This window comes from Petromyzon marinus, chromosome 1, assembly GCF_048934315.1.
Source record: "Petromyzon marinus isolate PM22_M1 ecotype Great Lakes invasive population chromosome 1, UKy_Petmar_22M1.pri1.0, whole genome shotgun sequence".
Lineage (NCBI taxonomy): Eukaryota > Metazoa > Chordata > Hyperoartia > Petromyzontiformes > Petromyzontidae > Petromyzon > Petromyzon marinus.
In genome coordinates, this window is record NC_133667.1 from 1,017,902 (window position 1) to 1,082,500 (window position 64,599).

The 64,599-nt window shown below is 51.3% G+C and overlaps 1 protein-coding gene across 2 annotated transcripts; it reads left to right on the forward strand.

Moving 5' to 3' along the window:
• The first annotated feature begins 18,216 nt into the window (after window positions 1-18,216).
• On the forward strand, window positions 18,217-54,098 carry LOC116942001 (sodium- and chloride-dependent glycine transporter 1-like). Of its 2 annotated transcripts, XM_032953489.2 has the most exons (14): window positions 18,217-18,545; window positions 30,207-30,353; window positions 35,564-35,695; window positions 36,542-36,776; window positions 37,944-38,076; window positions 38,509-38,643; window positions 39,438-39,541; window positions 40,498-40,738; window positions 42,082-42,213; window positions 46,154-46,253; window positions 46,687-46,787; window positions 47,986-48,156; window positions 51,926-52,112; window positions 52,633-54,098. In XM_032953489.2, the coding sequence occupies exons 1-13, from the start codon at window positions 18,539-18,541 to the stop codon at window positions 52,091-52,093; spliced, it is 1,806 nt and encodes a 601-aa protein (XP_032809380.1). In that variant the 5' UTR covers window positions 18,217-18,538; the 3' UTR covers window positions 52,094-52,112; window positions 52,633-54,098. The 2 variants fall into 2 exon arrangements, with proteins under 2 accessions (XP_032809380.1, XP_075931093.1); XM_076074978.1 differs by lacking the exon at window positions 18,217-18,545 and having other exon boundaries at window positions 27,210-30,353.
• The last annotated feature ends 10,501 nt before the right edge of the window (window positions 54,099-64,599 follow it).

Genomic DNA, 64,599 nt, shown 5'->3' on the forward strand with positions numbered 1-64,599 from the left:
CTCTGTTCTGGTGGTTGTGGTTGTTGTTGTAGGTACGGGAGTGTAACGTTGTACGTGATAATTAGTTGTGAATGTGGGCCCTCTGCTCTGGTGGTGGTGGTTGTTGTGGGGGGTACGGGAGTGTAACGGCTGGCGCGCTACGCTGCGACTCGAACCCGGCGCCTCGAGTTCGATTTCCGGTTGCGGCCAACACCGGTCACGATTATCCGAACCGGTCCTGGGGCCCTACCCGCTTGTCGACTCGTCCTCAAACGAGTCACCTGGTGCGGGCGGGGTGTGGTGAACATCGTCGCTGGGGAGACAAAGGCGGCCAGGGGTGGCTTTCTGGCCACCCACGCTCCCTCGTGTGCCGTGCCGGCCTTCGTAGGTGCCACTCGCTAACAGCACTTGCCCCTACAGTCTGTTAAGGCTACACGGGGGGGAGGGGGGGATCTTTATCTTTTTGTTTTATTGGGCAGGTCGACCGTGCCCATCCACCCAGAGGCGCTGGTTCGCTCGCATTCCTGCCACACCTGAACAGAGGCGCAGCCCTGAAATTTCTGGCTGAAGGCCACTGCTGGCAGATGCGGGACATCCACCAGGGCGAACTCTGTAGCGGCAGCTGGGCGGCTGTTTGCACCTTGACCAAATGTGGTGGCGACGAGGTTGTGCGTAACCCACGCTTTACCACACCATAGCGTGTGGTGAACCCATTTATACTGCCCACTCAGCCGACCCATCATCCCCTCCGGGGGTCGATAAACTTAAAAAAATAAGTCGATCGCGGTTGTGCTATGGATAAAATTCGCACCCCCTCCCCCCCCCACCGTCGCCATAGGAATGTGGAATTCCCACCATTGGCTCTGCAGGGCTGCTAACAGGATAATCGCTGAGAAATCAACGTGGATGGGTCCACGTTGTGAGGCGCTCCTGCCAGATTACGCAGCATTGCACCGCACTCCCGTGTGCTGGGTTTTACAGCCGTGCGTGCGGTTTGTAATTTTCCACGGTGCTTGCAAAATGATACGTGTGCGTGCATGCGTGGGTGTTATTCAGGGAACGGTGGCGCAGTGGTTAGCGCGCTGACGCTCCGAACCCGCCCACCAGAGTTCCATTCCCCACCACGGCTAACATCAGCCTTGATGGGTGCTCCCTTATGGCAGCACGCCTCGGGAGGCCTGTGCAAGGCTACACAGGGCATCGTTGAGCGTACGATGGTTGCGGTGGATGGCATGATTACACACCCACGCATAGACACCCGCATACACAGGCAAAGGTCCCCCGTATAGCCTTGGGGAAAGTGCTGTTAGCGGGCGGCAGCACCATGCCCGGCCTCCTCGCATCGCCACGAGGTTACTGATTTTAAGCTGAGCCGACCTAGGGGAGGCCCAGGGCCGGTCCAAATATTTCGCCACTGTTAGCGGTCGTGAGCGGGGACTGAACTGGGGTCGCCGGCCCCGAAGCGCAGTGCGCCAACCGCTGCGCCACCGCTCCTCGCCCACGCATGCACGCACCCGCACACGGCAACATCTTGTCAAACCAGTTCGCGGACTCCCGACTGACTGCTGGCTCAGCCTGCAGTGTGAATAGGTGGGGGGGGTGGGGGGGGTGGGGGAGGGGGCACGTCCTCCAGCTGGGCTTGCCGCATGAATTTGGGGGGTCAGGAGTCTTGCCTGATGCCGCGTGAGTGTTAGACGGTGGAAGGGGGCTCACGAGGCCGCATGAGACCCCAGGGCCGCGCAAAATTTCCCCGGAGGCCCCGCGGACGAATGCCCCGTGGGGGGGGGGGGGGGGGGGGTGGGGAGGAGGGCCCACGTATCTGTTGGTCGCGACAGAAAACAAAAACACGGCGCCTTATGTGTGTGGCCCTGGGCGATTTCACCCCACCGTGGCCCACACGGGGTCAGACCGCGTCGGCTCCGGCCACGCGCGGTCAGGGGATGGCAGGGGGAGGCTGGCAGAGCCTCATCTGTCATACTCCAATGAAAAAAATATTGACGCGATCTAACCCAAAAAAACTTCTCATGGATGATATTGGTCGCGAAAGCCTACGTGTTAAAATGAAAGTAGCTTTTGCTAAAAGTACAACAAAAAATCAAGATTTTTTTCCACTGATCTGTGCTATAAATGTCATTTCTGTACGATTCCAGTCATTTTTGTAGTCAAAATCGCCAAATTTGCGGAACTCCGCTGCAAATACAAAAAGAGACGAGAGGTGAGGCAGCGATGAGCTCAGCCTCTCCTCTGATTGCGCAACCCCTCAGACACTGGATGGAGCACGGGCAATAAGCACGTGCCCGTTACTATCTCTCTTTATGTCACCAATGTAATGTTTGTAGACCCCTTCATTACATGTCCTCGCCTTCCATACTCTAGCTAACTTATTTCACGTGTGTATGAAGATATTTAGGCTCGCCGGCCTCGTCATGAAACTGTAATGAAAAAGCACCAGGGGAGGCGGTTATCACAACTGCCTCACTGAGGGGGGCGTGTCAGACACGCCCCCTTCAGTGAGGACACGCCCCCCTAAGTGTGTAAATCTGGCCCTGACACTCGCTAGTGCAGCAGTCCCCAACCTTTTTGGCACCAGGGACCGGTTTCGTGGAAGACAATTTTTTTCACGGACCGGGATGGGGGGAGGTCATCATTGGGTCTTTCCCCCTTTCCAAAGAAGCTCTCCGGCTACGTTTGTTTGTTACTCATTGTGGCTACTAGGGGTTAGGTTGTGGGCTTACTCATCGTGGATACTAGGGGTTAGCTTGTGGGCTTACTCATTGTGGCTACTAGGGGTTAGCTTGTGGGCTTACTCCTTGTGGCTACTAGGGGTTAGAGCTTGTGGGCTTACTCATTGTGGCTACTAGGGGTTAGAGATTGTGGGCTTACTCCTTGTGGCTACTAGGGGTTAGCTTGTGGGCTTACTCATTGTGGCTACTAGGGGTTAGCTTGTGGGCTTACTCCTTGTGGCTACTAGGGGTTAGAGCTTGTGGGCTAACTCATTGTGGCTACTAGGGGTTAGAGATTGTGGGATTACTCCTTGTGGCTACTAGGGGTTAGCTTGTGGACTTACAGATTGTGGCTACTAGGGGTTAGCTTGTGGGCTTACTCATTGTGGCTACTAGGGGTTAGAGCTTGTCGGCTTACTCATTGTGGCTACTAGGGGTTAGCTTGTGGGCTTACTCCTTGTGGCTACTAGGGGTTAGAGCTTGTGGGCTTACTCATTGTGGCTACTAGGGGTTAGAGCTTGTGGGCTTACTCCTTGTGGCTACTAGGGGTTAGAGCTTGTGGGCTTACTCATTGTGGCTACTAGGGGTTAGAGATCGTGGGCTTATTCCTTGTGGCTACTAGGGGTTAGCTTGTGGGCTTACTCATTGTGGCTACTAGGGGTTAGCTTGTGGGCTTACTCATTGTGGCTACTAGGGGTTAGCTTGTGGGCTTACTCATTGTGGCTACTAGGGGTTAGCTTGTGGGCTTACTCCTTGTGGCTACTAGGGGTTAGAGCTTGTGGGCTTACTCATTGTGGCTACTAGGGGTTAGAGCTTGTGGGCTTACTCCTTGTGGCTACTAGGGGTTAGAGCTTGTGGGCTTACTCATTGTGGCTACTAGGGGTTAGAGATCGTGGGCTTACTCCTTGTGGCTACTAGGGGTTAGCTTGTGGGCTTACTCATTGTGGCTACTAGGGGTTAGCTTGTGGGCTTACTCATTGTGGCTACTAGGGGTTAGCTTGTGGGCTTACTCTTTGTGGCTACTAGGGGTTAGAGCTTGTGGGCTTACTCATTGTGGCTACTAGGGGTTAGAGATTGTGGGCTTACTCTTTGTGGCTACTAGGGGTTAGCTTGTGGACTTACTCATTGTGGCTACTAGGGGTTAGCTTGTGGGCTTACTCATTGTGGCTACTAGGGGTTAGCTTGTGGGCTTACTCCTTGTGGCTACTAGGGGTTAGCTTGTGGGCTTACTCCTTGTGGCTACTAGGGGTTAGAGTTTGTGGGCTTACTCCTTGTGGCTACTAGGGGTTAGAGCTTGTGGGCTTACTCATTGTGGCTACTAGGGGTTAGCTTGTGGGCTTACTCATTGCGGCTACTAGGGGTTAGAGCTTGTGGGCTTACTCATTGTGGCTACTAGGGGTTAGCTTGTGGGCTTACTCATTGTGGCTACTAGGGGTTAGAGCTTGTGGGCTTACTACTTGTGGCTACTAGGGGTTAGAGCTTGTGGGCTTACTCCTTGTGGCTACTAGGGGTTAGCTTGTGGGCTTACTCATTGTGGCTACTAGGGGTTAGAGCTTGCGGGCTTACTCCTTGTGGCTCCTAGGGGTTAAATCTTGTGGGCTTACTCATTGTGGCTACTAGGGGTTAGCTTGTGGGCTTACTCCTTGTGGCTACTAGGGGTTAGCTTGTGGGCTTACTCATTGTGGCTACTAGGGGTTAGCTTGTGGGCTTACTCCTTGTGGCTACTAGGGGTTAGCTTGTGGGCTTACTCCTTGTGGCTACTAGGGGTTAGAGCTTGTGGGCACTCATTGTGGCTACTAGGGGTTAGAGCTTATGGGCTTACTCCGTGTGGCTACTAGGGGTTTGAGCTTGTGGGCTTACTCCTTGTGGCTACTAGGGGTTAGAGCTTGTGGGCTTACTCATTGTGGCTACTAGGGGTTAGAGCTTGTGGGCTTACTCATTGTGGCTACTAGGGGTTAGAGCTTGTGGGCTTACTCATTGTTGCTACTAGTGGTTAGAGCTTGTGGACTTACTCCTCGTTGCTACTAGGGGTTAGCTTGTGGGCTTACTCCTTGTGGCTATTAGGGGTTAGCTTGTGGTGCTTACCAACACTGTGACTGAGACAAGTGCGCAGTGCAGGAAAGAGGCGCGGACGGAAGTGGTGAATAATAAAATAATGTGGGCGGGCCACGCGCGGACTCACCACTCTCACCTCCTGCTGTGCGGCCCGGTTCCTAACAGGCCACGGACCGGTACCGGCCCGGGCGTTGGGGACCTCTGCGCCAGTGCCTCCCCAGGCATTGACCTCACCGCATGTCACTGGTCGGCTCCGGAACGCGGCAGTGGCCGTCCCGGTCCGCCGAGAGCGTTTCCGCAATGTTTGCTAACGATGCGCGGCGCAGTGACGCCGTTTCGCCGGCGGCTGTTTAGTACCCGCGAGACGGCGCCGCGGGAGCGAAGGAACGCATAGCCAAGCCCGGAGGGGGCATCAGCCTCCGCCACAAGCCCTTCCCATGGCCGGCTCTGCTCCAGCGCTGTGGAGGCGGCGGCAATGGTTGGCGGATCACAACTCACGCAGGGATGTTGTCGTGAAATTACCCTTCTACCCGCGGATGTCGAGGAGGAGCCGTACCCCCTGGCTCGCCACGAGAAGGCGGCACAGCAGAGTGTGGACGAATCTCCATCTCGCCGGTTCTTTTCGGTAAAGTCACGTAGATAGAAAAAATAATAAAAGAAAACACGACGTTTCGGTCGCAACACAAGCATCCGTCTTCAGGTGAGAAAATGATCTGCTGTTGTGGCTTTATATAGGCACGGGAGGGGGGGGGAAGGAGTTTTGTTGAGTCGTGGCTGTAGAAGTTCACGGGGGAGGGGTGGGGTTTATGGCGTGCAGGGATGGGTGGGGCTGGAGAAATTAGCAAGTAAAGGAGCTGGAAATAGTAATCGGACAACAAGACACATGGGTGGGTGAGTGTAAATCATAGCAGTTAAAACTTGGCGCGGTTTATCACATCCTTCCAATGATTGCTCAATCTGAATCCATCTTCTCGATTAAAGTTTTGTCTGTGTTTGTATATCTGGATGGCTTCGTGAACAAATCTCTGATGGTGGCCCGAGGGTTTGCAGAGCACCTTGGTCTCGGAGAAAACAATGTCACGTGTGCCCACAGCGTTGAAACAATGATCCGCCACCGCCGAGGTGTTGGTCCTGCCGTGTATCAAATCCTCTTTGTGTTTGCGAATCTTGTGTTTGTTCAAGATTTTGGCAATCATTTTGGTAACCCCTGCTATGTATGGTAAGGTGATGGTTTTGATTGGGTCTTCAGATGGTTCTCTACCCATGGTAGGGGATGCAGCTTTGCGGATTGTGCGGTCAGAATATCCATTCCTCCTGAGAGCCTGGCATACGTGTTCAAGCTCACTGGCTATGTGGTGCTGGTCGGAGATGCAACGGGCCCTATGGTTTAGTGTTTTGATGAGGGAATTCTTTTGGGCTGGATGGTGGTGGGAGTCAGGCTTTAGATAGGAATCCGTGTGGGTGGCTTTCATATAGACAGTGTCCCAACGAGCCATCAGGTTCAGAACATCCAAGAATGGTACCTTGCCATCATTTTCCACTTCCATGGTGAATTTGATAGATGGGTGTATGGAATTGATGTGGTTGAGAAATTGGTATAGTGCCATCCGCCATGTGGCCAGATGACGAACTTGTCATCTACGTAACTCTTCCACAGGGAAGGACGTCGGGTGGATGTCTGGATGGCGTCTGTCTCAAATTTCTCCATTAACATGTTCGTTGCCACTGGTGATAGGGGAGAGCCCATTTAATCGAGAAGATGGATTCAGATTGAGCAATCATTGGAAGGATGCGATAAACCGCGCCGAGTTTTTTAACTGCGATGATTTTCACTCCGATTACTAATCCGAGCTCCTTTACTTGCTAATTTCTCCAGCCCCACCCGTCCCCGCACCCCACAAACCCTTCCCCCCATTTCCCCCGTGAACTCCTACAGCCACGACTCGACAAAACTCCTTCCCCCCCAGCCCCCTCCCGTGCCTATATAAAGCCACAACAGCAGATCATTTTCTCACCTGAAGACGGACGCTTGTGTTGCGACCGAAACGTCGTGTTTTCTTTGATTATTTTTTCTAATCTACGTGAGTTTACCGAAAGAACCAGCGAGTATGGATTCCTGCAGTCACGAAAGCTTCAAATCAAGACTGAATCTCCATCTGAGCCGTACCCCTGGCTCACTACGAGAAGGCCGCACAGCAGAGTTTGGTCGTACATGTTATGTATATCGTTTGTTGTTAAATGTGAATCACAGTTCCTATGATCACTGTTACATTGTTTTTATAGCTTTATTTTGGTGGTTTTTAAAACGTTTGGTTTAGCCATGTCTGTTTGTTGTAGCACAGAGTTAGCCTGGTAACTTTAATCTAAATTGTCTTATGGTTGTTATTGTTTGACTTGCATCCCACTGGGATTTTTGCACACAGCGTTGAAATGCGGCGTTTTTTTCTGGAAGACTTTGCTGTTTTTTCCTGGATTTTGTATTTTGCGTGTTATCACTTTAAGATGTTTCTTGTTCACGTTTTTGTTTGTTGCGGTTGCACCCGAGTCAAGAGCCGCAACGGCTCACAGGGTTATACCTAATAAATGAAACTGAAATCTCCATCTGTTCCACGTGGGTGTCGAAAAGGAGGCATACCCCTGGCTCACCACGAGAAGGCGTTACGGCAGAGTGCGGACTACACTCAATCTGTACGGGGATAGAGTGTTGTCCCCTCGCACGCGTGGGGTTTCTCCGTGCCCTTGGGTTTCCTCCCACACGTGTATAACAAGCACACTCTTTGGCGAGGGATTGGTTCAAAACATCTGAATCTTTAGGCGCCTACCCTATGCAGCGAACTGTGCCCATGTGACTCCGTTTGCGCGAATCATGCTATATAAATGCACATTGTTCACAAGAAAATATTCTAACAAGACGTCTCTTCCGATATACACGGGGTACAATGGTGCAACAACACCACCGTGTTCTCCCGAATAGAACACGCTCGTCTTTTTAATTCCAACAATGACCCCAAACTTCGAAGTGCTCGTCTTACTTTCGGCATACTGTCACAGTCCCCAATGTGACCCAACCATCGCTTTGGTGGCCGCGAGGGGCTTTGTTACGTCCCGGACGACAATCCATTCATTACTTTACAGATTGAATTATGTAGAGGGCATTGAGAAAGAGAGATAGAGAGAGGGCGAGGGAGCTGGCGGACCTGACCGTACGTGGGGGATTGCGTTTGTTGTTAATTTAGTAAGCTTGTATTTTAATTGTAGATCAGTGGCACACTTCATAAGCCTTCAGCCAAGTCCGTAAGTTGCGCATTGAAATGTCCGAGATTTCCCCATCTTTTGGAAATGGGGGAAAATCTACCAAAAAATGTTTTTTTGGACAAACAGAGATTACACGTTAAGTCAAAGCCGAATATTGATTTTTTTTTCTTTCCTGCAGAACAATTCGGCTCGGGACAGATCTACCTCCAGATTGGTGACGGCAACGGGTTACTAAACCAAGCTAAACGTTAAACATTAAACAGACATGCGGAGTGACTTTTGTACTCGTGATGATGATGATGATGAGCTGTCTCCGCCGACCTCGGCTACTTTCCCACGTTAAATAAGATAATTTCCAAGAACTGTGTTTATAAATAAGTGACGTTTCGGGTAACACCCTTCCATAGATGCACTTTTTGTCCGTGTATACTTCGAAGCAAAAATATATTTTAAAAATGCGTTGAGGGGTGCGTCTTATAATCCGATTCGTGCGCGTACGTATGTGTGTTGAACTTTTTTTGCGCCGTACGTAGCTATTCGGAGGTGTGGTGTAGTGGATACTGTAGCAGTGTAGTGTGCAGTGTATAGTAGTGTAGTGTATAGTAGTGTAGTGTATAGTGTAGTGTGCAGTGTATAGTAGTGTAGTGTTTAGTTGTGTAGTGTGCAGTGTATAGTAGTGTTGTGTGTAGTAGTGGTGTGTAGTAGTGTAGTGTGCAGCGTATAGTAGTGTAGTGTGTAGTAGTGTAGTGTGTAGTAGTGTAGTGTGTAGTGTATAGTGTAGTGTGCAGTGTATAGTAGTGTAGTGTGTAGTACAGTGAGGGAAAAAAGTATTTGATCCCCTACATTTTCCCACTGACAAAGAAATGATCAGTCTATAATTTTAATGGTAGGTTTATTTGAACAGTGAGAGACAGAATAACAACAACAAAATCCAGAAAAACGCATGTAAAAAATGTTATAAATTGATTTGCATTTTAATTATGGGAAATAAGTATTTGACCCCGTCTCAATCAGAAAGATTTCTGGCTCCCACGTGTCTTTTATACAGGTAACGAGCTGAGATTAGGAGCACACTGTTAAAGGGAGTGCTCCTAATCTCAGCTTGTTACCTGTATAAAAGACACCTGTCCCAGAAGCAATCAATCAGATTCCAAACTCTCCACCATGGCCAAGACCAAAGAGCTCTCCAAGGATGTCAGGGACAAGATTGTAGACCTACACAAGGCTGGAATGGGCTACAAGACCATTGCCAAGCAGCTTGGTAAGAAGGTGACAACAGTTGGTGCGATTATTCGCAAATGGAAGAAACACAAAAGAACTGTCAATCTCCCTCGGCCTGGGGCTCCATGCAAGATCTCACCTCGTGGAGTTGCAATGATCATGAGAACGGTGAGGAATCAGCCCAGAACTACACGGGAGGATCTTGTCAATGATCTCAAGGCAGCTGGGACCATAGTCACCAAGAAAACAATTGGTAACACACTACACCGTGAAGGACTGAAATCCTGCAGCGCCTGCAAAGTCCCCCTGCTCAAGAAAGCACATATACATGCCCGTCTGAAGTTTGCCAATGGACATCTGAATGATTCAGAGGACAACTGGGTGAAAGTGTTGTGGTCAGATGAGACCAAAATGGAGCTCTTTGGCATCAACTCAACTCGCCGTGTTTGGAAGAGGAATGCTGCCTATGACTCCAAGAACACCATCCCCACCGTTAGACATGGAGGTGGAAATATTATGCTTTGGAGGTGTTTTTCTGCTAAGGGGACAGGACAACTTCACCGCATCAAAGGGACGATGGACGGGGCCATGTACCGTCAAATCTTGGGTGAGAACCTCCTTCCCTCAGCCAGGGCATTGAAAATGGGTCGTGGATGGGTATTTCAGCATGACAATGACCCAAAACACACGGCCAAGGCAACAAAGGAGTGGCTCAAGAAGAAGCACATTAAGGTCCTGGAGTGGCTTAGCCAGTCTGCAGACCTTAATCCCATAGAAAATCTGTGGAGGGAGCTGAAGGTTCGAGTTGCCAAGCGTCAGCCTCGAAACCTTAATAATTTGGAGAAGATCTGCAAAGAGGAGTGGGACAAAATCCCTCCTGAGATGTGTGCAACGCTGGTGGCCAACTAGATGAAACGTCTGACCTTTGTGATTGCCAACAAGGGTTTTGCCACCAAGTACTAAGTCATGTTTTGCAGAGGGGTCAAATAGTTATTTCCCTCATTAAAATGCAAATCAATTTATAACATTTTTGACATGCGTTTTTCTGGATTTTGTTGTTATTCTGTCTCTCACTGTTCAAATAAACCTATCATTAAAATTATAGACTGATCATTTCTTTGCCAGTGGGCAAACGTACAAAATCAGCAGGGGATTAAATACTTTTTTTCCCTCACTGTATGTAGTGTGTAGTAGTGTAGTGTGCAGTGTATAGTAGTGTACAGTAGTGTATAGTAGTGTAGTGTATAGTCGTGTAGTGTGTAGTAGTGTAGTGTGCAGTGTATAGTAGTGTACAGTAGTGTATAGTAGTGTAGTGTATAGTCGTGTAGTGTGTAGTAGTGTAGTGTGCAGTGTTTAGTAGTGTAGTGTATAGTAGTGTACAGTAGTGTAGTGTGTAGTAGTGTATAGTGTGTAGTAGTGTAATGTATAGTGTAGTGTATAGTAGTGTACTGTGTAGTGTATAGTAGTATATAGTGTAGTGTATAATAGTGTATAGTAGTGTAGTGTGCAGTGTATAGTAGTGTAGTGTATAGTAGGGTACAGTAGTGTAGTGTGTAGTAGTGTAGTGTATAGTAGTGTATAGTGTGTAGTAGTGTAATGTACAGTAGTGTAGTGTGTAATAGTGTACAGTAGTGTAGTGTATAGTCGTGTAGTGTGGAGGGTACATTAGTATAGTGTATAGTATGTAGTAGTGTAATGTATAGTAGTGTAGTGTGTAATAGTGTAATGTATAGTAGTGTAATGTGTAGTGTGTAGTAGTGTAGTGTATATTAGTGTAGTGTTAAGTAATGTATAGTAGTGTGTGTAGTAGTGTAATATATAGTAGTGTAGTGTGTAGTAGTGTAATGTATAGTAGTGTAGTGTGTAGTATACAGTGGTGTAGTGTATAGTAGTGTAGTGTAGGGTACAGTCGTATAGTGTATAGTGTGTAGTAGTGTAATGTATAGTAGTGTATAGTAGTGTAGTTTATAGTAGTGTATAGTAGTGTAGTATATAGTAGTGTAGTGTGTAGTAGTGTAATGTATAGTAGTGTATAGTAGTGTAGTTTATAGTAGTGTATAGTAGTGTAGTATATAGTAGTGTAATGTACAGTAGTGGAGTGTGTAGTGGTGTATAGAAGTGTAGTGTGTAGTAGTGTATAGTAGTGTAGTGTGTAGTGTATAGTAGTGTAGTGTATAGTAGTGTAGTGTATAGTAGTATATAGTGTGGTGTATAGTAGCGTAGTATACAGTAGTGTATAGTAGTGTAGTGTATAGTGGTGTAGTGTATAGTAGTGTAGTGTACAGTAGTGTAGTGTGTAGTAGTGTATAGTAGTGTAGTATACAGTCGTGTAGTGTATAGTAGTGTAGTGTATAGTAGTGTAATGTATAGTAGTGTAGTATACAGTAGTGTAGTGTACAGTAGTGTAGTGTGTAGTAGTGTAGTGTATAGTAGTGTAGTGTGTAGTAGTGTATAGTAGTGTAGTGTATAGTAGTGTAATGTATAGTAGTGTATAGTAGTGTAGTATACAGTAGTGTAGTGTACAGTAGTGTAGTGTGTAGCAGTGTAGTGTATAGTAGTGTAGTGTATAGTAGTGTAATGTATAGTAGTGTATAGTAGTGTAGTATACAGTAGTGTAGTGTATAGTAGTGTAGTGTATAGTAGTGTAGTGTATAGTAGTGTAGTATACAGTAGTGTAGTGTATAGTAGTGTAGTGTATAGTGTATAGTAGTGTATAGTAGTGTAGTATACAGTAGTGTATAGTAGTGTAGTGTACAGTAGTGTATAGTAGTGTAGTGTGTAGTAGTGTAGTGTATAGTAGCGTAGTATACAGTAGTGTAGTGTACAGTAGTGTATAGTAGTTTAGTGTGTAGTGTATAGGAGTGTAGTGTAGTGTGTAGTGCACAGTAGTGTAGTGTATAGTAGTGTAGTATACAGTAGTGTAGTGTATAGTAGTGTGTAGTGTATAGTAGTGTAGTAGTGTAGTGTATAGTAGCGTAGTATACAGTAGTGTAGTGTATAGTACTGTAGTGTGTAGTATACATTAATGTAGTGTATAGTAGTGTAGTGTGTAGTAGTGTATAGTAGTGTAGTGTGTAGTATACAGTAGTTTAGTGTATAGTCGTGTCGTGTGTAGTGTATAGTAGTGTAGTGTATAGGAGTGTAGTGTATAGTAGTGTAGTATATAGTAGTGTAGTGTGTAGTATACAGTAGTGTAGTGTATAGTAGTGTATAGTAGTGTAGTATACAGTAGTGTAGTGTGTAGTAGTGTAGTTTGTAGTAGTGTGTAGTAGTGTAGTGTATAGTAGTGTAGTGTGTAGTAGTGTATAGTAGTGTAGTGTGTAGTATACAGTAGTGTAGTGTATAGTAGTGTAGTGCGTAGTGTATAGTAGTGTAGTATATAGTAGTGTAGTGTGTAGTAGTGTAGTGTATAGTGGTGTAGTGTGTAGTAGTGTAGTGTGTAGTATACGGTAGTGTAGTGTACAGTAGTGTAGTGTATAGTAGTGTAGTGTATAGTCGTGTAGTGTATAGTAGTGTAGTGTGTAGTATACAGTAGTGTAGTGTATAGTAGTGTAGTGTATAGTAGTGTAGTGTATAGTAGTGTAGTGTATAGTAGTGTAGTGTATACTAGTGTAGTGTATAGTAGCGTAGTGTGTAGTAGTGTAGTTTGTAGTAGTGTAGTTTGTAGTGTATAGCAGTGTAGTGTATAGGAGTGTAGTGTATAGTAGTGTAGTGTATAGTGGTGTAGTGTGTAGTAGTGTGTAGTAGTGTAGTATACGGTAGTGTAGTGTACAGTAGTGTAGTGTATAGTAGTGTAGTGTATAGTAGTGTAGTGTATACTAGTGTAGTGTATAGTAGTGTAGTGTATAGTAGTGTAGTGTATAGTAGTGTAGTATATAGTACTATAGTGTATAGTGGTGTAGTGTGTAGTCGTGTGTAGTAGTGTAGTATACGGTAGTGTAGTGTACAGTAGTGTAGTGTGTAGTATACAGTAGTGTAGTGTATACTAGTGTAGTGTATAGTAGTGTAATGTGTAGTGTATAGTAGTGTAGTGTATACTAGTGTAGTATATAGTAGTGTAGTATATAGTAGTGTAGTAGTGTAGTTTGTAGTAGTGTGTAGTAGTGTGTACTAGTGTAGTGTACAGTAGTGTAGTGTGTAGTATACACTAGTGTAGTGTATAGTAGTGTAGTAGTGTAGTTTGTAGTAGTGTGTAGTAGTGTAGTATATAGTAGTGTAGTGTATAGTAGTGTAGTGTGTAGTAGTGTAGTGTGTAGTAGTGTAGTTTGTAGTAGTGTGTAGTAGTGTAGTATACGGTAGTGTAGTGTATAGTAGTGTAGTGTGTAGTATACAGTAGTGTAGTGTATAGTAGTGTAGTGTGTAGTAGTGTAGTGTATAGTAGTGTAGTGTGTAGTAGTGTAGTGTATAGTAGTGTAGTGTGTAGTGTATAGTAGTGTAGTTTGTAGTAGTGTGTAGTAGTGTAGTATACAGTAGTGTAGTGTATAGTAGTATAGTGTGTAGTGTACAGCCGTGTAGTGTATAGTGGTGTAGTAGTGTAGTGTGTAGTAGTGTAGTATACGGTAGTGTAGTGTATAGTAGTGTGTAGTAGTGTAGTTTGTAGTAGTTTGTAATAGTGTGTAGTATACGGTAGTGTAGTGTATAGTAGTGTGTAGTAGTGTAGTTTGTAGTAGTTTGTAATAGTGTGTTGTATACGGTAGTGTAGTGTACAGTAGTGTACGTTGAACTTCTTTCGCCCCGTACGTAGCCGACCGTGCTAATGGGGAGATGCGGTGTGATCGTGTTTGTACATCTCAGTTGACAGTGGCTACGGGGTTGTCTGGGTTCGTCTTAACATTCCGGGGTGTTTAATACTCGGGGGCATGGAGGAGATCGCTTCACTCTGATACGGATGCTCGAATTTTCGCGCCAATTTTTTATTTCATTAACCTGAGGTAAACTCAACAACAAACTAAACCAAACTCAGTTGACAGCGGCTACGGGGTTGTCTGGGTTCGTCTTAACATTCCGGGGCGTCTAATACTCGGGGGCATGAAGGAGATCGCTTCGCTCTCAGATACAGATGCTCGAATTTTCGCGCCAAATTTTTACCTTCATTAACCTGAGGTAAACTCAACAACAAACTAAACCGAACGTCGCTATTAAAGCCTAAAAGGTCTGCAGCAGCACAAAACAACGTCGTAATTGCCGGAAGAGGAGAGGTGGGGGGCATCACTCGATTTATCGTTAAAAAAAAGATGTATAATTACAAACAATTAAATTCACTCACACGCCTGGTGGCCTCACACGTAACGCTGTCCGTCTTTTCCTCCCTCCTTACCTCTTGGTGGACTTGTATATGTATTTCTACTGACCGTGTACCTCGTATTTTTCATTCTATCTATGCCGGTATGTGCAATCCAAAGGTTGAACACGAAATTTAACACTCTTCTGAAATTCGTGGTCCGCCAGGAAGCGTCTAACTGTGTTGTTGGCCTGACTGGTTGTGCTTCACAAAATGTTCTTTTCAGGTTTGTTGAATTCGCGTCTCTCATCTTTTTGTTTTATATTTACCTCCGTGATTTGTTCTTGACACCTTGATGAAGATCGCTCGCGTTGTGATCGAAACGTCGTGATTGTTTTTTTTGTTTCAATATAATTTTATTGTATTTCTACATACGTGACTTTACCGAAAAAAAAAACAATGAGTAATTTTATGCAGTCACGAAAGCTTTAATACTTTATTAACGAAGGTTCGTGTTTAGCTTATCGGGTTTGTAGCAGCTTTGCTAACTAACGCTAAGCGGCGTTCTGGATCGGCTTTGACATTCAGTGGCTCAGACTTTAGCCTGGACCGGTGCTGATGATGATAATGATGATGATCTGATGATGATAATGATGATAATGATGATGATCTGCCAGGCGTTAGCTCGATAATGAATAACACTACGTAGCAATACTCGTCCGAGTCGACGTGGCGAAGAGAATTCAAAGTAAATGAGTTTACTGTACCGCTTATTTTTTTTGGTGTGTGTTGAAGTCTGTTGTCTTTCACACTTTGTCTACGTACGGTGCGAGAGAAGTTCTACATACATACTACACTGTACACTACACTATACACTACACCACTAAGACTAAGTTGAAAACGTTATTTCTTGAGAACTGCGTTTTGTGTCTAGTTGTCGCTCCCCCGCGCCTCTCATTAGCACGTTTTAGCTACGTACGGTGCGAAATAAGTTCTAAGACATTTCGATTTTCGACTCCCTGAATACATTGGCGCAAAGTTCACTCTGAAAGCGAGATAGAGAGACAGAGATCTATAGAGAGAGATATATAGAGACAGAGATCTATAGAGATAGAGACAGAGATAGAGAGAGATAGAGACAGAGAGATAGAGACAGATCTATAGAGATAGAGACAGAGATAGAGAGACAGAGATCTATAGAGACAGAGATCTATAGAGATAGAGACAGATCTATAGAGACAGAGATAGAGAGACAGAGATCTATAGAGATAGAGACAGAGATCTATAGAGATAGAGACAGAGATCTATAGACACAGAGATCTATAGAGATAGAGACAGAGATAGAGACAGAGAGATAGAGACAGAGATCTATAGAGATAGAGACAGAGATAGAGAGACAGAGATCTATAGAGATAGAGACAGAGACAGATCTATAGAGATAGAGACAGAGAGAGAGACAGAGAGATAGAGACAGAGACCTATAGAGATAGAGACAGAGAGATAGAGACAGATCTATAGAGATAGAGACAGAGATAGAGAGACAGAGATCTATAGAGTTAGAGAGACATATCTATAGAGATAGAGACAGAGAGAGAGACAGATAGAGAGAGAGACAGATCTATATAGACTTTTGACTGCCTTTATTCAGGCTTCCACCTGCTATTGCAGTGGAGCCACAGTGCATCGGATCATAGTCCAGGCAGCAACGGTGATGGGCGGTGGCATACATGCCGTCATCTACAGCATCCCGTACAAAGGAAAAAAAAACCCTTCACAAACGATATATAGAGAGACAGAGATAGACAGAGACAGAGAGATAGAGACAGAGATAGACAGAGAGAGACAGAGATCTATAGAGATAGAGACAGAGATAGATAGACAGAGATCTATAGAGATAGAGACAGAGATCTATAGAAATAGAGACATAGATAGAGAGACAGAGATCAAGAGAGAGATAGAGACAGAGACAGAGATATATAGAGATAGAGACAGAGATAGAGAGAGATAGAGAGAGAGACAGAGATCTATAGAGATAGAGACAGAGAGATAGAGAGACAGAGAGAGAGACAGAGAGACAGAGATAGAGACAGAGATAGAGACAGAGATAGAGAGAGAGAGACAGAGATCTATAGAGACAGAGATCTATAGAGATAGAGACAGAGATCTATAGATAGACAGAGATCTATAGAGATAGAGACAGAGATAGAGAGAGACAGAGATCTGTAGAGATAGAGACAGAGAGACAGAGATAGAGACAGAGATAGAGAGAGACAGAGATCTATAGAGATAGAGACAGAGGTAGAGAGAGAGACAGAGATCTATAGAGATAGAGACAGAGAGGTAGAGATAGAGAGACAGAGAGATAGAGAGACAGAGAGAGAGACAGAGATAGAGAGACAGATAGAGACAGAGATCTATAGAGAGAGAGACAGAGATAGAGAGATAGAGACAGAGATAGAGAGACAGAGATAGAGACAAAGAGAGAGACATAGATCTATAGAGATAGAGACAGAGATCTATAAAGACAGAGATCTATAGAGATAGAGACAGAGATCTATAGATAGAGAGACAGAGATCTATAGAGATAGAGACAGAGATAGAGAGAGATAGAGAGAGAGACATAGATCTATAGAGATAGAGACAGAGGGAGAGATACAGATCTATAGAGACAGAGAGAGATATATTAGTGGCCTCTAGTTGCCACAGTCGGTAACATCTCGCACACTGCCTCCTGCAGAGGCGGACTGGCCGATCGGGCGGCGACGTTTCGGGCGATGACCCTTCTTCATGGTTCACAATCGAGACGGTGGGTAATACGATTTGAAGACTGTACTTGTTTACACTATGGGCGGAGGGGTGGGGTGGGTGGTGGACCTGATGAGAATTTTATTTAAAATATTTCCTGATGGAGAGATTAAAAAAAAAATTGGCATTCCGATACGCTTCATGATAATAATCATAAATAATGTGCTGAACAGCATTTTTTTTAAAAAAATCGTGGAATGGCGTGTCGCATAATCCATCTCTCTCTCTCTCTCTCCCTAGCGTGGCCACCAAAGTCGTTTCAATGCCCCAACAGGATCGAGTGGCCACGGGATTTGAAGACGAGCTGAGAACTCAGTAGATCGTTGGTTTCGGATTCCTCAAGTTTCAAGAACTCAATCTCCTTCTGCCCAGGTGCCCGTCGTTACATCTCAGGGCTGTGGGAGGGTGGAGACATTCATGCAGCAGTGGATGGATCATGGCTGACAATGGTGGCGATGTTGATGGGGGTACGCATGTATTTATTTTTTTAAACATTTTTTAACGGATGATAAAGAATGCACGCGTGCAATTTCTCGTCTCTCGCCGTCAGAGATGGTTCTACCACCGCCTACAGAGTGCCTTTGGCCTACTCTTCCACGCGGCATGGAGTAACCCACACCTCGTGCCACGACCGTCTGGGAGTATGGAGGCGCTTCACAAAGTCTCGGGACATTTTGTTTGTTTGTTCAGCTGCCACGCCGGGAGGTCGAACGTTCACGGGCGTGAGTGTGCTCGCCATCACAGACACGGTAACGATGCTGCTGCTGCTGATGATGATGATGCTGATGATGATGAGTAACATTCAGCATAACTTCCCCGATGTCGTCTATTTATAACGCTGACTCAGAGCCGTGCCGATGCACTCCCCAGGTGTGTCTATGGGGTGCGTCACAGGTGAGGTGAGCCGTGGTGGTGATGGTGGTGGTTGTGGTTGTTGTTGGGGGGGGTTGAGGGGCTGAGCCGACTCCACACGGAAGTCTCCGAGTGGACTCACTCAGCCAGCCACACACCCACCCAACCACTCGGCAGCAGCAGCAGCAGCAAGCATTGGGAACAACTACGAGCAGACCGCTTCTGTCAATTAACACTGGAATGTGTCACGTGTCCTGTCAGGCCAGGTGAGTGCTGCTACAGCTGCTGCTGCTACAGCTGCTGCTGCTGCAGCTGCTGCTGCTGCTGCTACAGCTGCTGGTGTTATTGGAAGTGACCCGCAGCACATATCTGAAGGAACGAGATTGGATTTGAAAGCACAAAGGAAGAGGACAGATTGCATCTCCCGATGGCAGGTGAGGTGTTTCAGTGAATGAGTGTGTGAGTGAGTGAGTTTGTGTGTGAGTGAGTGCGGGTGTGAGTGAGTGTAGGTGAGGTAGTAAGTGCGTGTGTGAGTGAGTTTGTGAGTGAGTTTGTCTGTGTATGAGTGAGTGTGAGTGAATGAGTGAGTGTGTGAGTGAGTGTGTGAGTTTGTGAGTGTGTGGGTGAGGTAGTAAGTGCGTGTGTGAATGAGTTTGTGAGTGAGTTTGTCTGTGTATGAGTGAGTGTGAGTGAGTGAGTGTGTGAGTGAGTTTGTGTATGAGTGAGTGTGAGTGAATGAGTGGGTGTGTGAGTGAGTGTGTGAGTGAATGAGTGTGTGAGTGTGTGGGTGAGGTAGTACGTGGATGTGTGAGTGAGTTTGTGAGTGAGTTTGTCTGTGTATGAGTGTGAGTGTGTGAGTGAGTTTGTGAGTTGTCTGTGTATGAGTGAGTGTGAGTGAATAAGTGAGTGTGTGAGTAAGTGTGTGAGTGTGTGAGTGTGTGGGTGAGGTAGTAAGTGCGTGTGTGAGTGAGTTTGTCTGTGTATGAGTGAGTGTGAGTGAGTGTGTGAGTGAGTTTGTGAGTGAGTTTGTCTGTGTATGAGTGAGTGTGAGTGAATGAGTGAGTGTGTGAGTGTGTACGTGCGTGTGTGAGTGAGTTTGTCTGTGTATGAGTGTGAGTGAATGAGTGGGTGTTTGATTGAGTTTGTGTGAGTGTGTGAATGAGTGAGGGTGTGAGTGTGTAAGTGCGTATGTGAGTGAGTTTGTCTGTGTGTGAGTTTGTGTGTGAGTGAATGAGTGAGTGTGTGAGTGAGTGAGTTTGTGAGTGTGAGTGTGTGAATGAGTGAGGGTGTGAGTGTGTAAGTGCGTGTGTGAGTGAGTTTGTGTGTGAGTGAATGAGTGAGTGAGTTTGTGAGTGTGTGAATGAGTGGGTGTGTGAGTGAGTGTGTGAGTTTGTGAGTGTGTGAGTGTGTGAATGAGTGAGGGTGTGAGTGTGTAAGTGCGTGTGTGAGTTTTTCTGTGTGTGAGCGAATGAGTGAGTGTGCGAGTGAGTGAGTTTGTGAGTGTGTAAGTGAGTGTGTAAGTGCGTGTGTGAGTGAGTTTGTCCGTGTGTGAGTGAATGAGTGAGTGTGTGAGTGTGTACGTGTGTGAATGAGTGAGGGTGTGAGTGTGTGTAGGGGAGCGGTGGTGTAGCGGTTAGCGCGCTGCGCTATGAACCCAACGACCCGAGTTCGATTTCCGCTTACGGTCAACACCAGTGGAGATTATTTCAACTTGTCCGGGCCTCCCCTAGGTCGACTCAGCCTCAAATGAGTACCTTGTGTGATGTGTAAGCATCGCCACTGGGGAGACAAAGGCGGCCGGGCGTGGTGTTGGCTACCCACCCCCTCGTGTACCGTGTCGGCCTTCATAGGTGCTCGCTAACAGCACTTGCCCCTGCAGGCTACACGGGGGATCTTTGTCTTTGTGTGAGTGAGTGTGAGAGTGAGTGTGCGAATGAGTGAGTCTGTGCGTATGAGTGAGTTTGTGTGTGAGTGAGTGTGTGAGTGTGTGAGTGAGTAAGTGTGAGTGAGTGACAGTGAATTAATTTGTGTGTGAGTGTGGGTGTGAGTGAGTGTGTGAGTGAGTGAGTGTGTGAGTGAGTGTGTGAGTGAGTGTGTGAGTGAGTGTGGGTGTGAGTGAGTGAGTGTGAGTGAGTGTGAGAGAGTGAGTGTGAGAGAGTGAGTGTGAGTGAGTGTGGGTGTGAGTGAGTGAGTGTGAGAGAGTGAGTGAGTGTGGGTGGGTGTGAGTGAGTGAGTGTGAGTGTGTCTGTGTGAGTGAGTGTGGGTGTGAGTGAGTGTGGGTGTGAGTTAGTGTGAGAGAGTGAGTGTGAGAAAGTGAGTGAGTGAGTGTGAGAGAGTGAGTGTGAGAAAGTGAGTGAGTGAGTGTGAGAGGGTGAGTGTGAGAAAGTGAGTGAGTGAGTGTGTCTGTGTGAGTGTGTGAGTGAGTGTGGGTGTGAGTGAGTGTGGGTGTGAGTCAGTGAGTGTGAGTGTGTCTGTGTGAGTGAGTGTGTGAGTGAGTGTGGGTGTGAGTTAGTGTGAGAGAGTGAGTGTGAGAAAGTGAGTGAGTGAGTGTGAGAGAGTGAGTGAGTGAGTGTGAGAGAGTGAGTGTGAGAAAGTGAGTGAGTGAGTGTGAGTATGTCTGTGTGAGTGAGTGTGAGTTAGTGAGTGTGAGTGAGTGAGTGTGTGAGTGAGTGTGAGAGAGTGAGTGTGAGAGAGTGAGTGTGAGTGAGTGAGTGTGGGAGTGAGTGAGTGTGTCTGTGTGAGTGAGTGTGTCTGTGTGAGTGAGTGTGAGTGAGTGTGGGTGTGAGTGAGTGAGTGAGTGTGAGTGTGTCTGTGTGAGTGTGGGTGTGAGTGAGTGAGTGTGTCTGTGTGAGTGAGTGAGTGTGAGTGAGTGAGTGTGAGTGTGTCTGTGTGAGTGAGTGTGAGAGTGAGTGTGTCTGTGTGAGTGTGGGTGTGAGTGAGTGAGTGTGAGTGTGTCTGTGTGAGTGAATGTGTCTGTGTGAGTGAGTGTGTGAGTGAGTGTGAGTGAGCGAGTGTGAGTGAGTGTGTGAGTGAGTGTGTGAGTGTGTCTGTGTGAGTGAGTGAGTGTGAGTGAGTGTGTGAGTGAGTGTGTGAGTGAGTGTGAGTGAGTGTGTGAGTGAGTGTGTGAGTGTGGGTGTGAGTGAGTGAGTGTGAGTATGTCTGTGTGAGTGAGTGTGTGAGTGAGTGTGAGTGTGTGAGTGAGTGTGTGAGTGAGTGTGGGTGTGAGTGAGTGTGAGTGTGTCTGTGTGAGTGAGTGTGAGTGAGTGCCCACCCTCTTTGTGTTGTTGCAGCTTTCATAGGTGCTACTCGCTGACAGCACTTGCCCCAACAGTATGTTAAGGCTATACGGGGGATCTTTGTCTCTGTGAGTGTGTTTGTGTGACGAGTCACGGACGCTACCGGTGTGGAGGAGGTGGAAAAGTTACATAACTTGTTCTGTACAATGCTTGGTGATATGTTTTTAGTGTGTGTGTGTGAGAGTAAGTGTGTGATTGAGTGAGTGAGTGTGATTGAGTGTGAGAGTGAGTGTGTGAGTGAGTGTGTGAGTGAATGTGTGAGTATGTGAGAGTGTGTGTGAGTGAGTGTGTGAGTGAGTGTGAGAGTGTGTGTGTGAGAGTGAGTGTGTAAGTGTGTGTGAGAGTGAGTGTGTGAGAGTAAGTGTGTGAGTGAGTGGGTGAGAGTGAGTGTGTGATTGAGTGTGAGAGTGAGTGTGAGAGTGAGTGTGTGATTGAGTGTGTGAGAGTGAATGTGTGAGAGTGAATGTGTGAGTGAGTGCGTGATTGAGTGTGAGTGTGTGTGATTGAGTGTGAGAGTGAGTGTGATTGAGTGATTGAGTGTGTGAGTGTGTGATTGAGTGTAAGAGTGTGATTGAGTGTGAGAGTGAGTGTGTGATTGAGTGTGTGAGAGTGAGTGTGTGAGAGTGAGTGTGTGATTGAGTGTGTGAGAGTGTGTGAGAGTGAGTGTGTGATTGAGTGTGATTGAGTGTGTGATTGAGTGTGTGAGAGTGAAAGTGTGATTGAGTGTGTGGGTGAGTGTGTGATTGAGTGTGAGAGTGAGTGTGAGTGTTTGAGTGAGTGTGTGAGAGTGAGTGTGTGATTGAGTGTGATTGATTGTGTGATTGAGTGTGATTGAGTGTGAGAGTGAGTGTGAGAGTGAGTGTGTGAGAGTGAGTGTGAGAGTGAGTGTTTGAGTGAGTGTGTGAGAGTGAGTGTGTGATTGAGTGTGTGATTGAGTGTGTAAGAGTGAATGTGTGAGAGTGAGTGTGTGATTAAGTATGATTGAGTGTGTGATTGAGTGTGTGAGAGTGAATGTGTGAGAGTGTGTGATTGAGTGTGAGAGTGAGTGAGTGTGTTTGAGTGAGAGTGTGAGAGTGTGTGATTGAGTGTGTGATTGAGTGTGTGATTGAGTGTGAGAGTGAGTGTGTGTGAGAGTGAGTGTGTGTGAGTGAGTGTGAGAGTGAGTGTGTGTGAGTGTGTGTGAGTGAGTATGTGTGATTGAGTGTGTGATTGAGTGTGTGAGTGAGTGTGTGAGTGAGTGTGTGATTGAGTGTGTGAGTGAGTGTGTGAGAGTGAGTGTGTGAGAGTGAGTGTGTGAGAGTGAGTGTGTGTGAGTGAATGTGTGAGAGTGAGTGTGTGAGGGTGAGTGTGTGAGTGAGTGTGTGAGTGAGAGTGAGTGTGTGTGTGTGAGAGTGAGTGTGTGTGAGTGAGTGTGTGTGCGCTATGAACCTGGCGACCCGGGTTCGATTCCCGCTCACGGCCAACACCCAGTGACGATTATCTGAACCGGTCCTGGGCCTCCCTAGGTTTACTCAGCCTTAAATGAATACCTGGTGCAGTGTGTAAACATCGCCACTGGGGAGACAAAGGCGGTCGGGCGTGGTGCTGGCCACCCACCCCCTCGTGTACCGTTCCGGCCTTAATAGGTGCTCGCTAACAGCACTTGCCCCTACAGCCTGTTAAGGCTATACGGGGGATCTTTGTGTGAGTGTGTGAGAGAGTGTGAGTGAGTGTGTGAGAGAGTGTGAGTGAGTATGTGAGAGAGTGTGAGTGAGTGTGTGAGAGAGTGATTGTGTGAGTGTGAGAGAGTGTGTGTGAGTGTGTGAGAGAGTGTATGAGAGAGTGATTTTGTGAGTGTGAGAGAGTCTGTGAGAGAGTGTGAGTGATTGTGTGTGAGGAGTGTATGAGTAAGTGTGAGCGTGTGAGTGTGTGAGTATGTAAGTGTGAGTGAGTGTCAGTGTGTGAGTTAGTGTGAGAGTTTTAAAAGTGGTATGAATTTTATCAACCCTGGGCAAGCGAGTGATGATGGGCTGAGTGAACTTCCCTTGACCCCAACTCCCTCCACCCCAACCAGGATTTGAACTCTCTCTCTAACGCTGAGCCACTGGGCTGGTAAAAAAGCGGCGCGTTTGTGGTGCCGCTAAAAATATAAAAACCGCCGAGTTTTGAAACCGGTTGCAGTGACCAAAAAAAATATGTTTAAAAAGTTCAACATTGGCGAGTCGGTGCTCTGTGGCATAGCTTCGTTTAACGCGTTCGGCTTTCGCGACCAATATTATTCACGATAAGAGGTTGGGTCGTTTTTGGGCGGGGTTTGATCGCTTGAAGATAAATGTGTCGTTGACCCCACCACCACCCAGCACAGCCAGCCGGTGAGGGTTTGTCACGTGAACAAAACGTGCCAATGAGTTACAACTTCAGAAAAAAACGGCGTATTGGAGAGTGAACCCACGACATTTGCAAGTTCAGTACGACGTTTCGCTCGTGATTACAACCAGCCTGGCTGTGTCGGGTGGTGGAGGGTTAGCGGCACATTTATATTTACGCGTTCTAATCCCAAAAATAAAAACATACCCTCATTACTGGGCATAGCTCATTCTTACCTTCTGTCTCCACTCCGTAAACTTCCCCCATTGATGCCTCCACCATTGTTCAAAGACTCGCTCCTCTTGACTGTGCCGTCTCATCTTCCACCACACCAAGTTCAACCACCTCCATTCGCACCTCCGATTAGCGAGGTTGGCTACGTACGGTGCAAAATAAGTTCAACACGCGTTTATGCACCCACGCTCCTACTCACTCACCCACTCATCCACCCACTCAATCACCCACTCTCCCTCCCACTCACCCACTCACTCACTCACCGACCCACTCACTCACCGACTCACTCATCCACTCACCCACCTACTCACTCACCCACTCATCCACCCACCCACTCACTCACCCACTCATCCACTCACCTACCCAGTCAATCACCCACTCACCCTTCCACTTACCCACTCACTCACCGACCCACTCACCCACTCACTCACCCACTCACCCACTCACCCTTCCACTTACCCACTTACTCACCGACCCACTCACCCACTCACTCACCCACTCATCCACCCACTCACCCACGCAATCACCCACTCACCCTCCTACTCACCCACTCACTCACCGACCCACTCACCCACTCACTCACCCACTCATCCACCCACTTTACCACTCAATCACCCACTCACCCTCCCACTCACCCACTCACTCACTCGCCGACCCAATCATCCACTCACCCACCTACTCACTCACCCACTCATCCACGCACCCACTCACTCACCCACTCATCCACTCACCCACTCACTCACTGACCCACTCACTCACCCACTCATCCACCCACTCACCCACTCAATCACCCACTCACCCTCCTACTCACCCACTCACTCACCGACCCACTCACTCACCCACTCATCCACTCACCCACTCAATCACACACTCACCCTTCCACTCAACCACTCACTCACCGACCCACTCACTCACCCACTCATCCACCCACTCACCCACTCAATCACCCACTCAATCACCCACTCACCCTTCCACTCACCCACTCACTCACCGACCCACTCACTCACCCACTCATCCACCCACTCAATCACCCAATCACCCTCCCACTCACCGACCCACTCACTCACTCACCCACTCACTCACCCACTCATCCACCTACTCACTCACCCACTCATCCACCCACTCACTCACCCACTCTTCCACTCACCCACTCACTCACTCACCGACCCACTCATCCACTCACCCACTCATCCACCCACTCACCCACTCATCCACCTACTCACTCACTCACCGACCCACTCACCCACTCACTCACTCACCGACCCACTCATCCACTCACCCACTCATCCACCCACTCACCCACTCAATCACACACTCACCCTCCTACTCACCCACTCACTCACCCACTCACTCACCGACCCACTCACCCACTCATCCACCCACTCACCCACTCAATCACCCACTCACCCTTCCACTCACCCACTCACTCACCGACCCACTCACCCACTCACTCACCCACTCATCCACCCACTCACCCACTCAATCACCCACTCACCCTCCCACTCACCCACTCACTCACCGACCCACTCACTCACTCACCCACTCACTCACCCACTCATCCACCTACTCACTCACCCACTCATCCACCCATTCACTCACCCACTCTTCCACTCACCCACTCACTCACTCACCGACCCACTCATCCACTCACCCACTCATCCACCTACTCACTCACCCACTCATCCACCCACTCACTCACTCACCGACCCACTCACCCACTCACTCACCGACCCACTCATCCACTCACCCACTCATCCACCCACTCATCCACCCACTCACTCACTCACCGACCCACTCACCCACTCACTCACCCACTCATCCACCCACTCAATCACCCACTCACCCTCCCACTCACCCACTCACTCACTCACCGACCCACTCACTCACTCACCCACTCACTCACCCACTCATCCACCTACTCACTCACCCACTCATCCACCCACTCACTCACCCACTCTTCCACTCACTCACTCACCGACCCACTCATCCACTCACCCACTCATCCACCCACTCATCCACCCACTCACTCACTCACCGACCCACTCACCCACTCACTCACTCACCGACCCACTCATCCACTCACCCACTCATCCACCCACTCACCCACTCAATCACCCACTCACCCACTCACTCACCGACCCACTCACTCACCCACTCATCCACCCGCTCACCCACTCAATCACACACTCACCTTTCCACTCAACCACTCACTCACCGACCCACTCACTCACCCACTCATCCACCCACTCACCCACTCAATCACTCACTCAATCACCCACTCACCCTTCCATTCACCCACTCACTCACCGACCCACTCACCCACTCACTCACCCACTCAATCACCCACTCACCCTCCCACTCACCCACTCACTCACCCACTCATCCACCTGCTCACTCACCCACTCATCCACCCATTTACTCACCCACTCTTCCACTCACCCACTCACTCACTCACCGACCCACTCATCCACTCACCCACTCATCCACCCACTCATCCACTCACTCACCGACCCACTCACCCACTCACCGACCCACTCACCCACTCACTCACTCACCGACCCACTTATCCACTCACCCACTCATCCACCCACTCAATCACCCACTCACCCACTCACTCACCGACCCACTCACTCACCCACTCATCCACCCGCTCACCCACTCAATCACACACTCACCCTTCCACTCAACCACTCACTCACCGACCCACTCACTCACCCACTCATCCACCCACTCACCCACTCAATCACCCACTCATCCACCCACTCACCCACTCAATCACCCACTCACCCTCCCACTCACCCACTCACTCACCCACTCATCCACCTACTCACTCACCCACTCATCCACCCATTCACTCACCCACTCTTCCACTCACCCACTCACTCACTCACCGACCCACTCATCCACTCACCCACTCATCCACCCACTGATCCACCCACTCACTCACTCACCGACCCACTCACCCACTCACTCACTCACCGACCCACTCATCCACTCACCCACTCATCCACCCACTCACCCACTCATCCACCCACTCACCCACTCACTCACTGACCCACTCATCCACTCACCCACCTACTCACTCACCCACTCATCCACTCACTCACCCACCCACCCACTCACTCACCCACTCACCACACTGGGGATCACACCACTTATCTTTCTGCTTCTTCCCTCCCATCGTCTCGTTTCCCCCCAGTTCCTGTAACCTTACTCAACTCATGAAATACGTTAACTACGATCTATTACCTTCAACTGTTGTCTATTCTACCTTCAATAGTGCTGTTTGTCACTGGCCGCTTGTCGTTTTGGGCCTCAGATCTGGCACCCTGATGTCAAACAAAGATGCGGTACATAACGTCGCCTTCAGAAATCAAGTAAAGCCAGTTTTTTGTTTCGCTTCTGCACGTGGCGCCTTTCCGGCACGAATCCGCCACTCAGAGAGAGCCATCATCATCATCATCACCACGTGAGCACTCGAATGCACAAGTACAGCGAGAGAGAAAAAAAGTATGCACGTCTAATGGTTGGTTTCAAAATGTACAAGCAAGTTGTGGCTGTGAGCGAGCGAGTTGAAGGCGGCCTCGCTGGCTGGCCGGGGGGGGGGGCTCTCTGAATAATGTTCCGACGTTAACGGGGTTCGAGTGGATTTTGTGTGACTCGTGGGAGCAGGTTAGGAGCCTCATCCGGGGACAGCAACCAGCGCTCGCCGGCGAAGGACTAAATTAATAAATAACGTGACACCACCGAAGCAAGTAGATATCGGAGCGGAAACAACTTTGTGCACGAATTAATGAATGATAGCTAAACTAAACATTAACGATCAGCCCAGGCAGATCTTGCCTCCAGGTTGACGGCAGCACAGGTTACACAAATTAGTGCGAACGTGTAAACAGAGATATATACGAGTCACGTGCAAGTGCATGTTAAGTTAATGTGAATAATCGAAAAGCTCGCCATCAGATTGTGATTGAGATGGAAGCAGAACCCAGGGCTATTGTGGACTGAGCGATTGAATCCCACGTCCTTTGGGACATTCACAGAGAAGTTTGCTCAGTCTATGGGTCTCTGTGTAAGTCTTTGGATCTCTGTGTGAAACTCTGAGTCTCCGTGTGAGTCTGTGAGTCTCCGTGTGAGTCTGTGGGTCTCTGTGTGAGTATATGGGTCTCTGTGTAAGTCTATGGGTCTCTGTGTGAGTCTGTGGGTCTCTGTGTGAGTCTGTGGGTCTCTGTGTGAGTATATGAGTCTCCGTGTGAGTCTGTGGGTCTCTGTGTGAGTATATGGGTCTCTGTGTGAGTCTATGGGTCTCTGTGTGAGTCTGTGGGTCTCTGTGTGAGTCTGTGGGTGTATGTGTGAGTCTGTGGGTTTATGTGTGAGTATATGGGTCTCTGTGTGAGTCTATGGGTCTCTGTGTGAGTCTGGGCCTCTGTGCGAGTCTGTGGGTGTATGTGTGAGTCTGTGGGTTTATGTGTGAGTATATGGGTCTCTGTGTGAGTCTATGGGTCTCTGTGTGAGTCTGGGCCTCTGTGCGAGTCTGTGGGTGTATGTGTGAGTCTTTGGGTTTATGTGTGAGTCTGTGGGTCTCTGTGTGAGTATATGGGTATCTGTGTGTCTACTTGAGGGGATGGAATTTTAGGTATTTGGGGCATTAACAGAGAATGCTCGTTACAATGCACTTTAGTGCCATGGGGCATCTAAGATTTCGAGGATTTTGGTCCTGCCTTAACACGTTGGAGAGGTGAGAGACTGCGTTATGTGTGTTTGTGTACCTTTATCTTTGTACTGGGAAGGAGAAGCTTAGTGGTTAGGCTATGAACCTGGCGACCCGAGTTCAATTCTCGTTCACGCCCGACCAACACCGGTGACGATTATCTGAACCGGTCCCGGGCCTCCCCTAGGTCGACTCAGCCTCAAATGAGTACCTGGTGCGGTGTGTAAACATTGCCACTAGGGAGACAAAGGCGGTCGGGCGTGGTGCTGGCCACCCACCCCCTCGTGTACCGTGCCGGCCTTCATAGGTGCTGCTCGCTAACGGCACTTGCCCCAACATTCTGTTAAGACTACACGGGGGATCTTTGTGTTTCTACCGCACACGTTACATTTCTGATAATCAGCTGCGTACAGGGTGCGAACTTTGACCCCAGTCTGAATATATTCTACTCGAGCTGACGACACGGAATTTTTACAATTTGAATATAAATTTGTGTTGCTTGCGCAATACTCCATTATCTCACGGCATGGCGTTGTTTTTCACCGGATTTCCTTGTTGGTTCGTCACTTTACTTTGGTCGGTTTTAGCTTTTGTCGTATTGGTGACCCAGCTCACTCTGAACATCTTCCGTCCCTGCTTTCTCGATGTCTCACCTGGGTGACACAAAAAAATCTACTTGAACTTAAACTCACTCACTGAATCACCCACTCATCAGCTCACGCAACCATCATTCACTCACCCACCCGTGATCTCACTCACCCACTCATTCACCCAGGAGCGACTCTTGCAACATCTCGATTGAAAACTCTTTTCTTTAGCACTGCTTTTTGTGCTTCCGTTTGCTGTCCTTCGCCCGCACCTTCCGACTTGCGCGGTTGGCTGCGTACCGTGCGAAAGACGTTCAGCAAGCGTGCGCACATGCGCGTGACTCATCTGCGCCCCTTTAAAGTCTCTGAGCGAGTCAAACACAAGATCAACTTCACTTCACCCACCATCAACGGCAGCGGCAGCAGAATTTCTGCCTACAGCAACATGCCGAATCTGTCCGCAGGCGGGAAGCCACTCAGTTGGAGGCGCCTGACCGTCGGCCACGGTCACGGGCGGCTACAACCGCGCGGCGCAAACGGCGCCATCGACGCTGCGCGGACCTTTGACCCTCCTGGCCCTTCCGTTGTTCCGTTCGCTGCGGGGCGCACGGCCGCCCTCAACGTTTCCTACCGTGGCTCGGGCTCCGCCACGTTGTAAACAAGCGGCGATGAAACAGCCGCTCGCGGTTTTGTTCGCCTTCGTTTGCCCGCGCGAGCGCGGAGGTTTTTGCCCTGGGGCGCGTTTTCATCCTCCCGCGCCGCACACCCGGACACCTGCGTTCGCCGCGCTCGGCCCGCACCGTTCAAATAATTGTCGTGTGTGTGTGCGTGTGTGCGCGTGTGCATGCGTGTGTGTGCGCGTGTGTGTGTGCGCGTGTCCCCCCACGCGCACGCGTGCGTGTTGGGTTTTTGTCTTGCTAGCTGTTGGCACGGCAGGGCAGGAGGGAGGGCGGCGGCAGCGGCGGCGCTGGGCCAACCGGCTCGAGTTCCTCCTCGTGAGCTCCGTGTACGGAGTGGGCATGCACAACGCCACCTCGCTGCCCATGCTCACGCTGCGCAACGGCGGAGGTGCGGACGCAGCGACGCGCGCACGCGACGCGCGCGCGCGCACACCGGCGGATGTTTTACTTAAAATATTTGGTGCTTGTCACATTGTACGCACCCATCGCGACGATGATGCCGGTGGCGCCCTCGTTTGGAAATCTCGTGGAGCTGCCGCGAGCCTCTCCCGTGTTGTTAGACGGCGGCCCGGGCAAGCGGATGTCACCAGCAGTCAACCGGACTCGCTCGTGTTGTTTAAAGAGCGAGCAGGGTGCGTGATGAACAAGCAAGACAATAAGCCTCCCTGCCGTAACCGTCTCTCCACGGAACGTTTTTTTCTTAAATATATTTTTTTGTATACATCCCAGCAGCCACACGGCCTTCTGGGAGTGCGTCATTTCAAAAAGAAGAAACGATCTCTAAATCGATTTCGACATTCAAGCCTGACTCATCAGCAGAGTCGGGCCAAAGCGTGACACGTCAGCTGGCTTTGCTTGACAACAAAAATAATGCTGGTGACCTGCCAGACGTTTACAGCAAGGGAAGTCTGTCTGTGAGATAAGAGTCTCGATAGGGTACGCGGGGGGTTGCCCCGTTGTTCCAGGAGTGTAAGATGTCCCGCACCTCCGGTCCGCATGGTTGGATATTGCGGAGCGAACGAAAAGTTGAACATAATTTCTCTGTTCTGCTTTGAAGTCGGCCCATCTCTCCACTCTCTCTCTCTCTCTTGCCTTACGCTAAAGAAGGCCCATTGCCCGTAACGTTAGCCCCTATGTATACAATTGCGCTCAATTGTAAATGCGGTGTTAATGACGAATGTGGCGAGTGTTTAATGAACCGATGTTTGTATAAAATGCAAGAACTTCTGAATGAGTAATCTCAGACTGTATTGGAATTGATGAGTGCTTGGTAATGATATAGTTGAGGGTTGTAGACCATCGCTGACAATGCAGTTCACGCCACTACTCATCGCCACAACTTCCTCAACTATTCCAGCACCTCCGCTCACCTTCCACATTCCTATGCCGTCTTGCAGAGAGATGACCATTATTTTTGCAATTGCCACAGCAGCCATAATAAATTAATGTCTAGGATCTTTAACTGTCCATTGGTGCTGGTTGTGAGCTGATTGATTCTTTGCTTGTGTGCCAATGATCAGAAACCATACAGACTGGCACAGAAGCCCAAACACTCGTACAGAGACCCATAGACTCACACAGAGACCCATAGACTCACACAAAGACCCACAGACTCGCACAGAGACCCACAGACTCACACATACACCCACAGACTCGCACAGAGACCCACAGACTCGCACAGAGATCCACAAACTCACACAGAGACCCACAAACTCACACAGAGACCCACAGACTCACACAGAGACCCACAGACTCACACAGAGACCCATCGACTCACACAGAGACCCATAGACTCACACAGAGACCCACAGACTCACACAGAGACCCACAGACTCGCACAGAGACCCACAGACTCACACAGAAACCCATAGACTCACACATACACCCACAGACTCGCACAGAGACCCACAGACTCGCACAGAGACCCACAAACTCACACAGAGACCCACAGACTCACACAGAGACCCATCGACTCACACAGAGACCCACAGACGCACACAGAGACCCATAGACTCACACAGAAACCTATAGACTCACACAGAGACCCATAGACTCACACAGAGACCCACAGACTCACACAGAGAACCATAGACTCACACAGAGACCCATAGACTCACACAGAGACCCACAGACTCGCACAGAGACCCACAGACTCACACAGAAACCCATAGACTCACACATACACCCACAGACTCGCACAGAGACACAGACTCACACAGAAACCCACAGACTCACACAGAGACCCACAGACTCACACAGAAACTCATAGACTCACACATACACCCACAGACTCGCACAGAGACACAGACTCACACAGAAACCCACAGACTCACATAAAGACACATAGACTCACACAGAAACCCACACACACAGAGACCCATAGACTCACATAAAGACACATAGACTCACACAGAGACCCATAGACTCACATAAAGACATATAGACTCACACAGAGACCCACAGACTCACATAAAGACACATAGACTCACACAGAGACCCACAGACTCACATATAGACACAGACTCACACAGAGGCCCACAGATTCACATAAAGACACATAGACTCACACATACACCTACAGACTCACATAAAGACACATAGACTCACACAGAGACCCACAGACTCACATAAACACCCACAGACTCACACAGAGACTCACAGACTCACATAAAGACACATAGACTCACACAGAGACCCACAGACTCACATAAAGACACATAGACTCACACAGAGACCCATAGACTCACACAGAGACCCAGAGACTCACACAGAGACCCACAGACTCACACAGAGACCCACAGACTCACGCAGAGACCCATAGACTCACACAGAGACCCATAGACTCACACAGAGACCCACAGACTCGCACAGTGACCCACAGACTCACACAGAAACCCATAGACTCACACATACACCCACAGACTCGCACAGAGACACAGACTCACACAGAAACCCACAGACTCACATAAACACACATAGACTCACACAGAAACCCACACACACAGAGACCCATGGACTCACATAAAGACACATAGACTCACACAGAGACCCATAGACTCACATAAAGACACATAGACTCACACAGAGACCCACAGACTCACATAACGACACATAGACTCACACAGAGACCCACAGACTCACATAAAGACACAGACTCACACAGAGGCCCACAGATTCACATAAAGACACAGACTCACACATACACCCACAGACTCACATAAAGACACAGACTCACACGGAGACCCACAGACTCACATAAAGACACATAGACTCACACAGAGACCCACAGACTCACATAAACACCCACAGACTCACACAGAGACTCACATAAAGACACATAGACTCACACAGAGACCCACAGACTCACACAGAGACCCATAGACTCACACAGACACCCATAGACTCACACAGAGACCCATTGACTCACACAGTGACCCATAGACTTATACAGAGTCCCACAGACTCACATGGAGACACATAGACTCACATAAAGACACATAGACTCACACAGAGACCCACAGACTCACATAAAGACACATAGACTCACACAGAGACCCATAGACTCACACAGAGACCCATAGACTCACACAGAGACCCATAGACTCACACAGAGACCCATAGACTCACACAGAGACCCACAGACTCACACAGAGACCCATAGACTCACACAGAGACCCATAGACTCACACAGAGACCCACAGACTCGCACAGAGACCCACAGACTCACACAGAAACCCATAGACTCACACATACACCCACAGACTCGCACAGAGACACAGACTCACACAGAAACCCACAGACTCACATAAAGACACATAGACTCACACAGAAACCCACACACACAGAGACCCATAGACTCACATAAAGACACATAGACTCACACAGAGACCCATAGACTCACATAAAGACACAAAGACTCACACAGAGACCCACAGACTCACATAAAGACACATAGACTCACACAGAGACCCACAGACTCACATAAAGACACAGACTCACACAGAGGCCCACAGATTCACATAAAGACACATAGACTCACACATACACCTACAGACTCACATAAAGACACATAGACTCACACGGAGACCCACAGACTCACATAAAGACACATAGACTCACACAGAGACCTACAGACTCACATAAACACCCACAGACTCACACAGAGACTCACATAAAGACACATAGACTCACACAGAGACCCACAGACTCACACAGAGACCCATAGACTCACACAGAGACCCATTGACTCACACAGAGACCCATAGACTCACACAGAGACCCATAGACTTATACAGAGTCCCACAGACTCACATAGAGACACATAGACTCACATAAAGACACATAGACTCACACAGAGACCCACAGACTCACATAAAGACACATAGACTCACACAGAGACCCATAGACTCACACAGAGACCCATAGACTCACACAGAGACCCATAGACTCACACAGAGACCCACAGACTCACACAGAGACCCATAGACTCACACAGAGACCCATAGACTCACACAGAGACCCACAGACTCGCACAGAGACCCACAGACTCACACAGAAACCCATAGACTCACACATACACCCACAGACTCGCACAGAGACACAGACTCACACAGAAACCCACAGACTCACATAAAGACACATAGACTCACACAGAAACCCACACACACACAGACCCATAGACTCACATAAAGACACATAGACTCACACAGAGACCCATAGACTCACATAAAGACACAAAGACTCACACAGAGACCCACAGACTCACATAAAGACACATAGACTCACACAGAGACCCACAGACTCACATAAAGACAGACTCACACAGAGGCCCACAGATTCACATAAAGACACATAGACTCACACATACACCTACAGACTCACATAAAGACACATAGACTCACACGGAGACCCACAGACTCACATAAAGACACATAGACTCACACAGAGACCTACAGACTCACATTAACACCCACAGACTCACACAGAGACTCACATAAAGACACATAGACTCACACAGAGACCCACAGACTCACACAGAGACCCATAGACTCACACAGAGACCCATAGACTCACACAGAGACCCATAGACTCACACAGAGACCCATAGACTTATACAGAGTCCCACAGACTCACATAGAGACACATAGACTCACATAAAGACCCATAGACTCACACAGAGACCCATAGACTTACATAAAGACACATAGACTCACACAGGGACCCACAGACTCACATAAAGACCCATAGACTCACAGACAGACCCATAGACTCACACATAGAGACCCATAGACTCACACACAGACCCATAGACTCACACACAGACCCATAGACTCACACACAGACCCATAGACTTACACAGAGACCCACAGGAACAGTTGCCACTAGAGTTGCCCTTTAAAAAGTGTTGAGATGACGAGATGTGGCGATGTGAAGCACTCCAAGATGCCCTGGCCTATCGGAAGGCGGCTCTCTCAATCACATCGCCATCATCATCATCATCGCCATCATCATCACCGTCGTCGCGGTTGCCGCGGTTGTTGACGGCGGCGTTGGAGTGGTGGTGGCGGTCACCTGACGGCCGCCCTCTCGCTGGTGCAGTTTGCTTCCTGCTGGTGTACGCGCTCATGTTCATGCTGCTGGCGCTGCCGCTCGTCTTCCTGGAGGTGTCGCTGGGCCAGGCCACGTCCGGCGGGTGCCTCTCTTCCTGGAGCCGTACCCCCATCCTGCGAGGTGGCACCCACGCACTCGCCCGCTCACCCTCGCACTCGCCCGCTCACCCTCGCACTCGCCCGCTCACCCTCGCACTCGCCCGCTCACCCTCGCACTCGCCCGCTCACCCTCGCACTCGCCCGCTCACCCTCGCACTCGCCCGCTCACCCTCGCACTCGCCCGCTCACCCTCGCACTCGCCCGCTCACCCTCGCACTCGCCCGCTCACCCTCGCACTCGCCCGCTCACCCATTCGCCCACTCATCCGCTCAGCCATTCGCCTACCGACCGGATCACTTACTCACCGAGTCACTCAACTGGTTAATCGCTTCACCCACTCGGCCCCTCGCTGACTTACGCACCCACCGACTCACTCTCACCCACTCACCCAATCACCCACCTAGTCAACCACTCATTCACTCCCCCCCCCCCCGTCACCTTCAATTAGCACGCCTAGCTCCGTACCGTGCGAAAGAAGTTCAACATGCAGAAAACAAAAAGACAAAGAGCCTCCGTGTAGCCTTAACAGAATGTTGGGACAAGTGCTGTTAGAGAGCACCTATGAAGGCCGACACGGCACACGAGGGGCTGGGTGGCCAGCACCACGCCCGACCGCCTTTGTCTCCCCTCATGGCGATATGTTTACACGCCGCACTCGGTACTCATTTGAGGCCGAGTCGACCCAGGGGAGGCCCAGTACCGGTTCAGATAATTGTCACTGGGTGTTGGCCGGGTTCGTAGTGCGGCGTAGCGCTAACCGCTACACCACCGCTCCCCACACACACACACACAACAACAAACAACAACAACAACAACGAAACAACAACAACAATAACGCGGACGAGTTGGCACCCTTCGGCGCCCGCAGGCGCTGGGCTGGCGTCGCTGGTGGTCACCTCCCTGCTGAGCCTCTACCACAGCGCGCTGCTCGCCACCTGCGCCCACTTTCTGTTCGCGTCGTTCGAGGGGACTCAGCCGTGGGCCCCGTGCCAGGACGGGGGCCGCTGCCCCCCCGGCAACTCCAGCGCCGTGGGGGGCTCCCTCGGCGACCCCCCCGTCGTGCAGCTGCTGACGGGGCAGTCGCTCGGCCACCGCTACTGGAGGTGACCACCGCCCTCGTTGTGACCCCGGCTTGCTGTCATTGTTACAGTAACGTACTTCAGCTTGGTTTGGAGCTCTCGCAACTGCAGGATTCCACACCGTTTGATTCTTTCGGTAAAGCCACGTAGGGTAGAAAAGTAAACGAATAGGTCACGTTTCGATCGCAACCGTTGTCCCACCTGATGACCACAGCAAGGACAAGACTGCAGTTTTGTCCTTGCTGTGGTTGTCACACCTGATGACGATTGCTTGTGTTGCGATCGAAACGTCGCCATCTATTATAATTTTAACCTACGTGACTTTACCGAGAGAACCGAAGAGTATAGCAGCGTATTTGTTCATTCGTCCACGATGCTTGTCTAGTGCAGGAAAGCCTCACCGAGTGAGGCTTTGGGAGATCCCAATTGAGTCGTTTGCGCAAATCTGGACCGTGACACCTGTGGCTCACGATGCGCCCTCCGCTCTTTGCGAGCGCTGTCACGGGATCTTCTAAGTGAAGCGGAGCACAAAGCTTCACCACGGTTATTACGCGACCGCCGGTATTAATCAGGACGGCCGCTGGATTCGTACCGTCAACCTCTGGGGCAAGTGGCTAACACTGGGCCCAGTCACCGTCCGTAATAATTTATTTCTTCATGATTTTGGTAGAATAATAATTATTATTATTTAAAGACCGCAATGCGCTGTACGTGTGAACGTTTTAACTCTCCGAGGAAAAATATATATTTATTTTTTTAAATTGCCATGCAATGCGATAACATTTGCGGGAGGAAAAAATTGAACCGAGTCTGAGCGCTGGCAGAGCCGTGAGAGAAATCGCTTTTTTGTGTGGGGGAGCGGTGGCACAATGGTTAGCGCGCTGCGCTACCAACCCGGCCGCCCGACTTCGTATTGCCGTTCACGGCCAACATTGGCGACGATTATCTGATCCGGTCACGGGCCTCCGCTACGTCGACTCAGCCCTAAATGTGCACCTCGTGCGGTGTGTGAACACCGGCGCTGGGGAGAGACGAACGCGATCGGGGCCGTCGTGCTGACCACCCACCCACCCCCTCGTGCGACGTGCCGGCCTTAATACGCGGCACTCGCCAACGGCACTTGCCCCGGCAGTCCCGTCAAAGGCTACACGGGGGACCTTTGTCTTTGTTTCGCCCGGCCTCGCCGCGCAGCGACACCGTGTGGAACGCGTCCTACGGCTTCGCGACGCCCGGCGGCACCAACGCGAAGCTCGCCGGCTGCCTCCTCCTCGTGTGGCTCTGCACCTTCGCCGCCATCGCCGGAGGCATCCACGTCCTGGGCAAGGTCAGAGGTCGCTCCGCGCGCGTTCAGACGCTTGGGAATCAGAATCTTTATTGAGACTGGAGGAGGCGGGAGGAGGAATCCGATGGAGCGAAGAAGCTTGCTTTTCACGGACGTCCGGTCGGGGCGTGGGACGGGGTGGGTGGGTGGGTGGGGGGTGCTGTCAGCGGGTTACATCAACAAACAATACAAACAGAGCAGGATGAGCAAAAAGTAGGCAAGTCGCTAAAAACAAAAAGATGTAAAGCACTTGAAGTCGACATTTCACGCACGCACATGAGCTCCTGTCGATTCGTCAGCACCCGACGCCAGCTCGCTGCTAAAGCTCGGCGATCGAAAAGTCGCGAGTTTAAATCGCGGTCGAGGTGAGCTCCCAACCGGAGTGATGGTGCTGCCCCCCCCCCCTGCCCCCCCTCCCTCCCCCGACGGTCGCAGGTGAAGTACGTGACGTCCACGGTGCCCCACCTCCTCTTCCTGGCTCTCATTCTGGGCATGGGCCTGCAGGATGGCGCTCTGCTCGGCATCGAGGAGTTCCTCGCGCCCGACGTCAGCGTCTTCGCGTACTACGACGTGAGGCTCAGGCGCATGCACGTGATCACGCGCGCGTGCTCACGCGCGCGTGATCACGGCACACGAGGCGGTGGGTGGCCAGCACCGTGCCCCACCGCGATGTTTACGCGCCGCACCGGGTAATCATTTGATGCCGGGTCAACCTCTGGGAGGCCCAGGACCAGTTCAGATAATCATCACTGGTGTTGGTCACGAGCGGAAATGGAACTTTTGCCGCCAGGTTCGTAGTGCAGGGCGCTAACCACCGTGCCACCATTTTCCATACACACACACAACAACAACAGCTACTAAGTGGCGATAACATCACCGCAGCATTTGTGCCACGCTAGGTACGTTCTGAGGTCATTTTAAGTGCGGAAGGTTCGCTGGCACGAGGTCACGAGACAAGACCCAGGTGTTACAGATTGACCGACTGAGATGACTTGCACCACCTCTGCTGCCCGCTGTGTCAAGTCACTCACTCACTCTGACAGAGAGAGGAACACGTGGGTTGCAGAACGCACGCAGGTTGATCACGTCACACTCACTGTTGAGAAGGGTCAGGGGGCTTGGGCCGGACACGCCATGGCCAGAAGGGACGGCGATCGAGACTGATGACGGAGCGGCAGCCGGGGAACGGAACGCGTCTGAGAGGACGTCCGCCTGGGAGACGGAGCGAAAAGTTCAGCCCATGTGACGAGCTCAACGGATCGTCGCGTCGCGAGACGGCGGCTCGGGGCGAGGTCTTCATCCAGCAGTGGATTTGACGACGACGATGGCGTTGTAATCGATTGCGGTCTCCCGTGCTGTGTCAGCTGTGGACGGTGGCAGGGCGAGAGGCCCTACACTCCGTGGGCATCTCCTGGGGCGTGCACATCACCATGGGCTCCTTCAATCACTACAACACCAACTTCTACAGGTGTGGCCTGCCCCGCGCGCGCCCTACCTCCTCGCTCCCCACGCGCGTGCTCATCCCACCCAGCCAAGGCTGGGCGTAGTGGCGGGTTGTGGCACATCGGAGGCCTCGGCCGGTTAACGGTGCCGAAGATCAAACGCAGCCGGACGGGTCGTTGGCTTAGTCGTCCATGAGGTGGCTAGGAGATGTTAACTACCTCGCCTGGTATACAGGAGGTCGTGGGTTCCATCCAGACCCTGACGATGCCTGCTGTATAAATTGAGTCTGCGTCTCTCTCTCTCTCATCATCATCACGGTGGCTATGAGATGTTAACTACCTCGCCTGGTATACGGGAGGTCGTGGGATCGATCCCAACCCTGACGATGCCTGCTGCTGTATATTTGGAGTTTGCGTCTTTCTCTGTCATCATCATCATCACAGTGGCTAGGAGATGTTGACTACCTCGCCTGGTATACAGGAGGTCGTGGGTTCGATGCAGACCCTGACGATGCCTGCTGTATATTTGTAGTTTGCGTGGATGTGTACATTTTTCTCCCTCCACATTTAGAATGAACATCACGCGTTTAGAGTATTTGGCTGCCGCTATAATATTTCCACGTGGTGATGATAAACCAAACTGCATTTGACGCTTTCGTGACTGCAGGAATTACTCTTTGTTTTTTTCCGGTAAAGTCACGTAGAAATAAGAAATAATAATAAAATTAAACCACTTCGTTGAGCTATCATTTGTCATCGCCAGGTCACTTCTGAAATAGAGAAAAATAGCTCAGTGGGCCTTACCTGCTAAAATAACAACAAAGATTTAAGTTTTATTAAATAAACAGTTTAGTTTAGGTTAGGCTCCGCGTTGATGATGAGAGCCGCTCGTCACACCGCCGACGTGCCGAACCAGAGGGGGGGGGGGGGTCTGAACGTCCGACGTCGTCTGCGATTCACCGTCGATTTTCCCGCGCCGCAGGGACTCGATCCTGGTGCTGCTGGCCAACATGGTAAGCAGCCTCGCGCCGGGCATGGTGCTGTCGGCGGGGCTGGGCTTGCTGGCGTCGCGCTGGTCCCTGGAGGTGTCGGAGCTGGCGCGCAGCAGCGGTTCGGAGATCCTCTTCGTCACATTCCCCGCGGCCACGGCACTCATGCCGGCGTCGCAGGTTTGGGCCGCCCTCTTCTACCTGGCGCTCTTCCTGCAGGGCATCTCCACACAGGTGGGGCCTGCGCCCGCCACAGCGTCCCGCCGCAGCGTCCCACCACAGCGTCCCACCGCAGCGTCCCACCACAGCGTCCCACCACAGCGTCAGCCACAGCGTCAGCCACAGCGTCAGCCGCAAGTGTCAGCCGCAAGCGTCCCACCACAGCATCCCACCACAGCATCCCACCGCAGCGTCAGCCGAAGCGTCAGCCGCAAGCGCCGGACGGCTTGCGTTCGCACGCAAAAAATCCATCAGCAGCATCGTTCTTCAGAAGAGTCGGCCGCCGCCCGTCGCCGCAGAGGATGGCTCGCGGCTCGAAACCTGGCAGGCTGCCCTGGTTAATGCGGCGGGCGCATCAGCCGTTAGAGATGCGCTTCGCGGCGCGCATTCGAGATCCCCGCGACGGCGCTCGCAAAGACCACGCCGTTTGGGGTGCCCGCGTCAAGGGGCCAACTTTTGCCAAAAATCTAAACATGGCGCCGCACACGACTCAGTTGGGATTATACTCCTCGGCGGTGGAAATCTTCGCCCCCCGCCCCCCCGAATGGCGGACGAATGCCGGCTTGCAGGACAGCTCCCACTGAGGGTGCCCTTTCCGATTTTGTTGAGATGAGATGTAAAGCTCTCCGAGCAGTTGGTCTAATGGGTGGACTCGTCTCCGCCATAGGAACGTGGAAGTACCACTGCCGGCTCGCGGGTATAAATGAACAGGAAATAAGCGACACCTCAGTTGATCAGGAAATCACTTCGGGGTTTTTTTTTCGTTTGGGCACACACACGGCGTTCAGGGATACGTGTACACACGTTACGTGTACACGTAACGTGTGTACACGTAATGTGTACGTACACGTTACGTGTACACATACGTTACGTGTACACACACGTTACGTGTGTGTGTACACACACGTTACGTGTACACACACGTTACATGTACACACGGTGTTACGTGTGTACACACAACGTTACGTGCTCGCGCACGTTATGTGTACACACACGTTACATGTACACACGGCGTTACGTGTACACACGGCGTTAAGTGTGTACACACAACGTTACGTGTACACACACGTTACGTGTACACACGGCGTTACGTGTACACACGGCGTTAAGTGTGTACACACAACGTTACGTGTACACACGGCGTTAAGTGTGTACACACAACGTTACGTGTACACACACGTTACATGTACACACGGCGTTACGTGTACACACGGCGTTACATGTGTACACACAACGTTACGTGCTCGCGCACGTTATGTGTACACACACGTTATGTGTACACACGTTATGTGTACGCGCAGGGTACACATAACGTGCGTTGCGTTGCCCCTCTAACGCGGCCGTTTCTCGCCCCGCAGTTCTGCCTCGGGCTCACGCTGGCGACGGCCATCTTTGACAAGTACCAGGGCCTGGCCCGGCTCCGCACGGTGCTGGTGGTCGCCCTCTTGACGTTCGCCGGCTTCCTCCTGAGCCTCCTCCTCGTCACCCGGGTGGGCACCGCGCGGGGCCGGGAGGTCGCGCGCCTGGGCGATGCCGCGCCGCGCCACGCCGTGTCCCGTTACTCCCGCGGCGATTGGGCGCCACGGTGGCGGGGGGATGTTAACATCCTCGGCTGGTGACACGGGAGGTCGCGGGATCGATCCCGACCCTGACGCCCCCGCGTTTTGAATGAACGCCAACGCGCATCGGAGTCGTTGGCGACTGCTCTACATTTCCACGCCGAGTGACGATGAGCCGCTTTGTTTTTCGAGCTGTCATTTGCGAGAGCCAGGGGGTCGCTTCTGTAAAAAGGGCTACGTAGCTCAGTGGGGCCTTACCTGGTCAAATACAAATAGTTGATAGTTCGTTAGCAATGAAGCTCGTGGGCGAAAGAGGCGACTTCTCCCCCCCCACCCCCCCGGCCGCGTGTGTGCGTGTGTGTATGTGCGTGCGTGTGCGTGTATGTGTATGTGCGTGTGTGTGCGTGTATGTGCGTGCATGTGCGTGTGTGTGCGCTTATGTGCATGTGTGTATGTGTGTGCGTGTATGTGCGTGCGTGTATGTGCGTGTGTGTATGTGCGTGTATGTGCGTGTGTTTATGTGTGTGCGTGTATGTGCGTGCGTGTGCGTGTATGTGCGTGTGTTTATGTGTGTGCGTGTATGTGCGTGCGTGTGCGTGTATGTGCGTGTGTTTATGTGTGTGCGTGTATGTGCGTGTGCGTGCGTGTATGTGCGTGTGTGCGTGCGTGTGCGTGCGTGTGTATGTGTGCGTGCGTGTGTGTATGTGTGCGTGTGTGTGTGTATGTGTGTGTGCGTGTGTGTGCGTGTATGTGCGTGTGTGTGCGTGTATGTGCGTGTGTGTGCGTGTGTTTATGTGTGTGTGCGTGCGTGTGTGTGTGTATGTGCGTGTGTGTGCGTGTATGTGCGTGTGTGTGCGTGTATGTGCGTGTGTGTGCGTGTGTTTATGTGCGTGTGTGTGCGTGTGCGTGCGTGTATGTGCGTGTGTTTATGTGTGTGCGTGTATGTGTGTGTGTGTGCGTCAGAATCCCACGTCAGAGAATGAGGAGGCTTACCGCAGCCTTCGCTCTGAGGTTCGGAGAGCCGTGAGGCGCTGCAAGGATGGGTGGTGGTCGCGGGTTGCTGAGGAGATGGAGTCTGCCTCAGTGGCCCGTGATCACAAATCTCTATTTAGCTCCATCAAAAAAGTAACCTGCAGCGCCACACCTATTACCATCATTAGGGGAAAAAACGGTGATCCAATTTCCAACCCCCAGGAACAGGTTCGCAGATTTGCTGAGCATTTCTGTGAGGTCCTGGGGGAGGGAAAATCCCTCAGCCAGGAAAACATCGTGGCACAAAGTGAGGATGACCCTGCTGAGGCTGCGGTGCCTCAAATATTGGATGAAGTCACCCCCTGTGAGTGGCTGGCTGAGGTGCCATCTGCTGAGGAAGTATTGAAGGCGATCCGGAGTCTGAGACCAGGAAAGGCAGCGGGCAGAGATGATCTCCCAAGCGAAATGCTGAGGGAGGGTGGCGTTTGTGCACAGACTGCCCTATATGACATCATAACAACAGTCTGGACCACTGGACGGGTTCCGCAGGATTGGAAGGATGCCCTGGTGGTCCCCCTTTTTAAGAAGGGGGACCGCACAGACTGTAACAACTACAGGGGCATCTCACTCCTCAGTGTGCCGGGAAAGGTCCTGGCAAGGATTATTCAGCATCGCCTTGCCAGGCACGCTGAGGAGAGGCTTGCGGAGCCCCAATGCGGTTTCAGGAAAGGGCGGTCCTGCACAGATGCCATATTTTCTGTCCGTCTGCTACAGCAGAGGTGTAGGGAATTCCAACAAGACCTACATCTCTGCTTTATTGACCTGGTCAAGGCCTATGATACCATCAGTAGGCCTGGGCTCTGGGTCGTTCTTCGTGCTTTTGGAGTACCTGACCCTCTGCTCACGATCATTAAGGACCTTCATGATGGTGAGCGGGCCCGGGTAAAACTACGTGGCCGGGAGTCAGAGCCATTCCCTGTACACCTTGGGGTGCGACAGGGATGTCCTCTGGCTCCCACATTATTTAACATCTATTTTGACCACGTAGTTCGTGAAGCCTTCAATAGCTGTACCGGGGGAATCTCCATATGGTACAGATATAATGGGAGGCTAATCGATGCCCGGGTGCGGTCAAGGGATGGCTCCCTATTGCTCAACCACGTTATGTATGCTGATGATTTGGTAATAGCTGCTCAGTCAGAGGAGGAGTTGGAGAAGCTGCTGCTGAGACTGGAGCGTGCCACTAAGAGGTGGGGCCTTACCATCAGCCCCACCAAAACTAAGCACCTGCCTGGGTATTTTGTACCATCGGACACTCCACCCACACAACTCCCAATCGGTGATGGGGCGGTTGTGGAGAGAGTGGAGAGTTTCCCATACCTGGGCAGTGTGCTTATGACTGGCTCCAGTTTAACAGCAGAGGTCTCACTCCGAATCAGTCGAGCGGCAATATCTTTTCATCGGTTGCGTAACGCTGTGTGGAAGCTACCTGGTCTGTCGCTCCGCACTAAGCTTCAGGTCTTCTCGGCCACGGTCATTCCCTCCCTTCTCTACGCTTGCGAAACATGGACCCCCCTAATGGAACATCTTCGCCGGTTAGAAACATTTAGGCTGGCCTGCCTACGATCCATCCTGGGTTTAACCAGACTGGATTGTGTGAGGAGCTCACAAATCCTTGAAAGATCTGGGCAGGGTCCCATCGGTGAGCTCCTCCGGCAGGCAAGGCTGCGATGGCTGGGTCATGTAGCCCGCATGCCCAGCCACCGCATGCCGAAACAGCTTTTGTTTGGCCGGATTGAGGGGGCTAAGCGGGCGCGGCACGGGCTAGAGAAGAGATGGAGTGATGTGGTACAGGAGGACGTGGAGCTGAGTGGACTTGCCGATGACTGGTACCAGCGGTGTCAAGATCGGCCTCTGTGGAGGAGGCTCGTGAAGGATGCTACTGGGCAGTTGGAGGCAGTCGCCCTCCAACAACAACGGAGGGCGGAGGAGCGACGCTCACAACCGCGAGCGGAGCGCCGGGTGGCTAAAGCACAGCAGGTTGGCACAGTAGGGGGCACAGGTGGTGCATCAGCCAGTCATCTCAGTCAGTCGACCCGTGGCACCTGGGTCTGCCCCGTGACCTCCTGCCAGCGGGCGTTTGACACTTCACGTGGCCTCAGGGTGCACATAGCCTGGCACAAGCGTCGTGGTGACGTCACCGCCACTTAGTGGCGAATGGCGGTTGTTGTTGTTGTTGTTGTTGTGTGTGCGTGTGTGTGTGTGTGCGTGTATGTGCGTGTATGAAAGCCCCACAACGAAGCGGCTGTCGGGGCGGCGGTGTTTGTCGCTACGCTGCTACCGCCGCCGCTCCACGCGGCCGCTTGTAATCCAGCGCTCTGGAGGCGGCGGGGGGGGGGGTTGATGGATCGCCGCACGAACGTCGTGGAACTCCCGTCCCGTGGGCGTCGAGGAGGAGCCCCCGTAACCCTGTCGATGAATCCACTTAAACTTGCAATCGACTGCTTTTGTCGCGCTCGAGGGCCCGGTGCCCGTTGTTTAAACGATGGCCGCCTCCCGAAGGCGGTAAACCAGCAGCGAAGTCACGCCGGGCGCCCCTTTTGATGATGCCGGTGGTGCCATCGAGCCTCGCCCGTCGCCTTCCTGTGCGGTGGCACGCGTGTGGGAGCAGAGGTCGAGACTTCTGCGGTCTGAGATGTTTTCGATCGGTTTCCGATATTGGAGCCGAGAGTCGGTCGAGACGTCCGTTCCTTAGCTAGTCCACTTTATCCCGCTCTACGTTGAACCCAGGGTAATCCATTCCTGAGATCGTCTGATATCCCAGCTCGACGTGAAGCCCACCTGCTGGTTGCGTGTTCGCGACGGGGATGGTGACGCGCGGTTGTCTGGAATCTCGCAGGGCGGACTGCAGTGGATCGTCTTCCTGGACTACTACACGCTGCTCGTGTCCGTGCCGTTCCAGGCGGCCGTGCTGTGGGTGGGCCTGCTGCTCATCTACGGTACTCCTGCTAAACGATAACGATGATGAGGCCAGCTTGTAAAGCGCCGTCGCCGCACACGTAGAGACCCACAGACGAGCGGGAAGGCAGCGGCGGCAGCCAGATCGCGCTGAATTCACCACCACCACCAACACCACCACCGCCCTTACCCCAAGCTCTGTAATCCTCTATATATGAACGTGTTATCAGCCAATGTATGGGCGTTTCCACGCGGGAGGAAAGCTGAGCACCCGGAGAACGCACGTGTGCGAGGGAGCAACGCTGTAGCCCAAGCAAACGGAACAGATTTAAACAACATTGTTACTCTACTGCCTTATCCAAACTCACTCACATACTCCCACACATCCATACCCCCCCCCCACGACCCACAGGGCGTGGGGAGCCCCTTATCCAGCAGTGGAGTGACACTGGGTTTGTGTGTGCGCGTGTGCAGGGTACTCGTCGTTCTGTCGAGATGTGCGTGCGATGCTGAACAGGGACGTGCCGTGGTTTTTCAAAATCTGCCTCTTGTCTGTGACCCCGCTGCTTATTCTGGTACGTCCAGACCACATGGTCAGTGAAGTGTGCAACCATACGTGAGTGAGCGAGCGGCTGAGCAAGTGTGTAGGTGTATTAGTGGGTGGGAGGATTGGTGGGTGAGTGATTGAGTGGGTGGGTGAGAGGGTGAGTGGGAGGGTGGGTGGCCGAGTGGGTGCTCGGGTGGGTAGGCGGATGAGTGGGCGAGTGGCTGAGCGAGTGTGTAGGTGTATTAGTGGGTGGGAGGATTGGTGGGTGAGTGATTGAGTGGGTGGGTGAGAGGGTGAGTGGGAGGGTGGGTGGCCGAGTGGGTGCTTGGGTGGGTAGGCGGATGAGTGGGTGGGTGGATGGGTGAGTGTATAGGTGGATGAGTGGGTGGGAGGATTGGTGGGTGAGTGATTGAGTGGGTGGGTGAGAGGGTGAGTGGGAGGGTGGGTTGCCGAGTGGGTGCTTGGGTGGGTAGGCGGATGAGTGGTTGGGTGGATGGGTGAGTGTATAGGTGGATGAGTGGGTGGGAGGATTCGTGGGTGAGTGATTGAGTGGGTGGGTGAGAGGGTGAGTGGGAGGGTGGGTGACCGAGTGGGTGCTTGGGTGGGTAGGCGGATGAGTGGGTGGGTGGATGGGTGAGTGTATAGGTGGATGAGTGGGTGGGAGGATTTGTGGGTGAGTGATTGAGTGGGTGGGTGAGAGGGTGAGTGGGAGGGTGGGTGGCCGAGTGGGTGCTCGGGTGGGTAGGCGGATGAGTGGGTGGGCGGATGGGTGAGTGTATAGGTGGATGAGTGGGTGGGAGGATTCGTGGGTGAGTGATTGAGTGGGTGGGTGAGAGGGTGAGTGGGAGGGTGGGTGGCCGAGTGGGTGCTCGGGTGGGTAGGCGGATGAGTGGGTGGGCGGATGGGTGAGTGTGTAGGTGGATGAGTGGGCGGGAGGATTCGTGGGTGAGTGATTGAGTGGGTGGGTGAGAGGGTGAGTGGGAGGGTGGGTGGCCGAGTGGGTGCTCGGGTGGGTAGGCGGATGAGTGGGTGGGCGGATGGGTGAGTGTGTAGGTGGATGAGTGGGCGGGCGAGTGGGAGGGAGGGAGGGAGGATGGGTCGGCGAGTGGGTAAGTGAGAGGGTGAGTGAGTGAGTAGATGGGACGGTCAGGTGACGCGTAGCGCTGGCGGCCCTGCGTCGTGCGTTCCCTCACCCGCTACCTCGTCGGTCTCGCCACCGTGCGCAGTTCGTGCTGGGGGACACGCTCGTCACGTTGCGGCTCCTCCACCACATGGAGCCGGGCTTCCCTGCGTGGGCCGACGTCCTGGGTGTCCCGCTGGCGTTCCTCGCCCCCGCCTGCGTCCTGGCCTACGCCGTCTACGCGCTCGTCTTCAAGCACTCGGGCTCGCTGCGGGCGGTGAGGCGCCGCGCACCCAGCTCTCACCCGTTGTTGTTGTTGTCGTTGTTGTTGTCGTTGTTGTTGATGTCTTGGTTGTTGTTGTCGTCGTTACAAATCGTTACTCGGTGTTTTTTTCGGGTCGGATCGGTGTGGGCTTAATGTGGCTGTGAATGATTTCCCTTGGAGCAGTTGGTCCTTAGCCTTGACTGCAGCCCTTTGGTTCTCAGAACGGGCATCCCGCACCCCCACCCAGGTTAAGAGCCACAGCTTTAGAGGAGTCTGCAGCAAGCACTCGATGGCGAAGGCCGTGCGCTACGGACGCACGAGCGTTGAACTTCGTTCACACCGTACGTCGCCAGCCGTGCTCATCGGAGAGCTCCGAGGTCTCCACCACCAGAAACGGACAAACGTTTCGGTGTCGGAATCAGAATCAGCAGGAGGAATCCGGTGAGCTGTAAAGCTCTTTCTTTCACAGATGTCCATTCGGGGGTGGCTAAGAATGTTACGACACCAAACAGTACAAAAACACGACGCGAACGGAAATTGGAGGAGAGGTGAACGGATCACCTAGAAATAAATACAAATAAAGCTCACTTGTGCTTTTTTATCTTACCAGCTAAAGCCCACTTGAGGTTTTAACTTGTGCTTCTTCACGAGCAACCTGGCCATCGCAGAAGTGGGAACCGTTGCGCCAAACGTCGGCCCGACGTTCCGCGCTTTAATCGGAATGCTGCAGCGCTGAGCGGAATTTCACGATCGAAACGCGACAAGTCAGCTGGGGTCACAAGCGGACGTCGCCGCGACCGGATCGATGCGAAAACTAAAATCAATTGGCACGTTCGCTCACCGCAAAGCGGTAGCGATTTTATCTACCCCGCAGGGAGGGAGGGAGGGATGATGGTAACAATAGTCATCTCCATATATATATAAAAAAGTCAAAGTTGTGAATGTGTGTGTCTGTTCAAAATGTTTAGCGTACTTCCCGACATGCAACAAACTTGAACTTTGCCATGTGGGAACTTTCCAGACTGTACACCATGCAAACATTATACAAATACACTTTTTTTTTAGGGGGGTGGGAGCTCAATAATGCATATTTATTTTACACGGCAAGTGAAGCTGTGACGTCACGTCTGTCACGTGACCCTCGCACGTGGAAGCGTAACGCATTGTAGCGTAGCGGTTAGCGCTACACCGCGCTACGAACCCGGCGACCCAAGTTCGATTCCCGCTCATGGCCATCACCGGTGACGATTATTTTAACCGGGCCTCCCCTAGGTCGACTCAGCCTCAAACGAGTAACTGCTCTGCTGTGTGAACATCGCTACTGGGGAGACAAAGGCGGCCGGGCGTGGTGAATCCAAGTCCCCGGGCGAAGCCGGGTAGTAAGGCTAGTTATAATATAAATGACAATTTGTGCCGTCAATGGCAAGCCGTTGTACAAGGGGGCTGAACAAACACGTCCCAACGTCACTCGCGGCTACCAGCGACGCGAGGTTTGAGCCAACCGCTCACTGGGCCTCCCCTAGGTCGACTCAGACTTAAATGAGCACGTACCTGCTTTGCGGGGTGCAAAACGTCAGCATTGGGGGGAGGACATTTGTTGCCGGGCGTGTGCCGTGCAGGCGTTCGTACGACGGCACTTGGCCCAGCAGCCTGGCTAAAGGCCAAACGGGGGACCTTTATCTTTGTGCTGCTTGTGTCTCCCACGTGACTTCACGGCATGGAATGCTGCATTCAAGCACGGGCGCTTGCTCGCTCTGTCGCCATTCTTGTTGAATGAGCACACATAGGCACGCTCGCTCGCTCGCTCACCATTGTAAGTGACAGACCTGTGATATGCCTTGATGATATATAATGGAATGCTTTCAGATACCCAACAGGTCTCATTGTTCATTTAAAACGTCGGCTTTCTTCCCCGTAGCCCTTACAACAAGGAACATTTTTTTTTCCCTTCCGATTAGGACACCCGGAATTCAATGAGAATGGTGGTGGTGGTGTTGTTGTGATAGATATCGTCAATAGCTCTACCGGAGGAATTTCTATCTGGTACAGATATAATGGGAGGATGATCGATGCCCGGGTGCGGTCAAGGGATGGCTCCCTATTGGCCAACCACGTTATGTATGCCGATGATCTGGTAATTGCTCTTCACTCAGAGGAGGAGTTGGAGGCGCTGCTGCTGAACCTGGAGCTTGCCACCAAGAGGTGGGGCCTTACCATCAGCCCCACCAAAACTAAGCACCTGCCTGGGTATTTTGTTCCATCGGACACTCCACCCCCACAACTCCCAATTGGTGATGGGGCAGTTGTGGAGAGAGTGGAGAGTTTCCCATACCTGGGCAGTGTGCTTATGACCGGCTCCAGTTTAACAACAGAGGTCTCACTCCGAATCAGTCGAGCGGCAATATCTTTTCATCGGTTGCGTAACGCTGTGTGGAAGCTACCTAGTCTGTCGCTCCGCACAAAGCTTCAGGTCTTCTCGGCCACTGTCATTCCCTCCCTTCTCTACGCTTGCGAAACGTGGACCCCCCTAATGGAACATCTTCGCCGATTAGAAACATTTAGACTGGCCTGCCTACGATCCATCCTGGGTTTAACCAGGCTGGATTGTGTGAGGATCTCACAAATCCTTGAAAGATGTGGACAAAGTCCCATCGGTGAGCTCCTCCGGCAGGCAAGGCTGCGTTGACTGGTCCATGTCAGTCGACCCGTGCAGCTGGGTGTGCCCCGTGACCTCCTGCCGGCGAGCGTTCGACACTCCACGTGGCCTCAAGGTGCACCTAGCCTGGCACAAGCGTCGTAGTGACATCACCGCCACTTAGTGGCGAATGGCGGTTGTTGTTGTTGATGTCAAGTAGCCACAGATTGGTGCTGCATGGCACAGTCGGAAGAGGGCGGGGGGAGGGGAGGGGGGGGGTTGACTCAGCCCATCATCCTTCTGGGGTCGATAAACTTAGCACCACTTTGCGCGGAAGTCACCAGCGGTTGTCCTCTGGATAAGCTTGACCCCGTCATGTGTGGACTTTCCACCACCGTCTTGGGGACCGATTCACAATTGGCGTTTGTTTCGGGTGAGATCACTGTGTAGGGAATAATAAACCCGTCCACCATCCAAAGGCAGCCAATCAGGTTTGTCACGTCATGGGCAAATTCGCACGATTTGATTCGGGTTGCATCGGCGAACCGGCGAAATATCTGAGAGCTCGCAAAACGTTGGCAACTTTGTCCCGACGTTTCGGTGGCGATTACGACCAGCATCATCAGCAGCATCACCGTCTCTCTTCGCGTGAACGACGCCTCGCCATCTGGGTTCTCGAGTAGGTGCCGTGACGTCACAAGGGCAGCCGCGCACGTGACCCGTTTAGTAATGAGAGTCGATTGCCGCTTGCTGATTGGCAGGGTGGATTGGTGCAGCGAGGCGACTGTTTGTTGATTGGTATAAATGAGGCTTTCCTCAATTATGCTGAGGTGTACGTTGCGATTTACGATGGTGCATTTTTAATGCTATTGTGATTTGCAGTTAAGTGCTGATTTGTGAATACAGTTAGTTAGAGCGGCACTTCCTGTGATGTCGCATTTACATCTTAAATAAGTAAATAAAAACCCGCGTCAATCCGAAATGTCACCATTAGGCCCGTTTATTGCATTTTTCTGCACTCAATCTGACCACTGGCAGCACAGCGGGTGCACAAATGTCCCCGTGCTTTGCCCTTGAGGGATCGCGCGTGGCGAATCGTCAACGGCGGTGGTCGATGACACGTGACTGACGGTTCTGCGATGACAGCGTCTCTGTGAAGCTACGGCTGCCAAGAGGATGCTGCCAAACCCATTTTCCACCGACGAAGTCGCCCACGTGGACACGCGCGAGACTGCCCACGTGGACACGCGCGAGACTGCCCACGTGGACACGCGCGAGACTGCCCACGTGGACACAGACGAGACAGAAGTCTGAGCGGCAGCTTCACCCGCACGTACGTACGCGGGCGTGTTTGTTTGTGGGGTGCTCGTTCAAAGCACTTGCCCCAAGAGTCTGTTAAGGCTATACGGGGAGATCTTTGTAAACACCTCGCGCCTAGCTCAAGGTGGTACGCTGCTAGCTATGGGGATCTATGCGAGTCGGTGGGTCTCGACGTGAATGCAAGAGCAGCTGGTGGTGTACCGCTATGACATACCTGGGAGGCCGTGTGTCGACTGAGGAGACACCAGCAGCAATTCGTCACGATGCATGCTGAGCTTCCCTCGCGCCGTACCGTAGCCAACCGCGCTAATCGCCGCGGCGTCTGCGCCAGGCTAGGTGCACTTTGAGGCTGTCACGTGAATTTGTGAACGGCCCGCTGGCGGGTTCGCGGGGACAGACCCGGGGTGCCGTGGGTTGTTGCCTCGCTGAGATGATGCCAACCTCAAAAGCCTACGCATCAGGTGATGTACGGCTTGCGTGTCAGCGTGTTCAGACATCACGGAACGATTCCTCCGTGTGGCCCCACCATACAGAGTTCCTGATGGTGCCCATGGGAGTGTGAGGTTGAGAAGAGAGTGCTGCTGGTGCTGCTGGTGCTGCTGGTGCTGCTGGTGCTGCTGGTGCTGGCTGGGTCGTGGCGCCTGCAGGTGGAGCCCACTGGTGCCGAGTCCTGGGGGGTTCAGGGCGTTCCGAGACTCTTCCTCGACTCGAAAAGATGAAGAAGATGATGATGAGAAAGGATCTGGACAGTTCGGCAGTAATGAATACACAAATGTATAAATGTTGATTTTAAAGCTTTCCTGACTGCAGTAATTCATATTCTTGGCTCTTTCCGGTAAAGTCACGTTGATGGGAAACGTCGTGAGAATTTTTATTGTTTTTATATATATTTTATTATTTTATTGTTTCCCTTCAACGTGACTTTACCGAAAGAGCTAAGAATACACAAATGTACTTTTAAAACCATAGCCATTCAGACACACACACACACAAAAAGAACAATCCGTTTCTGCTGACGCAAAGGCTGAATGAAGTGGAACGCGCCAACGTCGGCGAGAATTCAGATCTTCCTCTCCGCAGATTTTCCACGTCGGGTTGTACATCGCACACCACAGCGGCACTCATTTGAATGCACCCCCATGTTTAGGTTGTTGTTGTTGTTTGTGCTTGTGTACCCACTGCACATGCAGCAGCAGCAGCAGCGGCAGTGTCACCAGATCATTAGCAGACAACGCGGTCACCTCTCAGGGTCCAGAGACGCGTCACGAACGGCGTCGCGTGAAGGGCAAACCTCTTTGGAATCTAAAGAGATTCACGTGAATCTTTGGTTCTTTCGGTAAATACTCTTTGGTTCTATTGGGTAAAGTCACGTAGGTGAAAATAAAAATAAAACATTTTCACCTACGTGACTTTACCCAATATAACCAAAGAGTATGGATCCTAGCAGTCCCGAAAGCTTTAAATCTTTCGGTAAAGTCACGTAGGTCCCACCTGATGACGATTTGCCCGTGTTCCGATCGAAACGGCGTCATCTATTATTTTTCTACCCACGTGACTTTACCGCAGAAACCAAAGAGTATGGATTCCTGCAGTGACGAAAACTTCAAATCAAGATTCACGACACGCATTTATGTATTTTTAAACGTGTATATTTTTTTTTAAATCGCATTATCCCTTGCAGCTTTTTGCTAACGATGAGTGGGGGTTTGGGTGGGTTAGGGGGGGGGCGTCATAAGGGGAAAGAAAACACTGCAGGTCTGGATCCTGATGGCACTTACGCTATCTTTGGTGCAATCCGAGTGAGAGATATCGCGTTTGGCAATGTTTCTCATTATTATACGAGCGCACTTTTGTACAACACTCGTTGAAGCGCGGTACTCTTAAACAACAGCGTAAAATATATATTTATGGATAGTTTTTTTTTACGAAAACGCGATTTGGTTACGTGACTCGTGTTTGTTGCGAAGTGAATTTGTCGATAAATGCGTCTTAAGTTTGATGACTTTGTGTGGACTTGCGCCAACATCATCGTCGTTACGACATTCCACGGGGATGGTTGTGTTGGGTTGGAGAACCGATGCAGTGAGGAGGACGTGTGTGTGTGTGGTGGTAGGACGTGTGTGTGTGGTGCTAGGACGTGTGTGTGTGTGGTGCTAGGACGTGTGTGTGTGTGTGGTGGTAGGACGTGTGTGTGTGTGGTGCTAGCACGTGTGTGTGTGGTGCTAGCACGTATGTGTGTGTGTGGTGCTAGGACGTGTGTGTGTGGTGCTAGCACGTGTGTGTGTGTGATGCGGGGAAGTGTGTGTGTGTGTGGTGCTAGGACGTGTGTGTGTGGTGCTAGCACGTGTGTGTGTGTGGTGCTAGCACGTGTGTGTGTGTGTGGTGCTAGCACGTGTGTGTGTGGGGACGTGTGTGTGTGGTGCTAGGACGTGTGCGTGTGGTGCTAGGACGTGTGTGTGTGGTGGTAGGACGTGTGTGTGTGGTGCTAGCACGTGTGTGTGTGTGTGGTGCTAGCACGTGTGTGTGTGGGGACGTGTGTGTGTGGTGCTAGGACGTGTGTGTGTGTGGTGGTAGGACGTGTGTGTGTGGTGCTAGCACGTGTGTGTGTGTGGTGCTAGCACGTGTGTGTGTGTGGTGCTAGCACGTGTGTGTGTGTGGTGCTAGCACGTGTGTATGTGTGGTGCTAGCACGTGTGTGTGTGGTGGTAGGATGTGCGTGTGTGGTGCTAGGACGTGTGTGTGTGTGGTGGTAGGATGTGTGTGTGGTGCTAGGACGTGTGTGTGTGTGGTGCTAGGACGTGTGTGTGTGATGCGAGGAAGTGTGTGTGTGTGATACTAGGACGTGTGTGTGTGGGGACGTGTGTGTGTGGTGCTAGCACGTGTGTGTGTGTGGTGCTAGCACGTGTGTGTGTGTGTGGTGCTAGCACGTGTGTGTGTGGTGCTAGTACGTGTGTGTGGTGCTAGCACGTGTGTGTGTGTGGTGCTAGCACGTGTGTGTGTGTGTGGTGCTAGCACGTGTGTGTGTGTGTGGTGCTAGCACGTGTGTGTGTGTGTGGTGCTAGCACGTGTGTGTGTCTGTGGTGCTAGCACGTGTGTGTGTGTGGTGCTAGGACGTGTGTGTGTGGTGCTAGGACGTGTGTGTGTGTGGTGCTAGTACGTGTGTGTGTGTGTGGTGCTAGGACGTGTGTGTGTGTGGTGCTAGGAGGTGTGTATGTGTGGTGCTAGGACGTGTGTGTGTGGTGGTAGGACGTGTGTGTGTGTGGTGGTAGGACGTGTGTGTGTGGTGCTAGCACGTGTGTGTGGTGCTAGGACGTGTGTGTGTGGTGCTAGGACGTGTGTGTGTGTGTGGTGCTAGCACGTGTGTGTGTGTGGTGCTAGGACGTGTGTGTGTGTGGTGCTAGGACGTGTGTGTGTGTGGTGCTAGGACGTGTGTGTGGGTGGTGCTAGCACGTGTGTGTGTGTGTGGTGCTAGGACGTGTGTGTGTGGTGCTGGGACGTGTGTGTGTGGTGCTAGGACGTGTGTGTGTGGTGGTAGGACGTGTGTGTGTGTGGTGCTAGCACGTGTGTGTGTGTGGTGCTGGGACGTGTGTGTGTGTGGTGCTAGGACGTGTGTGTGTGTGGTGCGACGTGATTTGATTTATTTTATTTTTCTACTTCCTACGTGACTTTACTGAAAGAACCAAAGAGTATGGATTCCTGCAGTCACGAAAGTTTCAAATCAAGATTGTAGTGTATAGTGTAGTGTAAAGTGTGTATGTAGTGTAGTGTATAGTGTAGTATGTAGTGTAGTGTATAATGTAGTATACTAGTACAGCACTAGTCTATAGTGTAGTATATAGTGTAGTATATAGTGTAGTGTAGTGTATAATGTAGTATACTAGTCCAGCATTAGTATGTAGTGTAGTGTATAGTGTAGTATAAAGTGTGTATAGTGTAGTGTATAGTGTAGTATACTAGTGCACTAGTATGTGGTGAAGTGTATAGTGTAGTATACTAGTACAGCACTAGTATGTAGTGTAGTGTATAGTGTAGTGTATAGTGTAGTGTATAGTGTAATGTCTAGTGTAGTGTATAGTGTAGTATACTAGTACAGCACTAGTATATAGTGTAGTTTATAGTGTAGTGTATAGTGTAGTGAATAGTGTAGTGTATAGTGTAGTGTATAGAGTAGTGTATAGTGTACTAGTACAGCATTAGTATGTAGTGTAGTATATAGTGTAGTGTATAGTGTAGTATATAGTGTAGTTTATAGTGTAGTGTAAAGTGTAGTGTATAGTGTAGTATACTAGTCCAGCACTACACCGGTGTGTTGTAGAGCCAAGCCACGACATTCTCAAACAGGCGATCCCTCTTCGCAAGGCATCATCACGTGGCGTGACAGGAGTCGACATTCGTGCTTGGACCGCCAACGCAGCTGCAGCTGCTGCTACTGCCAGCCATCGGCCTCCCAACCGGGCACGAGGTTCCTCACACTTCGTGAACAAACGAAGATCGTGCGCCCAATGTGGACGGTCACGTGAGTGAAACCGACGACACAACAACCCAGGGGTGGGGGGCTCCGTTTCACGACGGTGTTTAATAGCAGAAGCGCATCCGACGTGGGATGAAGGGGGGGAGGGAGGGTCACGTGGGGGGAAATGGTCACGTGAAGTTTCGACTCGTGCAGCCAGAGTCACGTTGTGACGTCAGACGGGGAGATTCAAACCGTGGCCGTGACTCAGGGGGCGTCCGTAAATGACGTCACGCACCTGGGGGGGGGGAGGGGTCAGACATTTGTGACGATGTGTGACGAGGAGGGGAGGGGGGGTTTAGAAATGTGACGTCACATCAAAATGCGCAACTTTAAATAAATATAGAATAAATAAATATAGAATCACCACTTTAGATACGCACTACAATGACAATAGTTTAAAGCGATTTGAAGCATGTTTTATTTTCAAAATGGAAATTTTGTTTTTTTGGGGGGGGGGGCAGAGCTTTGTGACGTCATATTTGAGGGGGGGTCTCAAAAATCGCGTGACGTCATTTATGGACGGCCCCATAGCTGTTGACAGCCCGCGTGCGGTCCGCGTGATTGCAGGCGCAAAAAGCGACGCGGTCCAACTCAGCTCACGACCTTGATCCATTCTCTTTGGTTCTTCGGCTTAAAGTCAGCGCGTGGTTAGGTAGCAGAAGACTAAAATAAACAGCGACAGATCACGTGACGTTTCGATCGCAACACGCGCCACCGTCATCAGGTGTGACACGGACCACAGCGAGACAAAACTGCTCAAAGTCAACAACTTCGGCAAGCTGTTGTTTAATTCTAGATTTTAAGCTTTCGTGACCAACCTGTCCGGAGGTCCCTTCACCTGATGAAGGCCACTTGTGTTGTGGTCGAAACGTCGTGATTTTTGTTATTTTTTTTACCTACGTGACTTTACCCAATAGAACCAAAGAGTAAGCTGTTGTTTCTTGCCGTCGTCGTCCCACCTGATGACGGTGGCGCGTGTTGCGATCGAAACGTCACGTGATCTATTTTTATTTTTTATACCCACCACGTGGCTTTACCGAGAGAACCAACGAGAACTCGACCGCAGAGTTGCATTTAATGCAGCGTCGTTCACGCGAACGGCATTCCATAACGCCGCTTATTCCGCTGTAATGTACCGGGGGAGGAGGAGGGGGGGTGGGATAGAGGTCACGTATTCGCAGTTTTGGGGGGGGGTGTTGCGGGTTCAGCTTTGTGTTAATGGCGATGTCGTTCGGTCCAAACAAAAAAAAACACAAAGCCGGTTGTTACATTCTGCGTGTGCGGCACGTCAGTTTTTTGAGAACAAATCTTGTTCAGCCGTGGGTGCAAAACGAGATGCCGGAGGCAACCCCGTGCTGAACGAGGGGGAGAACGCGCCAAAGATTCCCCGTGTAGCCTGAACAGACCTGGGGGTGGCGGTGGGGGGCACGTTTTTGCTCGCGAGCACCACCTATGAAGGTCGGCACGGCACAGGAGGCGGTGGGTAACCAACACCTCCCAAGGGACGATGTTTACTACGCATCGCACCAGGCACTCGTCTGAGAACGAAGCGACCTATAATTAGATAATCGAACTCGGTTCAGAGCCGGGTTCGTAGCGCTAACCGCTGCACCACCGCTCCCCACAAAGATAAAGATCGCCCGTATAGCCTTAACAGACTGTAGGGGCAAGTGCTGTTAGCGAGCAGCACCTTTGAAGGCCGGAACGGTACACGATGGGGTGGGTGGCCAGCACCACGCCCGACCGCCTTTGTCTCCCCAGTGGCGATGTTTACACACCGCACCAGGTACTCATTTGAGGCCGAGTCTACCTAGGGGAGGCCCGGGACCGGTTCAGATAATCGTCACTGGTGTTGGCCGTGAGCGGGAATCGAACCCGGGTGGCCAGGTTCATAGCGCAGCGTAGCGCTAACCGCTGCACCACCGCTCCCCACACGCACACACACACACCCGGCAGAACAGGAAGGCCCTAGTCGGGCATCGAACCTGGATGCTTCTTGCTGTGAGGCGCGCGTGTTGTTATCGCTGCGAGCGTTACAGAACGCCACAGCACCCTGCGTCAGCCCTACGGTGCTAATCTCAATGTCTCGTAAGTGCTCTTCACGTCCCAGATAGCTAGTCGCTCGCTACGCGCGTTGCAACATCGGCGTCTTAAAATATCGGGGTCCCTTGAGTCAGTTCTACTACGGCGTTTGACCATACTTCACCTCGCTGGTCAGCCAGTGCGGGGGTTGGGGAAGGGGAGGCTAAGGTGGTCCCTTAGGCCCCGTTCAGACGTTTCACTCCGCCAATGATGTTAGCCGTGACTGGGAGTCGAACTGGGCTGCGTCGGCTTCGTGGTCAAACCACCACGCCACCGCTCTTCCACGTTAAACACGAAAACAACATCTTGCTGGGATTCATTTTCTTGGGTTCCTTGGGAAAAGTCACGACAGAACATTTTTTTTTAAAACACGTCAATAAAAAAAAACTCCACGACGTTTAGATTATTTTTCATTATTTTTTGCATTATTTTCTAACCACGTGACTTTACCGAAAGAACCGACGGACATGAATCCCAGCAGTCACGAAAGTTAAGTTACAAAAAAATAAATCTTGTCGGGAGTTATGTTTTTTTTTTTAAAAACCCGCAGAACGACATCGAATTGTATTTAACGACCGAACGAGACCTAAATTTCGATTTAAAGCTTTCGTGACTGCAAGGATTCATCTTCTTTGGTTCTTTCGGTAAAGTCACCACGTAGAATGTGAATAAAATAATAAAATAACACAATAAAATTCTCACGACGTTTCGGCCACAACACAAGCGGCCTTCATCAGGTGAAGGGACGAGACTGTCTGGAGGACAGCGCTGGAGCGGTCTCGTCCCTTCACCTGATGAAGGCCGCTTGTGTTGTGGCCGAAACGTCGTGAGAATTGTATCGTGTTATTTTATTTCATCAATTTTTATTTATTTTATTCTCATTCTACGTGTTGGTGACTTTACCGAAAGAAACCAAACAAGACGAACGAGACTTGTCGGTGGGATTGCGTTCAGCCGAGCGCCTCTCCCCGCCCTGCCTGGACGCACTCGAAGAGGGTCGCGGACTTGCCACCATTGACTTTGCGCGCCCGCTTCGGATTCCACGCGGCAAGAGGCCGCGAGGCGCTGCCAAAGCAGGCGCAGCGCAGAGTCGCAGCGGCAGAGTACCAGCAACGCACGCTGCTGCTGCTGCTGTTGTTGTTGTGTTTGTTTATGCCAGGGATGGGGAACGTCAGGCCCGCGAAATCATTTGGGTCTCTGGCCCTGCCGAGGCAAACCCGCAGGTGGGACTCGAAATTCAATACATCTAGGAGAGCTAACCTGGAAAAGTAGTTTGCGAGTAGCAGCAACATCGTCAACAGCGGCTAACATCATCATCACACGCCTCGCCACACACACACAGTCACACACACACAGACACACACAGACACACACACACAGTCACACACACACACACAGTCACACAGTCACAAAGATCCCCCATATAGCCTTAACAGACTGTAGGGGCAAGTGCTGTTAGCGAGCACCTATGAAGGCCGGAACGGTACACGAGGGGGTGGGTGGCTGGAGCCAGTCATAAGCACACTGCCCAGGTATGGGAAACTCTCCACTCTCTCCACAACTGCCCCATCACCGATTGGGAGTTGTGGGGGTGGAGTGTCCGATGGTACAAAATACCCAGGCAGGTGCTTAGTTTTGGTGGGGCTGATGGTAAGGCCCCACCTCTTAGTGGCACGCTCCAGTCTCAGCAGCAGCGTCTCCAACTCCTCCTCTGAATGAGCAGCTATTACCAAATCATCAGCATACATAACGTGGTTGAGCAATAGGGAGCCATCCCTTGACCGCACCCGGGCATCGATCAGCCTCCCATTATATCTGTACCATATGGAGATTCCCCCGGTACAGCTATTGAAGCCTTCACGAACTACGTGGTCGAAATAGATGTTAAATAATGTGGGAGCCAGAGGACATCCCTGTTGCACCCCAAGGTGTACAGGGAATGGCTCTGACTCCCGGCCACGTAGTTTTACCCGGGCCCGCTCACCATCATGAAGGTCCTTAATGATCGTGAGCAGAGGGTCAGGTACTCCAAAAGCACGAAGAACAACCCAGAGCCCAGGCCTACTGATGGTATCATAGGCCTTGACCAGGTCAATAAAGCAGAGATGTAGGTCTTGTTGGAATTCCCTACACCTCTGCTGTAGCAGACGGACAGAAAATATGGCATCTGTGCAGGACCGCCCTTTCCTGAAACCGCATTGGGGCTCCGCAAGCCTCTCCTCAGCGTGCCTGGCAAGGCGATGCTGAATAATCCTTGCCAGGACCTTTCCCGGCACACTGAGGAGTGAGATGCCCCTGTAGTTGTTAGTCTGTGCGGTCCCCCTTCTTAAAAAAGGGGACCACCAGAGCAGCCTTCTAATCCTGCGGAACCCGTCCAGTGGTCCAGACCGTTGTTATGATGTCATATAGGGCAGTCTGTGCACAAACGCCACCCTCCCTCAGCATTTCGCTTGGGAGATCATCTCTGCCCGCTGCCTTTCCTGGTCTCAGACTCCGGATCGCCCTCAGTACTTCCTCAACAGATGGCACCTCAGCCAGCCCTCACAGGGGGTGAATTTTCCAATATTTGAGGCACCACAGCCTCAGTAGGGTCATCCTCACTTTGTGCCACGATATTTTCCTGGCTAAGGGATTTTCCCTCCCCCAGGACCTCACAGAAATGCTCAGCAAATCTGCAAACCTGTTCCTGGGGGTCGGAGATTGGATCACCGTTTTTTCCCCTAATGATGGTAATAGGTGTGGCGCTGCAGGTTACTTTTTTGATCGAGTTAAATAGAGATTTGTGATCACGGGCCACTGAGGCAGACTATCTCCTCAGCAACCCGCGACCACCACGCATCCTTGCAGCGCCTCACGGCTCTCCAAACCTCCGAGCGAAGGCTGCGGTAAGCCTCCTCATTCTCTGACGTGGGATTCTGTAGCCGATGACAGTGGGCCTGTCGCTTTTTCTCAACCATCCTGAACACCTCCTCTGTCAGCCAGGGTCTCTGGGAAGGTCTGGACCGCGTACCCAAAGCAGCCAAAGCAGACACACACACAGTCACACACACACAGTCTCACACACAGTCACACACAGTCTCACACAACAACAACCGCCATTCGCCACTAAGTGGCGGTGACGTCACCACGACGCTTGTGCCAGGCCATGTGCACCTTGAGGCCACGTGAAGTGTCAAACGCCCGCTGGCAGGTCACGGGGCAGACCCAGGTGCCACGGGTCGACTGACTGAGATGACTGGCTGATGCACCACCTGTGCCCCCTACTGTGCCTTAGCCACCCGGCGCTCCGCTCGTTGTTGTGAGCGTCGCTCCTCCGTCCTCCGTTGTTGTTGGAGGGCGACTGCCTCCAACTTCCCAGTAGCGTCCTTCACGAGCCTCCTCCACAGAGGCCGATCTTGACACCGCTGGTACCAGTCATCGGCAAGTCCACTCAGCTCCACATCCTCCTGTACCACATCACTCCATCTCTTCTCTTGCCCGTGCCGCGCCCGCTTAGCCCCCTCGATCCGGCCGAACAAAAGCTGTTTCGGCATGCGGTGGCTGGGCATGCGGGCTACATGACCCAGCCATCGCAGCCTTGCCTACCGGAGGAGTTCACCGATGGGACCTTGCCCAGATCTTTCAAGGATATTTGAGCTCCTCACACAATCCAACCTGGTTAAACCCAGGATGGATCGTAGGCAGGCCAGCCTAAATGTTTCTAACTGGCGAAGATGTTCCATTAGGGGGGTCCACGTTTCGCAAGCGCAGAGAAGGGAGGGAATGACCGTGGCCGAGAAGACCTGAAGCTTCGTGCGGAGCGACAGACCAGGTAGTTTCCACACAGCATTACGCAACCGATGAAAAGATATTGCCGCTCGACTGATTCGGAGTGAAACCTCTGCTGTTAAACTGGAGCCGGTCATAAGCACACTGCCCAGGTATGGGAAACTCTCCACTCTCTCCAAAAAGACAAAGATCCCCCATATAGCCTTAACAGACTGTAGGGGCAAGTGCTGTTAGCGAGCACCTGAAGGCCGGAACGGTACACGAGGGGGTGGGTGGCCAGCACCACGCCCGACCGCCTTTGTCTCCCTAGTGGCAATGTTTACACACCGCACCAGGTACTCATTTGAGGCTGAGTCGACCTAGGGGAGGAGGCCCGGGACCGGTTCAGATAATCGTCACTGGTGTTGGCCGTGAGCGGGAATCGAACTCGGGTCGCCAGGTTCATAGCGCAGCGCGCTAACCGCTACACTACCGCTCCCCACTACACACACAAAACAACAAAGATCCCCCATATAGCCTTAACAGACTGTAGGGGCAAGTGCTGTTAGCGAGCACCTATGAAGGCCGGAACGGTACACGAGGGGGTGGGTGGCCAGCACCACGCCCGACCGCCTTTGTCTCCCCAGTGGCGATATTTACACACCGCACCAGGTACTCATTTTGAGGCTGAGTCGACCTAGGGGAGGCCCGGGACCGGTTCAGATAATCGTCACTGGTGTTGGCCGTGAGCGGGAATCGAACTCGGGTCGCCAGGTTCATAGCGCAGCGCGCTAACCGCTACACTACCGCTCCCCACTACACACACAAAACAACAAAGATCCCCCATATAGCCTTAACAGACTGTAGGGGCAAGTGCTGTTAGCGAGCACCTATGAAGGCCGGAACGGTACACGAGGGGGTGGGTGGCCAGCACCACGCCCGACCGCCTTTGTCTCCCCAGTGGCGATATTTACACACCGCACCAGGTACTCATTTTGAGGCTGAGTCGACCTAGGGGAGGCCCGGGACCGGTTCAGATAATCGTCACTGGTGTTGGCCGTGAGCGGGAATCGAACTCGGGTCGCCAGGTTCATAGCGCAGCGCGCTAACCGCTACACTACCGCTCCCCACTACACACACACACACAGTCTCACACACATAGAAGTCACGCGATTAAAATGAGACTGGAGCCGATAGGGGTGAAATGATGCATTATTGGGGTAAGGCCAGGGCCGCGCCTCGTTACTCTAGTGGTAGTGCCTTACGCCAATAGTTAATCCTTGCTCACGAACACAGCCTAACTGCGTTCCGGAAACTATGGAGCGAGAAGATGAATCCCCGGATAGCACGTGGGTAATTCATCGTCTGGGCTCATTGTTGCGGGACTGCGAACACGCGTGTGCCTTCAACATCCCCTGGCCTTGCAAACACTCTGACCGAACCCCTTGCGAGCAGCTAACGGAACGACGTGCAAGGCAAAACGATGGATAACTGCGTGCCGTGGACACACTGTTCATTACACACACAAAACACTGGCCATAAATATATTCGCGAGACAGCTGCTGGGAAGCCATCGTGAAACATCAAAGTATAACTAAACAAGCAGACAGACAATATAAACGACTGCACTAAGTGCACTTACGCATGTGTATATATATCTATATATATAAAATGTGGGTGTGTAATTGTGCATAGTGTGGGCATGTTTACCGCTGTCCGTCCGTATAAAGGTACATTATAATATTTGACTATATAATAAATATTGCGCTAAGTCTCTGCTCGTTCCGCACAGCACCAAAGCACCCACAAGGTTCCGTATGCTGTACTGCAGCAGACACCATTTCAACATTAGACGCAGACGGGCTACCGTACTTCTCCCGCACCTCCCATTAGCAGGGCTGGCGACGTACGGAGCGAAAGAAGTTCAACGCGAGCGAGTCCGTAGCGCACGGCCTTCGCTCTCGAGTGGAGCAATCTGTCACCAGCAAAGCTGTGCGCTTCTTAAAACTGGGGTGGGGGCAACGCGCCCTCTGGCGGTGCGAGATGCCCTTTCTGGGAAGCAAAGGGCTCCCAACAGGCTGCTGCAGTGAAGGTTAAGAACCACTGCTCCAAAGGATCGCACCGACAGGGAGGGCACTTGTGTTTCACAGCGCTCCAGT

Bases quoted from the DNA above. Each gene is read 5' to 3' on its own strand.
- LOC116942001 (XM_076074978.1), top strand. From the start codon at position 29,954: ATGAAACAGCCGCTCGCGGTTTTGTTCGCCTTCGTTTGCCCGCGCGAG. The intron at 38,077-38,508 runs GTCAGAGGTCGC...CGACGGTCGCAG, and splicing joins GCATCCACGTCCTGGGCAAG to GTGAAGTACGTGACGTCCAC. The intron at 38,644-39,437 runs GTGAGGCTCAGG...GTGCTGTGTCAG, and splicing joins GCGTCTTCGCGTACTACGAC to CTGTGGACGGTGGCAGGGCG.